Source organism: Chiloscyllium plagiosum, unplaced genomic scaffold (genome assembly GCF_037043375.1).
Source record: "Chiloscyllium plagiosum isolate Xiang-an unplaced genomic scaffold, Cpla_swu_hap1 HiC_scaffold_30, whole genome shotgun sequence".
Lineage (NCBI taxonomy): Eukaryota > Metazoa > Chordata > Chondrichthyes > Orectolobiformes > Hemiscylliidae > Chiloscyllium > Chiloscyllium plagiosum.
The window spans coordinates 32,434,289-32,506,377 of NW_028270168.1; the positions used below are offsets into that span (position 1 = coordinate 32,434,289).

Genomic DNA, 72,089 nt, shown 5'->3' on the forward strand with positions numbered 1-72,089 from the left:
CCCATTGTGGATATCAGCACCCCTGGAACCTTCCCACTAAACCTCCAGGCTTCCTCCATCCTGGCTCAGAACCAGGGACTAAAACTAAGATCTTAGACAGAAAGAACAAAATACATGGAGGGCACTTTGGTATGGAGGATTATACCTGACAGTTTCTGCATAAGTGTGCCTGATTTTAACTTTCATATTTTTCACATTCTGTGTAAGGGCTAAAACCATCTTCATTCCTGAAGAAGGGCTTATACCCGAAACGTCGATTCTCCTCTTCCCTGGATGCTGTCTGACCTGCTGCGCTTTTCCAGCAACACATTTTCAGCTCTGATCTCCAACATCTGCAGACCTCACTTTCTCCTCCTAAAACCATCTTCACACAACTTTACAATTCATGACCAACAGACTGCACTGGAGCTCTGCACTGACACGCCACAACACCATCTGGAAACAGTGAGGAGTAATACATATTCATAGTGACACCTTTCTCCCTCCTTGTTTAACATCTCTAATGTGTAGCTGTCTCTGTGTTCAAAGGTGGAGCTGTTGAACAGTTGCCCAGCAGTGGTTGGGTGTGGGAGGTGCAACATACAAAGAGGCTCATTTCTGTAGGATGGCCAAAGGAATAGACAGCCTACATTTTCTACTTTGCATGGGCCTGTGAGCAATGTTCTATCCCTTTAAAAGCAACCCTATCCCTAACAGGTTGTGATGCCTCCCACTCTGAGCATGCTCACAATGGTCTTCTTTCTAATGGACACGTTGGATTTGTATCACAATAGAAAGTGACTGTCATCTTCTTCCACCAGTGGCTTCCCACCAGAGAGCTCCCAAATATCCATATCCGCTTCCTAGTGCTCATTCTGTTAACCCCACAAGCTTCACAGTTCCCCAAGTCCTGACCTAACCCATCTCCACGAACTTACACTTGCCCACCTTCCCCACCCAGCCCCTGACATGTGAAGTGACTGTGCCTAGTGTGGTCATTCATTGCCCTCCTCTTTAAACCAGGATGCTCCTGCCAGTGGATGATCCCCAAGCCTTTGCTTTACACACTTTCCAACCAAGCTTTATTTTACTCCTCTCACTGCACAAACCCTGCTGCGCCCCCCACCCCATCGTGCCCACAAAGTGGCACAGCAAGGCATGGCGGTGAATCTGAGAATGCAGATGGCAGTAGGTGAGCGAGCACTAAGAGTGAATGAACAGCCCTGAGATGCAGCTTGTCCAGAGTGAGAGCTCAGTTGCTTGTCCCAATGTGCAAAATGTCCATACACTGCAGCCTGATGCTAGTTGCTGGTATGCTGTGAAATGCCAGCAGATGCCAATGACATTGGAGGAATAGCGTACGCATCTGGTGTCTGCTGATAGTGCCCAGACTGCGGTTCAGTTTCAGGCAAAACAGAGTTTATCAGAGCAATTAGTGAGCTGAATACACCAGCTATATGCTGTGGTTTCATTGTCAAATTTTCCAAACTCAGAGCATGATTAGTGAATTTGGTAAGATGGGAAGTTGATTATTAATAAGGTGGGTTGTGGTTTAACAAGGCTGTTTAGCATGCTTTAATCCCCATCAACTGGTATATTGCCACTGTCTTGTGAAAAATCTTGCCAAGCTGTTTGTGAAAAGCACATAAGGTGGAACCAGATGATCTTTATGTTGAAATGGGCCTTGCTGGATTCTTATCTGAATGTCCCACATCTCACCAAAGCCGATGTTACTCAATCTCTATGAGATTCTGCCCATGATGCTCATTTAAATTTTTTGTGCATAACAGTTATGCAATTGCCAGGAAGAACATACTCAATCGTTTGTACGTCGAAAAGTTGCTATGTATGTCAAAGATGTTCAGTTTATATGCTATAAATGACCTCATACCTCAAACTGGTAGGAAGGTCAGAGTATATGGACTTTGCTCAGAATGTTGATATCATTGCTGGAGTGTGGCACAGGATTGCTAATGCTACTGGAACAGCACAATCCACTGTTGTTTTGTGATCTTTATCCCAAAACTGTCAGCTTTGCTTATTTGGTACAACACTCAGTATACAGCTATAGAAGTTTGCACATTCAAGCCTCGGGGAAAAATCAAGTGTATTAATCAAGGCTGACGCTTTAGAGTTTTTCTGTGGTACTGAATTGCTGTGCTGTCAGATGTTTATATGGGTAAAAGATCCTATTGCACCCATCCAAAGAAGAGGAGGAGAATTCTCAGGTGTCACAGCTAACATTTATTTTGCAAGCTATCAACATTAACTTGTCATTTATTTCATTGCAGACTGGATGGCCTTACTGCGTGCAAGTTAGTTGCTGGTTTGTATTTTCTATAATACTGAATACATCGAAATATTTTACTGGCCATGAAACATTTTTGGACAACTGAAGATATGAAAGAATTTATAGAGTTATAAAGGTCCTTCAGTGCTATTGGATTCCAAAAGTAATTACCCCTAGTTTGAGTACTTTGATTCATTTCTGTGAGATCCGAACGGTGCAATATAAATTCAATTCCTTCTTAAAACTTTGTCAGGGCCAGCAACATTTGCATAAATATGACAGTTAAAATTGAATGTATTAAATATGATATCCATTTACAAAGTTAAAACAGCAAATTAAGAAATACTTCAGAAAGGTTTAGTCTATTTAAAGTAAATAATTATTTATGAAGTAAGCATAGTGAAGCATTATAAGATTTGAATTTAAGAGCATTGAAGCTTCAAATCAATACAAAGTTGTAACTTTTAATTTAAAAAAAACAGTACTAATTATAGGTTAAAAATAATAGGAGATGAATGTGTGTCATCCATTGCGCTGATACTATGTCACTCACTTGGATTCTCCCAACTACTCCATCTGTTTTTCTTCATCAAGAATCAAATATGGAGGGAAAGCCTCTTATACCTGGTTTAAAAAAGGTGGATTATTGTTAATTTTCAGAAGGTATTACAAAAACAAATGAAAAATCTGGTGTTAGCAACAAATCATTAACTTGTGCTTGTGCCAATTTGGTTTGCTGTTTTGGTTGCAGTCTCTGTCATCTCTAGATAGCCTTCCTCTCACTGAGGGGTTGGTAGGCAGGCAAGGAAATTATGAAGACCGAATGGAGGTACTCCATACTGGACAATGGAGGACAATTTGTGATGATAAATGAGATTTCTAAGATGCGAATGTAGTTGCAAAATGGTTGGGTACCAAGATGCATCTGCAATTCATTCTAATTTTAAATTTGGAACAGATAAATCCCAGCAAAAATGGTTTCACTGAGATTGACACCACCAATTCTTCAAATTCCACCCCTCCCCACCCCCCAACCACCACCACTTTCCTTTTCTCATCGAGACTAACTTCACCTCAAGCTTCCTCACACCCTATCCTGAAATTCATTTTTCTCTAGTCTGGTTTCTGTGTACCACCATGCTGTTTATGGTCCCAACTACTGATTTAAACTCATGACCATCTTAACTTCCTTCTGGGTGCCATGGTAGTTGATATTGTAAATAGATCCATCTTCTAAAGTATTGCTCCCCTACCTTTCAAGACCGTTGTCATCAATTCCTTCCTCAACAAACTCCTTACTTTAAAAGTTCACCATTTGACCCTTTTTTGTTTTTGAAAATGACTGCTTCTTTCTAACCTCCCTCTCCAATCCTGAACACATCATCTCCCAAACCTATAAGCTTCTCTCTCACACATCGTATTCAGAGTCCCTCTTAACAGACTTCCATGATTGGTTAATGGTTAATTCACAAATGTATCTTCTGTAATTGTGACCTTTTGATTAGATTAGATTACATTACAGTGTGGAAACAGGCCCTTCGGCCCAACAAATCCACACCGACCCGCCGAAGTGAAACCCACCCATACCCCTACATTTACCCCTTACCTAACACTACGGGCAATTTAGTATGGCCAATTCACCTAACCCTGCACATCTTTGGACTGTGGGAGGAAACCGGAGCACCAGGAGGAAACCCACGCAGACACGGGGAGAACGTGCAAACTCCACACAGTCAGTCGCCTGAGGCAGGAATTGAACCCAGGTCTCAGGCGCTGTGAGGCAGCAGTGCTAACCACTGTGCCTCCGCGCCGACCTTGATGCATTATTAACGCATTATCCTCCTTGACCTTTTGATAGTCACATTTGACCACACCATCCTCTAACATCTCATCATTATTGTCCAATTCAAGCAGCTGATCCTTGGTTAATTCCACTCTTATGTATTTGATCATGGCCAAAGCATTTTGCAATGGTTTTTCTTCATGCTCTCTAGGTCTTCTCCTCATCCATATCTAAACATATTTTGGTGCTATCATCTACAGTTAATGCAGATTCTGGTGGGATGAAGAATGGAAGAGCAACAGTAGTAGGGCATTCAACAGTTAGGCCAGTAGACAGATATTTTAATGGCCACAGACATGATTCCAGAATGATATGTTATGCCTCCCTGATGCCAAGAACAGGGATATCTTGGAGAAGCTACAGAACATTTGTTTGGGGGAGGGTGAAGAGCCAGAGGTTGTGATTCACATTGGTGCTAATGACACAGTTAAGGTCTGAAAAGTAGAGTTTAAGGAGATAGGCAAGAGACTGAAAAGCAGGATTCTAAGCAGTAAACTCAAGATTGCTCCCAGTATCACATTCTCACGAGTCCAGAAATGGGAAGATTGAGTGAATGGACACATGGATGGAGAAATGGTTTCCAAAAGGTGGGATCTGAAGAAGGAAGACATTTCACACTTTAGAAGAACTGGGACCTAAGTTCTTGGGGGGAGATTTGCTCATGTTGCTAGGGAGGGTTGAAACTAGTTTGTTAGGGGATAGGAATCTAAGAGGGATTTTAGACAGAATAAAGATAAAGCTGTTTATGGGAAATAAAAACAGAGATTGAAAGTAGAAGGCAGTAAAAACAAATCTTAAATTTGACCAATCATCAATTGGTCAATAGTGTTAAACACAGAATAGTGTTACAAAGGCAGAATTGAACACAGAGTCATATAGAACATATGCCAACCCTTTGGTCCAACTTGTCCATGCTGATCAGATATCTCAAACTTAACTAGTCCCATATGCTTGCTTTGGTCCGTGTCCACATCTTTCACAACAAGATAGATGAATTGATGGTACTAGTGGGAATGAAAAGAAATTATTTCAAATTACTACAGAGATGTGGCTGCAGGATCACAAAGATTGGGAATGGAATATCGAAGGATATTTGACATTTGGGAGGGATAGGCATAAGGAAAATAAAATGGTTGTTGCTACATGGGGTAGGAGGATCTCTGATCAGAAGTACCGGATGTAGAATTCAGGTGCAGCAAAGCAACAGGAAGGGGCAGCAAACGTGGGTAAGAGTGATTTATTGGCCACTAAATATTAGTAGCAATGTACAACATGGTATACATCAGGAAATTAAAGATTAGTACCAAGGAAAGTGTAGTAATGATGAGTGTAGACTGGGTAAATCAACTAAGCACCATTACTGTGGAGAAAAAATTCCTGGAATGTTTCTTGAGATAGTATTCTGAAGCAATCTATTAAGACACTAACTAGGGCACAGGCTATTTTAGATTACAGTATAATGCAAAGTGAAAGGACTAATTAACAATCTTGTTGTAAAAGAACCTTTAGATGAATAGTATCCATTTTAGAACATAGAACATAGAACAGTACAGCACAGAACAGGCCCTTCAGCCCACGATGTTGTGCCGACCACTGATCCTCATGTATGCACCCTCAAATTTCTGTGACCATATGCATGTCCAGGAGTCTCTCAAATGTCCCCAATGACCCTGCCTCCACAACTGCAGCTGGCAATGCATTCCATACTCTCACAACTCTCTGTGTAAACAACCCACCTCTGACATCCCCTCTATACTTTCCTCCAACCAGCTTAAAACTATGACCCCTCGCGTTAGTCATTTCTGCCCTGGGAAATAGTCTCTGGCTATCGACTCTATCTATGCCTCTCATTATCTTGTATACCTCAATTAGGTCCCCTCTTCTCCTCTTTTTCTCCAATGATAAAAGTCCGAGCTCAGTCAACCTCTCCTCATAAGATAAGCCCTCCAGTCCAGGCAGCATCCTGGTTAACCTCCTCTGAACCCTCTCCAAAGCATCCACATCTTTCTTAAAACAGGGCGACCAGAACTGGACGCAGTATTCCAAGTGCGGTCTAACCAAAGTTTTATAGAGCTGTAACAAGATCTCACGACTCTTAAACTATTAATGAAAGCCAAACTGTTAATGAAAGCCAAAACACCATATGCTTTCTTAACAACCCTGTCCACTTGGGTGGCCATTTTAAGGGATCTATGTACCTGCACCCCAAGATCCCTCTGTTCCTCCACACTGCCATGAATCCTATCCTTAATCCTGTACTCAGCTTTCAAATTCGACCTTCCAAAATGCATCACCTCGCATTTATCCAGGTTGAACTCCATCTGCCACCTCTCAGCCCATCTCTGCATCCTGTCAATGTCCTGCTGCAGCCTACAACAGCCCTCTATACTGTCAACGACACCTCCAACCTTTGTGTCATCTGCAAACTTGCTGACCCATCCTTCAATCCCCTCATCCAAGTCATTAATAAAACTTACAAACAATAGAGGCCCAAGGACAGAGCCCTGTGGAACACCACTCACCACAGACTTCCAGGCAGAATATTCTCCTTCTACTACCACTCGCTGTCCTCTGTTAGCCAGCCAATTCTGTATCCAGACAGCTATGTTCCCCTGAATCCCATTTCTCCTGACCTTCTGAATGAGCTTACCATGGGGAACCTTATCAAATGCCTTGGAATTTTACATTAAGCTTAAAAAAAGATGTACTTAAATCTGACACTATGATCTTAAATCTCAACAAGGCCTTTATAAAGGTATGTGGAGAAAGTTGGCAGTGCTGACTGAAAAAATACATCGAACGTTGACAGAAATGTTTTGTATTCAAATAAATGTTATCAAAAAACATGCATTCCTTAATGGCAAAAATACTTAACAGGAAAAGCAAGAGAGCCATGGGTAACACTGGAAGGTAAAAAAAACAGGATTAGATTTTTTAAAAAAAGGATTTGTAGTTGCCAAAAATAAATGTTGTAAGGCCAAGGATTAAGAATTTAAATGAGTGAAAAAAAATGAATTCAATAATAGACAACCAAGACATTGTTAAAGAAAAAGAATAGAATATAAATGTAAAATAGCAAGTAACATTAGGTCTAATTGGAAAAGCTTCCAAAGGTGTGTAAAAAGGAAGATTAGTAAAGATAAATGTGTTTGATAGGCAAAGACAGGAGAATTAATAATGAGAAACTAAAATAGCAGAAATGCTTGCCTTTAGGGGAAGGCATAGTGTGTCTCACTGAAATAATTACAATTCAAGGGTCGAGTGAGAGTATGACTTGTAAGAAATTAATATTAGTAAGATGATAGCATTGGGGAAATTAATGAGACTAAAGATTGACAGATCTCGGGGACAAGATGCCTGAGAGTGTTGAAAGAGATAGCTATAGTGAAACCAGATGCATTGATGATCATCTTTCTAAATTTTATTAATTCAGCAATAGCACCTGCAGATTGGAAGGTTTCAGATGTAACCCCCCTGTTTGAGACAGGGTCAGAGGAAACAAATTACAGATCTGTTAGCCTGATGTCAGCAGGAGGGAAAGTACTAGAATCTGTAAAGGATATAATTACTGGATAATTATAATTACTAGAAAGTAATTATTTGATTGAACAGAGTCAGCACAGATTTACGAAGGGTAGGTCATCACTGACAAACCTGAATTTTTTTTGAGGGTGTTACTGGCAGAGCATTTAATGTAAGAACCAGTGGATATGCTGGATTGCATTTTCAGAGATTTTTAATAAAGGTCCTGCACAGGAGGTTAGGAAACAACATTAAAGCATATAGGATGGTGGTAATGGATTCAGGGTTGGTTTACAGGCAAAAAGAAGAAATAAGAGGGTCATTCTTAGGTTGGCGGGCTATTTCCAGTGTGATATCTTAAAGATCAATGCTTGGGCCAGGCTGTTCATAATCTGTATCAATAATGTGCATGTGGAGGCCAATTGTAGTATTTGCAAGTATGCAGATGGTACAAATGTGAATAGTGAGGAAGATATAAAGAGGCTTCAGTGGGATTTATCAGGCTGAGTGAGTGGGCAAGAGCAAGATACATGGAATATACTGTAGGTAAGTATCCACTTTGGTATGAGGAACAAAGCTCGAAAATATTTCTGAAATGCTGAGAGGTTAGAAAATTGCGATGTTCAAGTAGAACTAAGTGACCTTGTTCATAAGTCAGAATAAGGCAATTCTGAAGGAAGATACTATATTAACCTTTCTTGAAAGAGTTACTCGAGTACAGGAGCAAAGAATTCTTGTTTCAATTGTACAGAACAATGATAAAACCACACCTGGAATATTATGTGCAGTTCTGGTCTCAGAACATGAGAATATTAAAGAGGTCCTCTTAAAGTCTGAATGAGTGTATTTTACATCTAGTGCCGCTGGCAAGAGGTTTGAACTTACAATTTTTAATCAAACTGTAACCAGTTTGTGTAGTTATTTTGATACTTGCCAATGAAACTGACTCAAGCATTTCTTTTGCAGGTTGAGGGCCAATATGGCTCAATGAAACATTGTGTACTGGCGAAGAGGACAACATTTGGAAGTGTCCAGCAATATTTGGCCTTAATGATTGTACACGTGCTGAGGATCATCAGGTGACTTGTAGATAAGTTAATGATTTGTGTTACACTTTGAGGCCCAGATTTTCATAACAATCGATATGCTCTACATCTGCACTGATGTATATGATTCCTACATATCTCACCCTAGGATGCCTTTTGGTGGTAGGACAGGACCAGAGTGGGGTTTGGTGGGAGGCAGCAGGAGGCAGATTACCTTTCATGGGCTAGGAACTTTAAAGCAACCAAACCGGTCAAGAACTTTAAGATGTTAAAGCTGTCAAGAATTGTCAGACATATCAAGAACTGTTAAAATGTGTTTAAGTAGACTGATTTTCTCAATACAACATAGTCTTCAACATTAAATTGAAGTAATATAATTTTATTTTCTACTATATGCATGGGTACTAGTCACTAGATGAGTCAGAAAGGTAGGGGAAAGGGTAGAATTATGGGTAGTATGAGTTGATACTCAGTTGGCATATAGAGTGAGGGGAGATTTGTTTTCAGGAGGTATGAAGGGTCATGGAGGATGGATAGAGAGCATTAGATAGCATGGATGGGGAATGTGGAATATCTGAGAATGAGGGCAAGAGGAATGTCTTAATTTTATTCTTTTTCAAAAACGTTTGGCTACGATGCTGAAGCCGAGGCAAGCTTTCTGCCCATTTCACCAAGGAACTGGCAGCCCCTTCCTCCCATCCTAGTTTTCTAATGCCCAGACTGAAATAATGAGTGTGGAAAGCCATGTTTAAAGGCGGGACTCCTGCAACTGTAACTTCTCCTGCCTCTATGCATCTGACCTGGGAACAAAACATTTTTTAATATTAGGTCAATGGATAAAAAAACAGTTTTCTTATAACATGTCAATAATGTCTAAAATAAGTAATTATCTTTTTATCCTTTCAAAGGAGCACCTGCTTCTTGAATTTAGGTTTAAATTAACATGTGAAGCTTTGTCATAAGATCACATCTGCATTGTGCTTTTTGTATTATGCACACAGTAGGATGAGTCTGTTCAATTTACTTCTAACAACTAAATTCAAAATAGCTGTGCACGATCCTTAAACTTAAGTATTCTTCAATGGCAGATTGAATTTGTATTTTGTCTTCGAAGTGGAAAACATTTGAATTGTGGTAGAACCCTGATTATTTCAGATTATTTTTATTTGGCAATAGCCCAATAGGACCCTCCCTATGTTACAATGGGAGAACTTTCAGAAAATTGCCAGGTCAACATCGTGTGAACCAAATGGCATTAATGGGTGGATCTACTAACATTCATGGCACTGGATATTAGACTTGTTTTCATTTTTAAGAGATAGGTGTTTTTTTTACTCTGAATGATTAAAAGAATTTTAACTCATAACAGAGGACTGGTGACAGCTCGAACGAATATTCAGTTATCAAATTTAGTTTGTTTTATAATAGTGCAGAATTTTGGAAATAAATATACTTGCTTATGCCTATGTTCACGTTTAATATTTCCAAATGGCCTGAAGATATAATGTAAATCTGACCTAGGTTCCAGCAGTGTCTCTAGAATTGGCTTTATTCTCAGTTCATGCATTCTACAAACACAAAAGCTGTGTTATGGTTTCAGCTGATGGTATTATAGGATAAGTCTGATCCCAGAACAATGGATTGTCAGTCAGGCTTGCCATGTAGCACACTTGTTCAGACAGGATGGACATGTACAGACACTGTGCTTGTTTCAACTCAACAAAACGGCGATATATCCATTTGCATGTAGCTCATTTCTTAGGGCAATGCCCTGACCAGAGTCAGCCTACCTGGTTTGAAATTTAAGACATTTGGAAATTAACAGTCAGTCAATCATTAACTGCAGCACTCTCCACAATAGCACGTCCACCAAATCAAATTTCGCTTGTCAACTATTGTTATTCTTGTAAATTGCCCTGATAAGTGCAAGACAAAAGGTTCAACAAAAAGTGTCTTTTTTCACCAATACTCAAGTTTTCTGTACAAACATTTTTTTTTTATTCATTCATGGGATGAAAGCATCACTGGCTAGGACAGCATTTATTGCCTCTTCCTAAATTGTCCACCGGGTAGTTCAGAAACAACCAGACATTGCTGTGTGTCTGGAGTCACATGCATCCCAGTCTAGGTAAGGATGGCAGACTGTATTCCCTTTCCTGAAGTATGTTCATTACAGATAGGTTATGACTGTTACGAAGAGTAGGATGAAAACCAACAAGAGATTTTAGGAGAGGTAGACGTTTAGAAGGCAGCAACAGTGACTTTTTAGAAGAACTGATGATTGGAGATGAAGCACAGAGGACATTTTTCAGAGAAAAATAGTAATTGGTTTTGAGTAGAAGGAAAATAATGCCTGTGGAAACAGAAAGATTTGCAAAATCAACTGGCATGAACATGAGGAAAATGCATATTTTCAAATTATGATACGTATTATTTTGAAGTTAAGTTCTACCTCATGAAGTTAAGTTCTACCACATGTGACAAGAGATTTTGTTATTTGGCTTCACTTATTTACATTGCCCCATGAATCAGCAATTATTTGTTTGTTTTGTAGAACGCCATTAGTGTTGTAATATTTGACTAAGTTAAAGACCAGATTATAGTCCAACATGTGTTATTTTTAACTTGATCCACCCTAGTCCAACACCCATACTTCCAAATTATTAAAACTTGATGAGTAATCATTTGTGTGACAAGAAGAAATCAAAACTAATTTTGTCAAGAACATGAAATAAACATGGAAATCCATTGTATGTAGTCACATGGCATTCCAAATTGAAAAATTGACAATGACCTAACCTAACTATAAATGACATGCTAATGTGAACGTAGTCAAAAAACCAGTCACCTTTCACACCACCTGGGACAGTAGGGTAACCAGAGACCTTTGATTGATCATTTAAGAATAGAGCCATAGAGTAAGAGAGCATGGAAACAGACCCTTCAGTCCAACTCACCCATGCTGACCAGATATCCTAACCTAATCTAGGTCCCATTTGCCAGCATTTGGCCCATATTTTTCTAAACCCTTCCTATTCATATACCCATCCAAATGCCTTTTAAATGCTGCAATTGTACCAGCCTCCACCACTTCTTCTGGCAGCTCATTCCATACATGCACCACCCTGTGTGTGAAAACATTGCCCCTAAGGTTCTTTTTATATCTTTCCTATCTCATGCTAAACCTACGCCCTCTAGTTCTGGATTCCCCCACCCCAAGGAAGAGACTTTGTCTATTTATCCTCTCCATGATCTTCATGATTTTATAAAACTCTATAAGGTCACCCCTCAGCCTCCGATGCTTCTGCAAAAAACCACCCCAGCCTATTCAGCCTCTCCCTATAGCTCAAATCCTCCAACCCTCGTAACATCCTTGTCGATCTTTTCTGAACCTTTTCAAGTTTCACAACATCCTTCTGACAGACCACCCTCTGTCTTCTACCACCAAGCCAGTTCTGTATCCAAATGGCCAATTCTCCCTGTATTCCATGAGATCGAAGTTTGCTAACTAGTCTCCCATGGAGAACCTTGTTAAATGCTTTACTGAAGTCCATATAGATCATGACCACCACTCTGCCCTCATCAATCCTCTTTATTACTTCTTCAAAACAAACCTCAATTAAGTTTGTGAGACATGATTTCCTATGCACAAAGCCATGTTGACTAACCCTAATCAGCCCTTGCCTTTCCAAATATTTGTACATCCTGTCCCTCACGATTCCCTCCAACAACTTGCCTACCACCGATGTCAGGTTCACTGGTCTATTGTTCCCTGGCTTGTCCTTACCACCTTTCTTAAATAGTGGCACTGCGTTAGCCAACCTCCAGTCTTCTGGCATCTCACCTGTGACTATCGACGATACAAAAATCTCAGCAAGAGGCACAGCAATCACTTCCCTAGCTTCCCACAGTTCTCAGGTACACCTGATCAGGTCTTGACGATTTATGATTTCAAGACACCCAGCACCTCCTCCTCTGTAATACAGACATTTCAAGATGACCCCATCTATTTCCCCACATTCTGTATCTTCCATGTCCCTTCTCCATAGTAAACACTGATGCAAAATACTTGTTTAGTATCTCCCTCTTCTTCTGTGGCTCCACCCATAGCCTACCTTGCTGATCTTTGAGGGACACTATTCTCTCCCCAGTGACCCTTTTGTCCTTAACATATTTGTAAAAACCCTTAGTTTTAAGGAGAATCTAATTGGCCAAAGTTATCTCATGTCCCCCTTTTTCCCTCTTAAGTACACTCCTACTACCTTTATATTCATCTAAGGATTCACCTGATCTATCCTGTCTATACCTGACATATGCTTCCTTCTTTTCCTTAACCAAAACCTCAACTTCGAGTCATCCAGCATTCCCTATACCTACCAGCCTTTCCTTTCACCCTAACAGGAATATATCTCATTTCTCAAGGCTTCCCATTTTCCAGCCATCCCTTTACCTGCAAACACCTGCCCCCAATCAGCTTTTGAAAGTTATAGAGTCATAGAGATGTACTGCATGGAAACAGATCCTTTGGACCAATTCATCCATGCTGACCAGATATCCCAATCTATTCTAGTCCCACTTATCAGCAGCCGGCCCATATCCCTCCAAACCCTTCCTATTCATATACCCATCCACATGCCTTTTAAATGTTGCAATTGTACCAGCCTCTACCAGTTCCTCTGGCAGCTCATTCTATACACGTACCACCCTCTGCGTGAAGAGGTTGCCCCTTAGGTCTCTTTGATATCTTTCCCCTCTTACCCTAAACCTATGACCTCTAGTTCTGGACACCTCCACTCCAGGGAAAAGACCTTGTGTATTTACCCTATCCATGTCCTTCAAGGTCTTATAAACCTCTATAACATCACCCCTCAGCCTCCAATGGTCCAGGGAAAATTGCCCCAGCCTACCCTGGAGATTGGCTAATGTGGTACCAGTATTTAAGAAAGACAGTAAGGACAAGTCAGGGAACTATATACTGGTGAGTCTGGCGTCGGTGGTGGGCATGTTATTGGAGGGAATCCCGAGGGACAGGATGTACGTGCATTTGGAAAGGCAAGGACTGATTAGGGATAGTCATCATGGCTTTACGTGTGGGAAATCATGTCTCACAAACTTGAGTTTCTTGAACTAACAAAGAGGATTGATGAGGGCAGAGCAGTAGACATGATCTATATGGACTTTAGTAAGGCATTCGACAAGGTTCCCCATGGGAGACTGGTTAGCAAGGTTAGATTTCATAGATTACAGGGAGAACTAGCCATTTGGATACAGAACTGGCTCAAAGGTAGAAGAGAGAGGGTGGTGGTGGAGGATTGTTTTCAGACTGGAGGTCTGTGACCAGTGGAGTGCCACAAGGATCAGTGAAGGGTCCACTACTTTTCATCATTTATATAAATGATTTGAATATGAACATTAGAGGTATATTTAGTAAGTTTGCAGATGGCAGCAAAATTGGAGGTGCAGTGAACAGCGAAGAAGGTTACCTTAGATTACACGGTATCTTGATGAGATGGGCCAATGGGCTGAGGAGTGGCAGATGGAGTTTAATTCAGCTAAATGAGAGGTGCTGCATTTTGGGAAAGCAAATCTTCGCAGGACTTCTACACTTAATGTTAAGGTCCTAGGGAGTGTTGCTGAACAAAGAGACCTTGGAGTGCAAGTTCATAGCTCCTTGAAAGTAAAATTGCAGGTAGATAGGATAGTGAAGAAGGCATTTGATATGTTTTCCTTTATTGGTCAGAGTATTGAGTATGGGAGTTGGGAGGTCTTTTTGCAGCTGTACTTGGTTAGGCCACTTTTGGAATATTGTTTGCACTTCTGGTCTCCTTCCTATTGGAAAGATGTTGTGAAATTTGAAAGGGTTCAGGAAAGATTTACAAGGATGTTGCCAGGGTTGGAGGATTTGAGCTAGAGGGAGAGGTTGAATAAGCTGGGACTATGTTTCTTGCCTAATACCATCAAAATTATCCTTCCTCCAATTTATAATTTCAACTTTTAGATTTGTCTATCCTTTTCCATCACTATATTAAGACTAATAAAATTATAGTCGCTGGCCCCAAAGTGCTCACCCACTGACACCTCAGTCACCTGCCCTGCCTTATTTTCCAAAAGTAGGTCAAGTTTTGCACCTTCTCTAGTAGGTACATCCACATACTGAATCAGAAAATTTTCTTATACACACAAATTCCTCTCCACCTAAATCCTTAACACTATGGAAGTCCGAGTCTACATTTGGCTTTTTAATAGTTGTGGGTGAAGAAGGTCCCCAGTGGACCTTCTCACCCAGACCTTAATTGGTGAGATGCTGATAGAGTTGGCAAGCATCTTACCATGCTCAATTCACCCAATTGTTTTTCCTTTTTGCCATCTAACTCACCACTTCCAGGGATGGGAAATTGCAGACAAAGAAACATAATATAAATGGCAGGTCTTGGCATGGATATGTTTAAATGCTAAAAAAAATTACAAGTTAAACACCCGAAAAATGGCTTTGTTTCCTGAAAGTCTGGCACAATAAGAGGGGAAGCTCTGATCAAGCACAATTGAAAGAAATTTGTAGGTCAAAATTAAAGAAGGCTTTGAAATATGTCTGGACAGAGTTTGAAAAACAGATGCCGTGAGAGACCCCATTGGGCCAGTCACTTTCCTGACTTTATAATGATGACGTTGGTATCATATAATTAGCATTGACATCAGCAGTATCTCTACCAGAGTATAAGTGAATGTGTTTCTACTACACGTAAAGAATGAGCCTCCAAGTTGCAGCACGTGACAATCAAAAGCTCATTCGATAATACCGCAGTTGCATTGCAGCTGCATACGCAATTGTTAACCTTTCACCTCCTAATCAGTGAGTCAGCTGGGCTGTTGATGTTTTGTTGTTGTTGCTAGTGGCAATAGAATATAAAGCAGTGTAACTTTAGGAAGTCAGTCAGTACAGAGCAAAGGATTGTTGGAATCACAAGTGAGCTGGGGGAAAATAGAAAATGGTAAGTGCTCCTTTTTGATCATAATTCCATATTTCAGACTATAGTCTCAGTTTTAAAAACTGCTTTTTAAAAAGATATGTTGACCTAGACATGTTTTCTACTGTTGTAGTGTGTTTTTGTCATGTCATTTGTAATGCGTTTTTTAAAATAGCATGTTCATGTGAATATGATATTTGTTGAATGGTGTATGTTGGCTTTTGTGTAAATGAGTTTGGTTTTTTGAGGTGTGATGATGTGTTTATACTGTGTTTAAGGCTACTATATCTGATACATATGTAGTGTGTGTGATGTAAGTGTATAGTTGTTTCTATAATGTATTGGTGGTATATGTATTGCGTGTCATGTTGATTTGTGTTTAGTCTGGTATGTGTATATATGTTTGTAGCATGTGCTGTGTGAAGGTTGTGCGTTTTTGGGTGTTGCTGTATCTTCATTGCAAACTCTTCCATGACAGCAGCATTAGCGCTGTCTAATTCATCTTTAAAACAAAGGTAGACAACTCCAGAATGTTATTAATTTGCCCAGGTGTGTCTCAATACCAAAGCTGTCAAATTAGTACAAACACAAGCCGGTACCAATGCAAAACAGTCCCAACTTTATTAAGAAGTATGTTGGGATAGCTTTTACAACAAAACAGTACTCTCTCTAATCCTACACAGCTCCTTAAGTTTACAGTACTTCCCAAAGCTCTTGCAGATGTTTCTCTCTCTCTCTCTCTCTCTCTCTCTCTCTCTCTGAGAGTCAGCGGATCTCTGCCTCTCGCCACGTCAGTCTCCTTAGAAGGTCCAAGACGAATGCAGAGAGCAGTCTGTGGGTGGACTCTATTTCTATATCTTTTACATGGTTTCTTAAATGTTTTTAAGATGTGACATCAGAGTTTTACTTGGCCAACGTACTCAGGATCCCCTGCTGTTTGGCCAAGTTAGTGTTATGACACGAGGTAAACCCCTCTGCTAATTTAAACCAGCCACACAGAAAAAAAGTTCACCTCATGCTGCAATCTGTTAAAATTTGAGAGGCAAAAACCTATCCCAGAGGTCACTATTTAAAGTAAAAATTAACAATTTTATTCTTTATGACCAACAGAGAATATTAAAACAACAGCTATTTACAACTCCTTTCTTTTTAACCTATCTTTTACCACCCACTCTACAGTACTGGTCCGATGAAAAAATCCTGATTAAGATTTACAAAAAAAAAAGTTTTAAAAAAAAAACAGTCAGCTTTGTCGATTTTCCTCTGTAGGTTTTCTCTCAGTCGGCTTCGATGTTCTGCTGCACAAACTTCTTATTGACAAGTACCTTTCAGAGACTTGTTCTGGTGGCAGTCTGTACTTATTAGTAGCTAGGCAGTTCTCCCCCTGACTGTTCAAAATGTCTGGTTTTATACCCCAAAACATCAGATCATTTCATTGGTTTTTATGTAATCAAATATCTTGGGGCCTAAATTTAAACTGGACGAATTTGAATTTATTTTTGTTCCACAGCAACACACACTCCAGCTATTTGTTTCGACCAAGTGTTACATTTTTACCTTGTTCAGGACACTGCACTTTCAGTCCTTGCTAGCTTCCTCTCTCTCAAAAGGTACAGTACACACCTACACTTTCAGAACACTGGCAGTTGTGTTTTGGCAGCCAAATGGCTGTTACATGAGACAACTAATTTCTATCCCTGCTTTTTAGATCATGTTCTGGGTTGGTTTTGTAATGAAGTACATGGATTGGCTGTCAGATTGTAGGAGGGTACTTATCAAAGTGGAGGACAGAGTTTTTGGTCTGATGTTGAACTCAATATAGAGTCCAGAAGACTGTAAACTGCCCGAATGGAGAAAGAGGTGCCATTGCCCCATTTTTGTCAGACAAAGAGTCAGGGGCAAATGGAAAGGTGGAATTTGAAACATAGATTAGCTGTGATTTTGCAGAGTAGCAGAACAGGCTTGATGGGTCAAACTGCATATTTCTGCTCCTAGTTCATAGGTTTGTATGTTCTCATTGCAAGAATAGAAGTGGGAGATACAAATCCATGTGACCCAAAGTCAATTTATTAGTTTCATTCTGCCCAACTTTCTCTCAGAAACCTGTATTAATTACTAAAATGAATGTTTAATTTTCTTCATCCTCTAAATTTAAAAGCATGTTATATCAAGATAAGTTCAAATTCCAGTTTGGCATAATTGAAAGAGACAAATCAAATATTTGCCAATTCTCTGATCTTATAACTAAGAAAATATTTATTCTTAATATAGTTTCTATGGGTGTTACTAAGATGAGATCAGGCATAGATAAACATGATCAGGCATATCATGCAAGCAGCCATTTAATAAACAGTTCAGGAGGTGAGACTGATGAACTGATAACAGATCCTAGGAAAGGTTTAACTCAATCATGTAACAAAATGTATAAAGTGCAATTCTAAATTCAAATGTAGATTTCTGATTCAATGGCATAAATTTTAACATACAGATAAATTTCACTTCGGGAAGGAGAGGGTATGGTTAGCACTGCTGCCTCCGTGCCAGGGGCCCAGGTTTGATACCAGCCTTGGGCGACTGTGTGGAGTTTGCACATTCTCCCAGTGTTTGCGTGGGTTTCCTCCCCACAATCCAAAGAATTGGATTGGGTTAGGGTGAAGTGGCCATGCTAAATTGACCAAAGTGTTCAGGGATGTGTAGGTTTGATACATTCATCAGGGACAAAGGTAGGTAGGGGAATGGGTCTGGATGGATTACTCTTCGGAGGGCCAGTGTGGACTTGTTGGGCTGAAGACCCTGTTTCCACACTGCCGCAATTCTAATTCTAATTTTCTGAAAGGTTAGGTATCCTAGAAAAACAAGTTTCACTCTATAGGATGTCTTTAACTGGGAACCCCATCAGTAGACAAACTAATCAAGTGCTGGAGGCCTTTAGGGAGTGAACATTTACTTAGGATCTCACATTCTCATTAATTTGTCTAGTATAATTCCTAAGTGTAAGTGAATGGTTTGTTTATTAAGTAGCTGTAATGCAGAGCTTGCTTGTACTGTACTAATTCCAACCTTGACAACACCCACAATAACTACACTGTGAACAAGTATTACCAGAAGTGCAAAATTAGTGAATCACCAAAGTTTTAATTTTTGTTTCAGCTGTATCACTTCCAATTGTAACTTGATTTTTTAAATGAAATTCTATTGAATTATATTTCAAGGATAAAGGCAATTAAGCATCGATTGTAAAGGAGAGGAGCCAGGAATCCCTCTGTCACCATGATGGCAAAATTAATTCTTCTAACTCATACAAAACAAAAACCGACTCTTTAGATGAGATCACTAGCTATCATGCGACAGTCTTTTTACTTTCAGACTGGATACCTTGCTCCTCAGTGACCTACATCTTAATTTCTTGTTTTGTTGTTCCTATGTTTAAGTTTTATATGAATGGTGAGAAAATAATCCCTTGCAGTTTAGTGTGATATTCTTAATTTGAGCTCATTCGTAGAGTTCATCCTTAATATAGTAAGCCTGGTAAGTTTCTGTGTAAATAACTAGATATTGAGCAAAAATCTATTTGCAGTGATAACACTAGACTGGAAATCTACTACTTTAAATATTTGTATTTTGTTTGTCACTAACCAGCTCCATATTTATTCACTTTCTAGAACTCTGACCTGAAGGAGAGAATGAAATATTTGCTTTATATGCAAATTATGTCTGCACAGGTCTTACTTTCAGGTAGGTCTCATCTGACAATTCATAGTGGGCAACGTAGTGACTCAGTAGTTAGCACTAGTGGCTCACCGCAGTAGGGATCTAGGTTCAGTTCTAGCCTTGAGTGACTGTTTGTATGGCGTTTGCACATTCTCCCTTTGTCTATGGTTTCATTCAGGTGCTATAGTTTCGTCCCAAAGTTCAAGGATGTCCAGGTTGGTGGATTGGCCATGGGAAAATGCAGGGCTCTGGGGATAGGGTGGAGCATGGTGGGGGGCGGGGGGGTCTAGGCGGGATGGATGATGGATGCTCTTCCGAGGGTTGGTGTGAAAATGTGATGGGCCAAATGGTCTGCTACCACACTTGAATGGATTCTATGACAACATTTTTTGTCTGTAACTCTTGTGAATATTTCCTTGTACTTTTTAAAAATAAATGTTTGGAAGGGCAAAGAAATCATATCAATCTGTTAACAGATGTGTCATCAGGAAGCTCTATCATCAAAGCCAGAAACCATTGAATTTAAAGTTCAAGATATTGAACTTCGGATAACAATGGAAGAATTCAGAAATGATCAAAGCTACAGTTATTGTGTCAATGTTGGTGAATTTGCACTGATATCATGAATTTCAATAGATTCAATTGATCACTATAATACATATTGGCTTTCCAGAAAAGGATGTGAAAAAACTGTGCAATCTTTCCACTCTTGAACATTGGAAAGAACAACACTTAATACACTGAACTAAATACAGATTACACTTTGTTAATAGCACATTAACTATCTTGGGTTTGCAGTATTTCTTGTTTAAGAATCCCTACAGTGTGGAAACAGGCCCTTCGACTCAACAAGTCCACACCGACCCTCTGAAGAGTAGGCTCTTGTTTAATGCACAAGATTTTCCCTACTCTTGTTTGATGCACCTAACCTACACATCCCTGAACACTATGGGCATTTTAGCATGGCCAACTCCCCTGACCTGCACATCTTTGGATTGTGGGAGGAAACCAGAGCACCCAGCAAAAACCCACACAGACACGGGGAGAATATACAAGCTCCACACAGACAGTTGCCAGAGGCTGGAATGAACCCAGGTCCCTGGCACTGTGAGGGAGCAGTGCTAACCACTGAGCCACAGTGCCACTGTACTTCTTTCATGTACTTCTGACTACGTATCATATTTTTATTGGATTTAATCCTGACATCTCAGATCTCTGGAGTGTTCATAAACCATATTTTAAATGAATCAACATCAGAAGAAAAAAAATTATTCCGTTGCTGCTTTTGGAACTTTTATGCACTTAGTTGGCTGCTGCCATTTCTACATGGCTACAAATCACTTCATTTTGGGATACCCAGTAATAAAGAAAGAAAGAAAGAAAGATACTTTATAAATGTAATAGAATGAGCAACTCCAAACTTATTTCTACTCTCTTGGCTTTGTCACCACTGCCATGATAGTCTGTCAATTATCCCTAGTCAAAGCATCAAGATTCCTCTATTTAGAAGGCTGCTTTATGATTTGACCAGATACTCTAAGTTATATTAAAAACTATAGACTGGAAAAAATGTTAATTTTTTATTACCGATTTCCAGGTGCATTTGATGTTGCTGTATCAAAGACTACATTGGTAGGAATTCACAGACAAAGTATTGTCCTTGGATGCAGTTTTACTGTTGATAGTCGTTTACCACTGGACCATGTAATCATCACTTGGCAACGTGCTGAGACGAATGACGTGGTGCACAGTTATTATTATGGCAAAGACCAACTCAGTCAACAGAATGAACAGTATTCAGGCAGAACAAGTCTATTTCCAGAGGAATTCAAACATGGCAATGCTTCATTAAAACTGGCAGGAATGACAGCAGAGGATGCTGGGGAGTATGTGTGCTTTGTTGGCAATATATTGGGAAGTGCCAAAGGGACAATTTCATTGAAATTTGCAGGTAAATAAGTTTTATTTGTTCCTAATTATGCAGTGATGATTTTGTTACAAAATCAATGTGATAATTCATGTTTAATGTGCTTAAAATTCATAAGGAGAATAGTCAGGTTGCAATTAACACAAATTAAACTGAACGCAAGATTGCCAAAAGCCTAACGTAATGAAGTTAATGTAGGAGATTAAAACCCAGATATAAAAGGAAATTTGTTTGACTGTTACAATCAAAGGGTGATCAAGATTATAGACATATTTTTGTGATCCAATATAAATCCTTTGTAGAGGAAGGATATCAGGCTGCAAATAGCTTAGCAACAGCTTCATTTCTTTCCAGAATGTCAGTTTACTAGGGATTCTGCCCTTGTTTATGATAAAGTTATGAATAACAAGTACATGGACATATGATTTTTTTGTTTGATCAACATGTCAAATCCTTGCCCATTTTGAAAGCTCCTCAACTGCCTACACTTTACTCAACCCTCCCCTGTTCAAACTGCCATGTCCTGAAGAGGGGTTACACCTAAACCATCGACTTCTCCACCTCCTGATGCTGCCTGGCTTGCTGTGTTCTTCCAGCCTCCTGCCAAACTGCCGTGGTGGCAGTATGACTTTTATAACCAAGTGACCTTGCTTTCTGCCTTGAATGCCTGGCCTTGACCAGTTAACCACATCCTGCATTTCTCACTACAGTATCTTCATGCTTTTTCTAACTCAGCAATTTCAATTTCCATCTTCACTTACTTGACCTTCTCTTGGCTATTCTATTGCCACCCGCACAATATAACTTCTCATTACAGTATAAAGATCCCAACTTGTATACATAACCACTCCCTTTATCTTATGACCTCACAAGGCTCTCTATTCCCACCATTTCAAACACAGACAGACAGTTAGTTTCAACCATTTCTATGTATTCCACTCCCCTCCGATCTTATCACACCCTTTCAAAGTACTTTGTAGGCCTCCGTTAACATGAGTGAAGAACCTACTCAAATCTATCATTAAAGGTAGAGTGGCTGCACATTAGGACAAACATGAGCGATCCCATATTAGAATAGTCACTTTGGAGTTTTATTTTGAGGAGAAAAGATTATTAATAAAGAGGTGAGTTCAAAGAATTTAGATAGCATTTTGACTTGGCTTAGAAATTCTTAGGATGGTCGAAGTTAAAGAATGGGGCAAATGGAATACACCCTGTAGAACTGTAATGTTGCATTATTATTTGTAACCTATAGATGCGTGTGAAAAGAGAGGGCTTCCTTTGTGTTGTGTGGCTGATTTTTGATTTGTCTATCTTGAGATTATATATTAATGCCACCCGGATGCTTCACAAATTATTTAATGTCAACAAAAGCAATTTTCTGTTACTTCTGAATAATGCAAGCAATTCTTCTTTGTAATTCACAGCTTACTATAGGGATCCACAACTGTTCATCAAACTGAAACCATCCAGTTCGACTATCATTCTGGAATCTCAAGGTTATCCTGAACCATCTATTTTCTGGTACTGCGCAGAAGATAAAAATGTGTCCCTCCAGCCTGAAATTTCATTTGTTAAAAGTGAAGATGGTCTTTACTCATTCCAGAGTATTCTTAAACTTGATAACACAATGATGAACTGTAACCATGTGGTTGAAATTCAGAACTCCCTTGTTAACCAGACTGTTACCAGGAAATTCAACATCCTTTTACAACGTAAGTTATTAATTTAGTCAATTATTAGTTCAGGTACTTAAGTCAAATTTCCTGGAATTGTGCCTTAGACATAAATAAAATCTTTGAAACTATTTATCTGAAGAAATACATAAAAGGTTCAATTTTCCAAACCAGAGAAATGGCTTATACACTAGGAGCACAAATCACAAGAAACCTCAACTTTTTTGCCACAATTTCCTATTCCTAGATTTTAATAAAAGGAAAATCACATGAACTGTGACCTACACTCTGTGTTATATTTTCGAAATAGAAAAATGTAACTGCACTTTCTTGATTTATATTTCCCATAGGCAAGACTGCTCTGGGACATATATTCACAGAAACGAAATTTTAATCGCAAAAAAGAGCATTGTAACATTTACCTCTGAATGCAAAATTAATCATTTTTGTGAAATATTCACAGAAGCCACAAAATATAATGCGTCAAGTTCAAGGGTATAATTCGTACAGTGCCTTCTCCTAATTTCCCGTCTTTACTTCAGCAGAAATCCAAAAGTAAATTATCTGGTGAAAAGGAAACTCTTGTGCACATATTTTGTAGAAGTGAATTAATTTGATGGATTAATATTTATGTTTTTCACTTTCAGAACAAGATATTCAGAACCAAAACTTCAACAAGAACATGTGGATTGCTCTCAACTCCTGTACAATTCTGATATTTGTAGCAATTATTATTCTGATATTGTTAATCTGTAGAAGCAAACAAGCTCAACAACAGGAAATTGAAGAAAAAGCGAAGTGTGAATTTATATGAGTGATCCCAGGAATGGAACAGTTGATTTTTTTGTTTATTCTCAGGTGATTCACAAGACTTTATTATCCACTGTTAGGATGAGCTTTCTTTTTGAACTTCTGCCTTCTGTATGTTGAAGGTTCTTCCGCAGTGCTGTTAGCTAGGGAATTACTAGTTTTGACCCAGCAACGAAAAAGAAACAATGCTGTGTGGTGTAATCAATGTCAAAAGGTAACCTGGAGGTGAGGCTGTTCCATTGCAGCTACTTGTTCATCCCACTGAGTGTTGTAGAAGACACAGCTGAAGAAGCAGCACTTCCTATAAGAATCTACATACTGTAACCACAGTACATCTGCAATGCACATTGTGTAATGTTAGGACTAACTTTTGATACTGAAAAATACAGTTTCTAAGTTGACCAGATCTGTGATCATTTTATGAATGAGTAGCAGTTTATATATATATCTCTCTGGAGTTATGTAGAAGTTGATCGCTGCTTTCCCATCCCATATCCTTCTAAACCTTGGATTAAAATGCAATAGTGATTGAAGCTCATGAGCAGCTAGCAGTGAGAACATTATGGATAAATAGATGGCTCTGGTTAGCTTAACTTTCAGCTACAGCTTTTCAATGACTGAAGTTATTTCAGATTTGATTATTCCCTGCTGATCATAGGGAAGATTAAGATATATATAAATCAATCATGAAGCAAACAGTCAGCATCTTATAATTATGCAAACAGAAAACAGAGCTGGACAAGCAAAGACTAACAAAGTCATGTAAGCGCTATGATGTACATTGTTGCCAGCAGGAATAGAATATGCCATTTTCTAATCTACAGTTGAAGGAGACATGTTGAGCTCTAGAAAGTCACAAGTATGGAGTACAAGGTCAAAAACTGTGGCCCCAAAAGTTCATCATCTGTGATCCTAGCAGTGGTGCAGAAATTGGGGTCACTTGTATCCTGCCAGTGTTTGTCAAGTCGTCAAGAAGTTATCTAGTTTTCCTGTGCTGGTGAAACCCAGTGTTATTATAGATGCATCTTCAATGCAGCTACGATATCTGCCATAGCAAGTGGGTGACTAAGGCTCTCCCCACCTGCCTCTCCGACCTCAGTCATGGACTCTTTCAGCTGTTCTATTCCACAAAGCTATGCACTGAAGAATAGAACTGGAGCTAATGTTTACAAATTTTTATGTTTTTTTTAAACCGAGATACACATTACGAAAATATCCCTAATCATGTAACAACACTAACTATTTGTAGGCGCACAAGTGAAGGCCCAGTTATGGTCCACCATGTTTGTACAATTAAACACAATTAATATACAATTAACATTGTCTTCCTAATTCGGAGGATGATCAAGTAGGTTTAAAAAAAATTAGTCCAACTTTTGGAATTCATCTGATGGGGCCCTCATCTGGCATCTCAACTCAGTGTTGGGAACCAACACCAGCAGTGCAATTTGAAACCATGTTGTTGTGAATCCCTGACCCTAGTGTAGCCTTTTTAACATTTGCCATGAAAGGAGAAGATAGAATGATCTATCTACCATTTAAAACAGGGTCTCAGTCATTTTCTGCCACATTCTTGCCAGAATTGAAGTTGGGCAAAACCTATGTGGACGTTGAGGGCCCAACAGTTTACACAATATGCCTTACCTTGTTTTATATTCAACATTTAATAATTTATTTAGAATAAAGAGCTGATTTTAAACTAATACAACTTGTAAGTTTGGTTCACGGTCAGATTGATCTCTTGATTTATAGCCCCTCAATTTTATATTCAAATTACTTCATTGGAGCCCAAAATCAGGCAGGCTATAAATCCCAAATGAGGCCCATTTCTGGCTCAGACATTTGGACATAACTGTAATCTGATGTGTTTCTATCTGGCATTTTGTGAAAAATCCATCAAGAACTTTAAGTTCAACTCTTAACTAACAGAAATAATAATCACTGCCAAAAAACTCCCCACATATTTAAATTATTTCATGTCTATTCTGGCTGCATTATTTTTATCAGTTTAAAGTATTTTATATTTTTAACACAAATGTATGGAATATGAACTTAAATTTTGTAAGTTTCATGCAAACAATTTTCTAAATAAATTGTCATCCATTTATGTTGTGAGGCTACAGTGTGGTAATTTCTTTTTTCAGGAACAAATTTTCTTGAGTGATAAAGCATAATTCACTGCAGCATGAACTCATTAAATTTAAATTATCCAGCAGATTTAAATACATTCAAACATCAGAGAACATTGGAAAACATCTGAGAATTTGTCAAACATTTTAACAAGTCTTGTAACCATGAAGGTGAGGAAGTAGCAAACAAATGAGTGGAAAAACCTGGCAATTCTGCACCCAGCAGAGGCGCTGAGTATTCACAGATCAGATATAGTGCTGCCAGTTACAAACATTTACTGCAGTTATGAGAATTTAATGTTTTGAATGCTCCTTTTTCCCCCTCATTATTCATCATTACAATTTCATTTCTGCACACTGGACATTATGTCTCCTCTGAAAGTTGATGGTAACAACAAGCAAACACATTCTTGTTGATCCTGCAAAAGTCCTCCTGCCAAAGTCTGGAAGCTTGTGCCAAATCAGGAAAAATCTCAGACTAGCCAAGGAGCAGGCTGACATAGTCATACTCAACATTAGACCTTACAGGCAATGTGCCAGACACAACCATCACCATCCCTGGATATGTTCTGTTCTACCAGAGGAAATAGAACAGTGGTTAATAGTCAGAAGGAATTAACCTAGAAGGCCTCAATGTGACTCCTGACCACATGAAGTCTCATGGCATCAGGATAAACTTGGGCAAGGGAACTTCCTACTGATTACAACCTACTGTTTCCCACTTCAACTAATAAATCACTGCTCCTCCATGTTGAAAAGCACTTGGTGAAAGCATTAAAAGTGAATAAGTCGTTGACAGCATTCTCTCTAAACAGTGCGTGGTTAGCTGCTCTGAATTCTGCACACAGCAATTAGTATGATGATACTAATCATGGCACTGATTTCCAATTCCTGAAATCACTGCCACATATGGACCTTGGAGGTCCACACAGAGGAAATGAAAAATGAAGGGAATGCTGGTCACAGAATGTACTCTGGCTGGGGGACTTTGAAGTCCTCACAAAGAGGAGTTTAATAACACCATTACTGAAAAGCTGGTCAAGTCCTAAAAGACATAGCTGCTAGATTTGGTTTACAGCAGATGATGAGAGAATCCATGAAGAAGAGCTGCTTAATCTTCTCACCACTGAACAGGCTACAGACACATCTAATCAGTAAGAATGACCAGCACACGGTCCTTGTGGAGACAAAAACAAAATATTGAGCTGGAGAAAAATTACAAGAGAAGCCCTGTCTGGAGTATCATACACTATGCGTATCTACACACACTTTCCTGAGGCCTGGTTATCTCCAAGTACTTTAACTCCTTCTGCATTCCTTTATTTATATCTGTACAAAGTAATTATCAAATGCAGCTCTCCAGTTTAGTGTCCAAGACCCCTCTGTTGTGTTGGAATACGTTTGCTGTCTTACTGATGTCAAGAGGACAATGACACAGTGGTGTCAGTGCTGGATTAACAATTCAGAGATTCAGGTAACATTCTGGGTATGTAGGATCAAATGCCATCCCAGCAGATAATGGAATTTCAACTGGAATTAAAATTCTAATGACAACTGTGAAACCATTGTCATGAATATGCATCAGGTTCAGTAATGCCATTTAGGGAAGGAAATCTGACATGCTTACCTGGTCAACCCACATGTGACTCCAGACCCACAACAATTTGGGGAACTCTTAAATGGCTTCTAAAATGGCCTGGCAAGACCTTCAATTGCATCAGCCACTAAAATATCGCCAAAAAAACAAATGGACTGATGAATAGCCAAGTATTGACTTAAAGTCATAGTGTCATACAACACAGAAACAGATCCTTCACTCCAACTCATCTGCACCAACCAGACATCTCAATCTGACTTAGTCCAATTTGTCAGCATTTGGCCCATATCTCTCCAAACCCTTCCTATTCATGTACCCATCCAGATGCCTATTAAATGTTGTAATTGTACCAGCCTCCACCATTTCCTCTGGTAGCTCATTCCATATACCACCGCCCTCTGTGCAAAGATGATATCCCTCAGATCCTTTTTAAATATTTTCCAATTCACCTTAAACCTATGTCCTCTAGTTTTGGACTCGACCACCCGAGGAAAAAGATCTTGCTATCCACCCTACCTGTGCTCCTCATGATTTTATAAACCTCTAAGGTCACCCTCAGCCAATGACACACCATGGGAAAAAAAACCCAGCCTTTTCATCCCCTCCCAATAGCTTAAACCCTTCAATTTTGGCAGCATCTTTTCTGAACTCTTTCAAGTTTAATGACACTCTTCCTGTGGAATTGAATGCAGTATTTTAAAAGTGGCCTAATATCCCAACTCCTGTACGTTATGCACTGACCAATGAAGGCAGGTTGCCAAATGCCTTCTTCACCATCTTGTCTACCAGTGACTCCACTTCCAAGGAACTATGCACTTGCACCCCTAGGTCTCTTTGTTCGGCAACACTCCCCAGGGCCCTAACATGAACTGTACAAGTCCAGCCCTGGTTTGCTTTAGCAAAATGCAATACCTCACACTTATTTAAATGAAACTCCATCTGCTACTCGTTGGCCCATCTGATGAAGATCCGGTTGTACTCAGATAAACTTCTTCATTGTCCACTACGCCACCAATTTTGGTGCCATTTGCAAACTTACTAACCAGACATCTAATATTCACATCCAAATCATGTATATAAGTGAGGAGAAGCAGGGGACCCAGCACCTATCCTTGCTGCACACCACTGACCACCAGCCTCCAGTGCAAAAAACAATCCTCTACCACCTTCCCCTGTCCCCTACCTTCAAGCTGACTTTGTATGCAATTGGTTAGTTTCCCGGATCTCATGCGATCTAACCTTGCTAACCAGCCTACCATGCAGAACTCTGTCAAACGTTTTGCCAAAGTTCGGGTAGACAACACCTACTGCTCTGACTTCATCAGTCATCTTTCTCACCTCTTCAAAGAAAAACTCAAGTTAGTGAGACACGGTTTCCCATGCACAAAGCTATGTTGATTATCCCTAATCAGTCCTAATGCATGTAAATCCTATCCCTCAATCCTCTCCAACAACCTATCCATCGCTGACATAAGGCTGACCATCAATAGTTCATTGGCTTCTCTTTACAGCCTTTCTTAAACAATGGTACCACATTAGCCTCCCTCTAGTCTTTTGCATCTACTCCGTGGCTATCGATGATACAAATATCTCAGCAAAGGGGTCCAGTAATCGCTTCCCTAGCATCCCACAAAGTTCTGGGAAATGCCTGATCAAGTCTGGAGATTTAAGTACCTTTATATGTTTTAAGACCTCCAGCACCTCCTCTCCTATAGTATGAACCCTTTTCAAGACATCACTATTTATTTGCCCAAGTGCCTGAGCTTTGATGTCCTTCTTCACAGTAACTATTGAGTCAAAATATTCATTTAGTATCTCACCCACCTCCAGTGGTTCCATACAGATGGCCACACTGATCTTTAGTTCTCTCCCTAGTCACTCTTTTGCCCTTGATGTACTTAAAATGTGCCTGAGCACGAGAAATAGTAAACCCAGCTCTGTTGACCCTGAAAAAAGGTTTCCTTACCAACATTTGGGCGACAGCCAAAATTAGGAGAGCTGTCTCTCAGACGAGTTGAGCAAAAAACTGACATAATCATAGTCATTGTGCAAGATATGATTGAATGTCCCAGAGAAAATCACAACGGTGTCACTGTGGTAAACAGTCAGAGAGAGTTGCCGAGGGAGTCCTTGTTATGGACCAGGCCAGACCGCCTCAAAGCATTTCAAAAAATTAGCCCAGACCCTAACTTTGATAGTTGTTTTAAGCAGGTGTAACACAGGTATTCCAGGAGGGATGCAGTTGGTCAAACCACTTAGTTTTAAACAAAACTGAATTCATTTACAAGATCACTGAATGAAACACAAACAAAAAAAGAACAGAGTACTGAATAACTTAACCTATTTGAAAACCCAACCCATCATCCTAACTTAATGATGTGTTCCAAATACTTGCATCAATCCCCATAAACACCCCTTGGCACAAAAGGTGAAATCATATCTCGCAGAACAAAAGAAGTCAGAGAGAGAGTACCAGCATGAACCTGCTTTTTGGGTCCAACTTCAAAACATTATTTGTGCTAAAATCAAACCAAACCAAACCAGAGCAAAGCTGGGTTGGGAGCACTGGCCACTCCCCTTTCATTGTACAAGTGTTTTATTTAAAAACCTGAAAGCCTTTTGACTGAGGCAGTATCTGTTAGCTATAATCAAATTGGCCCTAAAACCCACCTAAACCCAGGCTTTTCAGAGTCTATCTCTTTTACAGCCTCTCTGAAAAGAAAACTAAGGACAGGGTCCACTACTTTTTGTCATTTACATAAATGATTTGGATGTGAGCATAAGAGGTACAGTTAGTAGTTTGCAGATGACACCAAAATTGGAGGTGTAGTGGACAGCAAAGAAGGTCACCTCAGATTACAACAGGATCTTGACCAGATGGGCCAATGGGCTGAGAAGTAGCAGATGGAGTTTAATTCAGATAAATGTGAGGAGCTGCATTTTGGGAAAGCAAGTCTTAGCAGGACTTATACACTTAATGGTAAGGTCCTCAGGAGTGTTGCTGAACAAGGAGACCTTGGAGTGCAGGTTCATAGCTCCTTGAAAGTGAAGTCGCAGGTAGATAGGATAGTGAAGAAGGCGTTTGGTATGCTTTCCTTTATTGGTCAGAGTATTGAGTACAGGAGTTGGGAGGTCATGTTACGGCTGTATATGACATTGGTTAGGCCAGTGTTGGAATATTGCGTGCAATTCTGGTGTCCTTCCTATCGGAAAGGTGTTGTGAAACTTGAAAGGGTTCAGGAAAGATTTACAAGGATGTTGCCAGGGTTGGAGGATTTGAGCTATAAAGGAGAGGCTCAGCAGACTGAGGCTGTTTTCCCTGGACCATTGGAGGTTGAGGGGTTGGAGGTTTACAAAATCATGAAGGGCATGGATAGGATAAATAGACAAAGTATTTTCCCTGGGATTGGGGAGTCCAGAACTAGAGGGCATAGGTTGAGGGTGAGAGAGGAAAGATATAAAAGAGACCTAACTTTTTCACACAGAGGGTGGGACGTGTATGGAATGAGTTGCCACAGGATGTGGTGGAGGCTGGTATAATTGCAACATTTAAAAGGCATCTGGATGGGAATATGAATAGGAAGGGTTTGGAGGGATATGAGCCAGGTGCTGGCAGGTGAGACTAGATTGGGTTGGGATATCTGGTCGGCATGGACGGGTTGGACCGAAGGGTCTGTTTCCATGCTGTACATCTCTATGACTCTATTTGCAGATTTTTGTCTCTGAAGTGTGGAGGGGGCAGCATTTATGCAAACCCAAAGGGTCTGTTTCCATGCTGTACATCTCTATGACTCTATGACAACATAACATTGTTGAAGGAGTAGCATTGTCACAGTCCTCAACATTGGCTTCAGACTCCAGGAAGTTCCATCAGTCAAACATTCCCCAGTCATCAGGTCTGAAGTTGGCATGTTTGTGGATGATTGCACAATCCTTGGTTTGCGCCACTTTCCCCACTAACCACCCCCCTCCCCCCAACCAAACCCTCTGTATCTTCCCCTGCAACTGTAAAAGATGCAAAATCTGCCGGCACACCACACTCCTCACCTCCATCCAGGGCCCCAACCTCTCCTTCCAGATGATACAGAGGTTCACCTGCCTCTCCTCCAACCCAGTTTACTGTATCTGGTACTTCCAATCTGGTATTCTCTACATCGGTGAGACCAAATGTAAACTCAGGGCACGTTTTTCGCCAAGCATCTCAGCCAGGTCTGCAGAGGCTGACCTGACATCCCAGTCACTGCCCATTTTAATTCCCCTTCCCTCTCCAAAATGACTATCCTTGGCCTCCTCCATTGCCTCAGTGAATCAGACCACAAATGGAGGGAACAGTACCTCATCTACCGCCTGGACAATATACAGCCCAGAGGGCTTAACATTGAGTCCTCCAATTTCAAATAGCCTCCCTTCCCAACCCCTGACTCCCTTTTCAGCCTCCCTCCCTTCCTTCCATTCCTCTTATTGACCCTTCCTTCCAGCTACCAACTGGATTATTCCTCCTATTGACCAACCAGGCCGTATCCTCTACCTTTGTTCATCCATACCCCCACCACCCCTCTCTACCATTTCCTCCTTTATCTGCAGCTCCCCTTACACTCACCTCCAGTCCTGAAGACAGGTTACACCCGAAGTGTTGACTTCTCCATCTCCTGATGCTGGCTGGCTGGATGTGTTCTTCCAGCCTCCTGCTTGACTACGATTGCACAATGTTTTGTATTATTCATTATTTCTCAGAAAATGAAGCAATCCACATCCAAATGTACCAAGATCTGGACAGTATCCAGGTTTTGTGCTGTCAAGGAGATAGTAACTTTCATGCCATACAAGTGCCAGGCAATGACTATTTCCGACAAGTGAAGTCCGAACCATTGCATCTTAACATTGCTGTCACCAAATCTCCTATTAAGATCCTGCAGTTTACCATTGACTAGAAAATGAACTACACTAACCATATAAATACTATGGGAAATTGTGGGATCCTTTAACTGGAGGACCTTTAATCTATTGAATTTCCTTTGGAGAGGACACCTTTCCTGTTGAAACAATCTTCTTTGCATCATCTTAAATTGATCCAGAATTGGTTGGGTTGCAGGGGGTGTGGTTGCTGTTTTTAAGTCACTGGAAGCCTATGTCAATGGGAGTTTGTGGGGATCAGTGATGGGACTTTTGCTGCTTGTGGTATGTACAAAGTGATTTTGGCATGAATGTAGGAGGGTTGAAGAATAAGCTCATGGATGATACAAAGTTTGACTGGTAAGATGATGAGGATATCCTTAGATTGCAGCAAGATATACAGGTAATTCTGGTATAACACATGGTTCATCAACATGAATTGACTAATGACAAATTGTGGATGCTGTTTGGATAACATGTACTTTCTACTGAACGGGTATAGTGCAATTTTACAGTGTCTTCTACAGTGCAATTTTCTATAGCAGTTTCCCATAGTACGATTTTCTATAGTGAGTTTGCAGAGGAATGCAACTATTCTGTTATAGCAGGACAACTTGTAGATAGGGTGGTCAGATGGGCTGATGGTGGCACATGGAATTCAATCCAGACAAGTGTTAGGTGATGCACTTGGGCAGGACAAAGTCAATAGGAATAAATGATAAACAGTATGATGCTGGGAAAAACCAAGGATCAGAGGTTCCTTGGTGTGAATGCCCATCGGTTCCATAAAGGCAGATAAATAAAGTGGTTAAGGCAGCATCTTTTGGATAAACCGGGATAAAACAAGGAACTGTGGATGCTGGAGATTTTCCAGCATCCAGTTCTGAAGGTCACTGGACCCTAAATATTAACTGTTTTCTCACCAGAGATTGTGTCAGACCTGCTGACTCTCTCCAGCAATTCCTGTTTGCGTAAATTTTGAATAAATTGGAGTTGTTTCCTTGGAGCAGAGGAGATTGAGGAGGAAATGATTGAGGTGTATAAAACTATGAAGGGCATAGATCTGATTTTTTTGTCCATTCATTTCATTAAATAGAATTGTGGAATTTTGACAAATAAATTTGATTTGCTTTCCAGTTAAAACTACAAATCCACAATATTGATCATCCATTGGCTAAAGGAAGTGGATTTGCACCATTTGATAACAGGTACTCCTGCATAGGATGGAATATTGTGTCAGCTCCTTACACTAGGATAAATGCATATCAATCAACAAATCATTCCTTGGAAGCAAGACAATTTCTAGGGAAGTTCTCCTCTGTGCATGCAACAAAGTTATTTCTTAAAGATCAATACAGGACTTTGTTATTATAACACAGAAGAAGGCTATTGGTCTTCTCAAATCCACACCAATCCTCAAACAATTCAGCATTCTCTTGCTCTGTTTGTAGGCTGCATGTTTATCTCCCTCAAGTGCCTCACCTTCCTTTTGGAATCATTAACCATTTGTGCTTTCACTATCATATTCTGCATTAGTAACCGGTGGTGTAGAGTGGTACCACAAATCTTTTCTCTGAGATTGGGGGCCTATGTCAATAGCGATGGTAAAGGATAAACCTCTAATGAGAAGAAACATTTGTCAAACAAGATGTAATTTATCACATGATAGCAATAGATACAAGTTATATGAACTGGTGAGGCATAACTCTCAGAAGACAAAGATGACATGTCTGTCTACATTGGGACCTCACTAGGCTGCTTAATCTCTACCAAAACATCACTTTCTCATCAGATTGAGTGGAGCTTAATGTAGCCTCAACATTAACTCTTTCAGAGCCATTACCTTATACAGGATTGAGCACTCTCAAGGCACGGAGTTCCAGCTCATACATACTTGTTACACAAAGGTTCTTCTCCACATTTCTTACCTATAATCTGAAATCGGGGTTTTCTTGTTCTTGAGTCATTAGCTAATAGGAAGTTCAAAGTTTGTGAGAAGATTTGTAGCTCGGGTGCTCGTTGTTGTGGTTCTGTTCGCCGAGCTGGGAATTTGTGTTGCAGACGTTGCGTCCCCTGTCTAGGTGACATCCTCAGTGCTTGGGAGCCTCCCGTGAAGCGCTTCTGTGATGTTTACTCCGGCATTTATAGTGGTTTGTCTCTGCCGCTTCCGGTTGTCAGTTCCAGCTGTCCATTGCAGTGGTCGGTATATTGGGTCCAGGTCGATGTGCTTATTGATTGAATCCCATCTCGGCGAACAGAATTCTCAGCTCGGTGAGCAGAACCACAACTAATAGGAAGGTTTTTTTGTTGACCTTAACTAAAGCTGTCATAACCTTTTATAAATCAATCAAATGCCTTCTCAATTTCTTTTGTGCCAAGGAGAGCAACCTTAGATTCTCCGACCCAATATTTGAGATAAAATCCATCACTCCTTCTCCCAGGAATAGGTAACTCCATTACAGAATATTTTGCAGAGCATTTGAAAATCAGTTCTCACACAAATGCACAAAGTTCCCACAGCTCTGTTTCAACAATGTACTTTAATACCAGCCTTGGAGAAAACCCCATTGCACAAACATTAAATAATTTATATTCCATTGAACAAACTTTCTCCATAGCTTTTCTCTGAAGCCAACAACCTTGCAACAAATTAGGAGCAATTGAAATCCATTTGGGAAAACTTTTATTGTGCTGAAACTACTTTCAACTCAGACTCTTACATTTGAGATCTTTTAACCAGCAGGTGTGATTATCAATGGGTAGTTTTAGAAGCTTCAGGAGTGCTTACAAATTCATTTTTTCCTGTTAATGGAGTGGATTAACAGACTGCAACTGAAAATAGTTTACTGGTCCCCATAACTGAGTTCTGATGCTTTGGAGGTTGGTAAGGGGGAGGAGGTGGGGGATGGTGATTCAGGGGTGGGCACTTGAGTAAAATTGATCCCCCCATCCGGGTTAATGAGCAGATATCACAATGGCTCCTAAGAGCAGCATGCTTACATTATGAAGTACACCAAGAGAGCTGGAAGAGGCAACACTTCTAAAACTTTCTAAACTTAAGGTCATAAAACAACTTTCATTCAAGTCATCGAAGGAACTACTTTGGGTGGCTTTTCCATGGGCCAACACCAGCAGAACCAGGAAATGGCAGTGAAAAAGTCACAGAGAGGGGAGTGATTTGAAAAAGGGAGACAGAGGGGAAAATTTAGCACTGAGGAGTACAGTTTGCGAGATGGCATTCACAGTTTTGACAGCAGACGATAAGGATAGCATATAAATGGAAGTGAATACTGTTATAACTGATGATATCTGTACCTGAGATGCTAGTCTGTCTTCCCATTTCAGAAGTTTAATGGACAAAATGTGTTTGTACCATGGAAGGCCAACCTGCACATCACTTTCTGCTCAGGTTACGTTTTCATTATTTTGATTCAATTACTCAGAAATGGCTGCCACTTACTCCTTAAACTGTTCAAGCTTCCAACTCGGTCCCTGTACTTCCTTCCTGCATCCAACACTTGTGAATTGATTGACAAAGAAGACTTCTATATTGGTGCAGGGCTGAAGTTTCAACACAGGATTTAAAACCAGCTAGATTAACGGAAGAACAACATCTGTCACAATGAACGTAAAATATGGACTTCTGCATTTTAAATTTCATCATCTCATGGGACTTTCATGGAGTGAAATTGTTGAGAAAGAAAAACAAAAGAGAAAACAAACACAGACTAACAAATGGTCACAGGCAGCATCTGACTACACAGTTTTAGCTATGTTCCATGAAACCAACATAGATTACAGGAAATACAGCATGAGGTTAAATTAATATTTTTCCAAAGGGCTTGGAAACCAGCCAGAAAGTCCACCCTTTGAGGTATGAAAAGATTTTCATCTCCTATCAGATTTGAATGATGAGAATCTTTATGTGTTGGAGATTATGCATTGCCCATAGTTGGAATATATAAAAAGTTGCTATTTGAAGAGGTTATCTTTGTGGCAGAAGCAAATGACTGCAGCATTGAAACAGGTGGAAAATGGTCAATTTCATTGCCTCTCTGGAACTGTGGATGTTTGTGTATGGGACTGCCCAAATGCTTTATGCTTGATGTTGGCTCTTTATTATTTTTCTCAGGGTTAGCAAATAAACTTGCTCATTTTTAACTCAAGTAAACCTTGTGATTGACTGCTTATGGCTCTAGGAAAAATGAATACATTTTAACTGGAGAAATGTAGAGCTGTTAAACGAATAACTTAAGTTATTGTTGTGACAAACCCAGAAAGTTGATAAAGTGGGACTCTATTCACCCCTTCATGACACATCGGACAAAGATAACAATCAAATATATTATACCTGATAAAATGCTTCAAAAGTATAGTTAAATTATGCTTCAAACTTAGATATTACCTTAAAATGTTTTAAAAAGCAGTCATACCCATCTTCAAGAGAGAGAATTGTTAGTTAGCTTTTCACTTTGGTTATCTTGATCAATATTTGATCTAATTAAACCTTTAGTGAATGCCATACCCGATAGCATACTAAAAGGATCATTTTACATTAACTTGGGAACACTTGTAACTCGGTAAGGTAGCTTTAAAGTCAATGAAAACAATTTTCTTACATAAGCTAGAAACACAATTGTTTAAAAAACTATTATATGGAGAAATTCTTGCAATTTCAGACTATTAGATCAGAGCATTAATTATTATTGCTATCTACAACATATTCGATTCCAATGTAAATTGTTATGCAATCAAATACAGGAAATTCTTGTTTGACACAGACAGTAGACATGATGCAATGTCTAGGAATTACATAAGATACTCGAGGTATCTCTGGGAGGGAAGATCTTAGTTTGAAGATATAAACAGCCCCCAGAACATGCGGGTGCTTTCCATGGAATACAAGGAACAATTTTCACAATAGTAAGCATTTCTATATATCATCTACCATTGAATTACTTACAACAATGCTAAATTATTTGGAGCCTCAGTAAATAAATATTCAGACAGTATTATTCCTGAATTCTATACAATAGTTCAAATACAGTTATGATTCTAATTCTAGACTTTGCTCCTTTGAGGTACAAATCTATATGAATAAACATAAATTGGCATACTTCTATAATTGTTGTAAACTATATACTGAAGGTAGCAGCTAGAGAATAAGGCACAGGACAATGTAATATCATTGGTGTTCCCACTCTGAATTTAAAAAGTGCTAGGACATGATCTTCCTCAGTAATTGAATACTGTCACCTGCTGCCCAGAAAATGTCTTTCAAATTGGTAGTGTCCCTACCTCTGGGCCAGAAAGCTTAAGTTCAAGTCCACCCTGCTCTAGAGTTGTCTCATGACATCACTAAACAGGTTGATTAAAAATGCATATAAGACCATCTTTGATATGAATGGCAATGCCTACTTTCCCGTAAAGGTTCAGAGACTTTCTACAGTAATCAAGGTAGTCAGTGCGACACAAGCCACCAAATAGTAACTCTTACACTGAAGGCAGTACTTTTTTATACTTTCCATAGCTCATGAAATTCTTTCAACTGATAAATAATGTAGGATTTTGATAGACTATATACAAAAAGGTTCATTTTATGGGGAAGGGCATAACCAGAGGTAATTGTGGGCGGCACAGTGGCTAGCATTGCTGCCTTACAGTGCCAGAGACCTGGGTTCACTTCCTGCCTCAAGTAATTGTCTGTGTGGAGTTTGCACATTCTCCCAATGTCTGCGTGGGTTTCCTCCGGGTGCTCCGGTTTCCTCCCACAGTCCCAAGATGTGCAGATTAGGTGAATTGGCCATACTAAATTGCCCGTAGTGTTAGGTGAAGGGGTAAATGTAGGAGAATGGGTCTGGGTGGGTTGCTCTTCGGAGGGTCGGTGTGGACCTGTTGGACCGAAGGGCCTGTTTCCACACTGTAAGAAATCTAATCTAATCTAATCTAAATTTAGATAGTCACCAAGAACTGAAATAGGGAATTCAGATTAAATTTATATTCTACAATAGAATGGTGTGGTTGAGGTGAATTGTATAAGTAAAATTGAAGGAGATGCTAGACCAATGACTAAGGGAGAAAATGAAATAGATGGTTATTAGGAGACATTTTGAGAAGAAAGAATGCAAAGAGGTTTGAATGGACATAACCACTAGCATAAATTGATTGTGCACATTACCTACATAATCTCTGAAAAACTTATTCCTCTACTGTATCAAGTTGCTGTGGTTCTGTTCGCCGAGCTGGAAGTTTTTGTTGCAAACGTTTCATCCCCTGTCTAGGTGACATCCTCAGTGCTTGGGAGCCTCCTGTGAAGCGCTTCTGTGGTGTTTTCTCCAGCATTTATAGTGGCCTGTCCCTGCCGCTTCCGGTTGTCAGTTTCAGCTGTCCGCTGTAGTGGCCGGTATATTGGGTCCAGGTCGATGTGTTTGTTGATGGAGTTTGTGGATGAGTGCCATGCTTCTAGGAATTCCCTGGCTGTTCTTTGTTTCGCTTGCCCTATAATGGTAGTGTTGTCCCAGTCAAATTCATGTTGTTTGTCGTCTGCGTGTGTGGCTACTAGGGATAGCTGGTCATGTCGTTTCGTGGCTAGTTGATGTTCGTGGATGCGGATCGTTAGCTGTCTTCCTGTTTGTCCTATATAGTGTTTTGTGCAGTCCTTGCATGGGATTTTGTACACTACATTAGTTTCGCTCATGCTGGGTATCGGGTCCTTCGTTTTGTTGAGTTGTTGTCTGAGAGTGGCTGTTGGTTTGTGTGCTGTTATAAGTCCTAGTGGTCGCAGTAGTCTGGCTGTCATTTCAGAGATGTTCTTGATGTATGGTAGTGTGGCTAGTCCTTTGGGTTGCGGCATGTCCTCATTCTGTTGTCTTTCCCTCAGGCATCTGTTGATGAAATTGCGAGGATATCCTCCCAATTCAACCCAAATTCTGGGTCAGATACGTTGATGACACCTTTGTAATCATTAAAAACACGGAAATAGAGAATACACACCGGATCATCAACTCCACACTCACAGGAATCCGATTCACGAGAGAGGAAGAAAAGGACAACCAACTCCCATTACTAGACATGAGGGTACAGAGAACACCAAACGGAGAATTCACCACTAAGGTACACAGGAAAGCCACACACACAGACCAAGTCCTGAACTATGAAAGCAACCACCCCAATACACACAAACGAAGTTGCATCAAGACACTATTCAAAAGGGCCACAACACACTGCAGCCCACCAGAACTGCAAAAAGAGGAAGAGGAACACCTACACAAGGTATTCGCAAAAAAACGGATATCCTCGCAATTTCATCAACAGATGCCTAAGGGAAAGACAACAGAATGAGGACATGCCGCAACCCAAAGGACTAGCCACACTACCATACATCAAGAACATCTCTGAAATGACAGCCAGACTACTGCGACCACTAGGACTTATAACTGCACACAAACCAACAGCCACTCTCAGACAACAACTCACCAAAACGAAGGACCCGATACCCAGCATGAGCAAAACTAATGTAGTGTACAAAATCCCATGCAAGGACTGCACAACACACTATATAGGATAAACAGGAAGATAGCTAACAATCCGCATCCACGAACATCAACTAGCCACGAAACGACATGACCAGCTATCCCTAGTAGCCACACACGCAGACGACAAGCAACATGAATTTGACTGGGACAACACTACCATTATAGGGCAAGCGAAACAAAGAACAGCCAGGGAATTCCTAGAAGCATGGCACTCATCCACAAACTCCATCAACAAACACATCGACCTGGACCCAATATACCGGTCACTACAGCGGACAGCTGAAACTGACAACCGGAAGCAGCAGGGACAGGCCACTAAACAATGCCGGAGAAAACACCACAGAAGCGCTTCACAGGAGGCTCCCAAGCACTGAGGATGTCACCTAGACAGGAGACAAAACATTTGCAACAAAAACTTCCAGCTCGGCGAACAGAACCACAGCAACGAGCACCCGAGCTACAAATCTTCTCACAAACTTTGAACTGTATCAAGTTGCTGCGATGAAACAATCCTGACCCTCAGGATTGATCATCATTTTGTCATTCCTTTAATCTCACTTGATCTGAAAACAATTAGGACTTAACTCCTTGTGTAGATTTACTATAAACTAAATATAGCTTAATTGAGTATTTTACATTTGTTGAGATTGCTTGTAATTGTCTTAATCTCTGATGGAACATTGGATACAGTAGGTTAAAGTACATATTAAAATGAATCATCTGATTTTATCTTTTCAGTGCAAATTATTAAACAATAAAGCTGAATACTTTGAAAACAACCATCCGAAATTGTTAGAATGTTCTTTATGTAATGTTAAGTTTGGTATACGTTAAAGAAATAAAAGGACCAATGTCATTTGATCTCCCTCTTTTGAGTGTTCATGAAACATTGAGCAGAACTTTCTGAAAAATAGTTTTCTGGAAAAGAGTACAATTTACCGTGCCCGATCAGGTTTGGCTCACTCAATGTACTACTTGGACTCTATTAATTATACAATTAGGCTCTTGGGGGCCTTGTTCTCAGGGAATCTGGAGAGACAGTAAAGCTCTCCAATGCTGGGACCTTCTGTGCTTCACAACTCTGGTGAAGTTTGCACTTCAGCTGCTGCAAACCAAGAACTGGCCCTCAGACAGAGATACTTGACCATCATTACTGAACATAAGCCTCAGGAAAAAACAACATGTCCCCTTCTTCGCAGATAGCTGGAGCTGCTGGTGGGTAGGAAAGTGAAAAGGAGGGCAGTTCTGTTTGCAGCTGATTGCCATAGAAGACCATGCCAACAGACATGTACAGCTTGAACACAGCTTGTGTCCTGAGTGAAAATAAATGCAGTCATGCAAAAAGAAGGTTAATGACATTTTGTGCTCCATAACTGCACTATCTTCTCTCTACTACCTCACACCAACAAAGAACAAAGAAAGAACAAAGAAAATTTACAGCCCAGGAACAGGCCCTTTGGCCTTCCAAGCCTGAGCCAATTCAAATCTACTGTCTAAACCTGTCGCCCAATTCCTAAGCAGCTGCATCCCTCTGCTCCCTACTCATGCATTTGTCCAGACACTTCTTAGATGAATATACCATGCCTCCCTCTACCACCTCTGTTGGCAACACATTCCAGACACCTACCACTCTCTGTGTAAAGTACTTGCCGTGTATATGCCCCTTAAACTTTTCACCTCTCACCTTGAAAGCGTGACCTCTCATTATTGATTCCTTCACCCTGGGAAAAACCTTATCTCTATCTCCCCTGTCTATACCCATCATGATTTTGTAGATCTCAATCAGGTCCCCCCTCAATCTCCTTTTCTCTAATGACAACAAATCTAACCTACTCAACCTCTCTTCATAGCCAGCACCTTCCATACCAGGCAACATCCTCGTAAACCTTCTCCGCATCCTCTCCAAAGCGTCCACATCCTTTTGGTAATGTGGCGACCAGAATTGTACACAGTATTCTAAGTGCGGTCAAACCAACGTCGTGTACAACTTTAACATGACTTGCCAGCTCTTATACTCAATACCCCGTCTGATGAAGGCAAACATACCATATGCCTTCTTGACAACTCTATCCACCTGTGCAGCAACCTTCAGGGTACAATGGGCCTGAACTTCGAGATCTCTTTGCTCATCAACTTTTTCCCAAGGCTCTTCTGTTTACTGTATAATTTGCTCTAGAATTAGACTTCGCAAAATGCATCACCTCACATTTGCCTGGATTGAACTCCATCTGCCACTTCTCCACCCAACTCTCCAGTCTATCTATATTCTCCTGTATTCTTTGACAGTCCCCTATGCTTTCTGCTATTCCATCAATCTTAATGTTATCTGCAAACTTGCTGATCATACCAACAGTGCCCTCTTCCAGATCATTTATGTATATCACAAACAACAATGGCCCCAGCACTGACCCCTGTGGAACACCACTGGTCACCTTCCTCCATTTTTGAGAAACTCCCTTCTCTGTCTCCTGTTGCTTAACCAATTCTTTATCCACCTAGCTAGAACACCCTGCACATGACTTCACTTTCTCTATTAGTTAACCATGGGGAACCTTATCAAACGCCTTACTAAAGTCCATTTACAGCCCTTCCTTCATCTATTAACTTGGTCACTTCCTCAAAGAACTCTATTAAGTTGGTAAGACATGATCTCCCCCGCACAAAACCATGTTGCCTATCACTGATAAGCCTATTCCTTTCTAAATATAAGTAGATTTTATCCCTCAGTACCTTCTCCAGCAACTTTCCCACCACTGACGTCAGGCTCACTGGTCTGTAGTTACCCGGAATATCCCTACTACTCTTCTTGTACAGGGGACAACATGAGCAACCCTCCAGTCCTCCGGCACCTCACCTGTGTTTAAAGGATGCTACAAAGATATCTATCAGGGCCCCAGCTATTTCCTCTCTCGCCTCACTCAGCAACTTGGGATAGATCCCATCTGTTCCCGGGGATTTGTCCATCTTAATAACTTCTAGCCTACCCAACAGATCTTCCCTACTTACATCGTGATCCAGACTTACCGAACTTATATCTCTAATCTCAACATTCATCATGTCCCTCTCCTCAGTGAACACTAATGCAAAGTAATCATTCAGAATCTCACCCTTTTTCTCAGGTTCGGCACACAGCCTTCCCTCCTTATCCTTTCGTGGACCAATCCTTTCTCTAGTTACCCATTTGCTTCTTATAAAAGAATAAAAGGCTTTGGGATTCTCCTTAATTCTGCTCGCTAAAGCTCGTTCATGACCCCTTTTAGCCAGCTTAATTCCTCCCTAACATTCACTCTCACTCTGCTCTTGAACATATATCTTTTCAAGGCTCACGACTTTCACCTCTCATTATTGCATGCATTATGTCCACTCAAATGCTTTTACTCATCTCATTATCATTAACTATTAGCCGTTTCTGCTACCTAAGCTTCCTACTCAGTCAGAGGGGACACCTTACAGTCTTCCCTATTCATGCATCATCACGAATTACTCTACCATCCACTTGCATCATACTCAATGATCCCACTCCACCAACACCATTGTTTCATTGCCAAAAATCTAGCCCATGCCTCAGAGTAATGTCTCTTCAGCACTCCAACTGATTTATCTTAAATTTCTGGACTGGTTGCACTTGACTTAAGTCTGACCATGACCCAATCACCAAAGGACATAGATTGCAGACTCTGCTCTGACTGATTGTAGCCAAACCCCTGTACTAGAATTAGATAAGTTTCTTAACTGACTGTGGCAGTACCTCTGACTGACTGTATCCCTTCTTCACCCTACTAAGGACTGTACCTCTGGCTTTCATCGATAGTCATTTGCTAGAAACACATGCAGTGTATTTGCCATGACAATTGTTTTTACATGCCACTAGTCTGACATTAATGTAGCATATGATGGCCTATAACTGGCCTACACTGCCCTGTGTACTAAAAGTAATGCGAGCCATACAGAGGCAGGTAGCATGTGCGTCATTGCTGAAGTCGGTAAGTGTGTACGAGGAAAGCATTGCAAAATATGTAGTGACTAGCAGCCTAAAAGTAAATAATAAGGTGTATCCTGTGCAGATGCATGAGATGTGTGCGTCCCTACATGCAAAGCAATTTGGCAGAAGCATGCAAGTCCTCGATGTCTCAGAGATCCAAAGTAAAGTGTTGAAGATTGAAGCGTGAGTGAATTAGTCTGAGGTGAATAGGTGAGATGATGAGGTGGTTTGCTGATACCAACTTGTGTGAATGCTGGGTCCAGGAGGATGCAGGAACAATGTTGTGAAGATACAGTTGCAGGATGGCCATGGCAAGCATTCAGTGAACTGCAGCCACTAGGCACCCATTCAGATTTACATATTAGGGATTTGCACCACCTAGTGTCTAAGTGAGGAAGAGGAGACTTGGAAGTGTATACAAATAAGGCAAGCTGTAGTTTTAATATGACACAAATAAATACAGGAATATCTAGTTGCCACTTAGTGGGAGATTCTGAATTTGCCATTTACAGTTTTGAGTCAAAAATCAGGAAAGGTTTCCTTGATGTCAACTTTTTTATTCCATTCATACTATACCTTTCTATTTTTTCTCACCATTACTCATTCCAAACCAGGGATGGGATATATTTCACCTATTTTCAAACCCAAACAGAGGATTCTTCTGTGGGAATACTGAAAACATTTATTTGCTGCTTATTATAGTAAATATATATACCATGTGTTAATCATTGACTGAGGAATGCTGTACCAACAATAAACGTTACATTTGCAGCCCTAAGTATTAATGACAGCTGGCTGTTGGCAAATTGTCCCTGTACAACTACAAATAAAATGCAAGGGATATGTAATTATTTGGTTTCTACAATCATCATAATTCAATTATTTTAAAGTTGGTGCTATTTTTGGGAGGAAGGTTCTTGGAATTCTCAGCATGAGTGTCATACAGCACAAATTTTCCACAAGCTTTCAAACCTGAAGTACATTTACAATACATCAGCAAATGATACAGACTTATGTGTGGTGATGTTTTACATTTATTAGGCACCTAAGATTAATCAATATGAAGGTGTTATGAAGCTCAGGTGGCCTAATGGGTCTGAATTAATATCAATAGATGCTTAGAGCAAATTGAGTGATTGCCTTAAGCCCATTTGGATGGATGTGGTAGAGCTAAATGTTATTGTACTAAATCTGAATGATCATCATTTCATTCTCAGTTCCACACTTTCTGATTGTCGGGGAATAATACAACAGTGTGTAGTGTTTTGTGGAGGAGAAAGGAGACGTTTGGCAGTGTCTTGATGTCTGGCTACAGAAAATTCTGGTGCTAGTTTGGAAATGGAAATTTGTGTTTCCTCTTAACAGAGTACTGGATTTTACCAACATACTGCAGACAGGCAAGTGGGAGGTCTTGCAGAATGACAGAAGTCTGCAAGTGATCCAGATCCCTTCCTGCTATTACAGCAAATTGTCACAGATGGGAACCTGAACAGTGTAACTGATGAAGGGCTTTTGCCCTGAACGTCAATTCTCCTGCTCCTTGAATGCTGTGCTTTTCCAGCACCACACTAGAGTATAACTGATTCCCCAACTGGAATTAATTGAATTAATTAATTAGACTATTTTTGGCCACTTCCCAAATCTGCCAGCATTGTATTTGCAACAGGAATAAAGTTTGCCATGGGCAGTGAATGAGGCAAGTGACGGTTCTGACCCAGTAAGTTCCTGAGGGTGTAAGCACCCTCTGTTACAACAGTTCTACTCACAAGTTTGATTGAGAAGTAAATATACGAGATAGGATACACCATAGTTATTAACATTGTAAAGAAATGAAAAAATTCATGCAGAAGTAAATTATTAAAGACTTCATCACAGCTAATAGGAAAAGGACCACTTTGAAATTAGGGTGTAACTAGAAGGTAAGATGGAGATGACACACACAGTAATAGTTAAGTTAATAAACTCAAGACTAATACACAGAACAGAAAACAAAAATGGGCAGAGACAATTGTTTAATCACCAAAAAGATCTACTTTAGGTGTAATGTTGACTTTCGGTCTCTTTCCAGGCCTTTTTTTCAGTAATTAAACTATTGTTCACAACTAATTAGATGTGATCTAAGAAAGTAAAGATACTGGATGTAGGTTTGCTTGCTGAGCTGGAAGGTTCATTTTCAGACATTTCGTCACATCTTCAGTAAACCTCCAAGCCTCATCCAGAGGCTCACCTACCACCCCACTAACCTCCATCCTCACCTACCACCCCACTAACCTCCATGTACAGCGCATCATCCGCCGTCATTTCCGCCACCTCCAAACGGACCCCACCACCAAGGATATATTTCCCTCCCCTCCCCTATCAGCATTCCGTAAAGACCACTCCCTCCGTGACTCCCTCGTCAGATCCACACCCCCCACCAACCCAACCTCCACTCCCGGCACCTTCCCCTGCAACCGCAGGAGGTGCAAGACTTGCGCCCACACCTCCCCTCTCACCTCCCTCCAAGGCCCCAAAGGAAACTTCCATATCCGCCACAGATTCACCTGTACCTCCACACATATCATCTATTGCATCCTCTGTACCCGATGTGGCCTCCTCTATATTGGGGAGACAGGCCGCCTACTTGCGGAGCGTTTCAGAGAACACCTCTGGGACACCCGGACCAACCAACCCAACCACCCTGTAGCTCAACATTTCAATTCCCCCTCCCACTCCACCAAGGATATGCAGGTCTTTGGACTCCTCCATCGTCAGACCACAGCGAAACGACAGTTGGAGGAAGAACGCCTCATCTTCCGGCTAGGAACCCTCCAACCACAAGGGATGAACTCGGATTTCACCAGTTTCCTCATTTCCCCTCCCCCCAGCCTGTCTCAGTCAAATCCATCAAATTCAGCACCGCCTCCCTAACCTGCAATCTTCTTCCCGACCTCTCCGCCCCCACCCCAATCTGTCCTATCACCCTCACCTTGACCTTTTTCCACCTATCACATTTCCGACGCCCCTCCCCCAAGTCCCTCCTCCCTATCTTTTATCTTAGCCTGCTGGACAAACTTTCCTCATTCCTGAAGAAGGGCTAATGCCCGAAACGTCGATTCTCCTGTTCCCTAGATGCTGCCTGACCTGCTGCGCTTCTCCAGCAACACATTTCCATCACTGAAGATGTTACCTAGTATGGTGACGAAACGTCTGAAAATGAACCTTCCAGCTCAGCAAGAAAACCTACATCCAGAACCTCAACCTGAGCTACAAATCTTCTCAAAACTCGATAAAGTAAAGATCTTAATTATAAGAGGAACGCTGGACCCATCCAAATGATGTTGCAAAGATTCTTATTAAAATTTGCATGATTTAGAAACCAGGATCAGACAACACTCAAAAGCAGAAAAATAACCTTTACTATTAAACATTTAATGAAGAATTCTTTCCCAGGAAAAGAGGGAGAGCTGACTCAAGTCTAAAATTAATGAGATAAAAGCTCACTTTTAGAAAGGAACCTTCACTGAATAATAAAGAAATAATGTTAAATGATACAGAATCAAATGAAAGTGGGAGGAAGTGATATAGAGAGTTAACACACATTTGCAAAGCAAGAAGGATCTGAACAATATAAAAAAAGACCCTTTCATTGAATTCCTCAGACATAACTTGGCAAAATATACTTTCTCCCATCAGAAGAAGAAATCTTACTCACCTAGGGTTTTAAGGTTAAAAATTTACTTTAAGATGTTGATGGATTTTATATTCTTGGATATCATTAGATATTCTTATATATTCTTAGATGTTCTTAAAGATTCATGAGTAGTTAGAAATATCATTTGGTATGATACCTTTTGATAATTTTTGACAAAGCAGAATAATTATACAAAGTATATCACTTACTAATGTTTGTTAATACAATGGTAGAATTAGTGAATCATCTCATCTACATTATTTTGTTGTAGCTGAATCATATCTTCATTCTAGATGCTTGTTATATGAGTGAATACATGTTCTGTAGAAAGAAATTTTTAAAACATCAGCTTCCCCCTCCATGAGATGGTCAATCCTAAGATTGAGTTTATGGGACCCACTGGCTTGGACTCACCAGAGAGAAGTCAGCAAACAGATGTACCCAATCTAAATTAACTTTAAATCAAAGTTAAAAGCTATAAATTAATCCCTGTCTATTCTTGGCCTCTCACAAGAGAGGGTGAACACTTACCCCCAAGTTGCTGGCCTTTGAGGACTCTTCAAAATGGAGGCACCTCTTCTTCTCCATGCAGCTTCAGTAACAGCCTCTCTTGGTCAAGCCAGTAAAAAGGTGCTGAGCTGCCTCTAACTGATTTAGCAACTCTGCAGGTGGGCCATTCCCCTTAAATGGATGGTGTGCTTGGCTCTGTCCTCTTAAATGGCTGCAGCTGGTAAAGGGCCATCCAGGGCCATGCTGTATTTGCATAGGCATTGGTCACTTTTCTTCCAATGCCAGTACTAGAACAAACAGGTTCTGATAAAATTCTTACCAGAGGAGGTGCCAAAGCAAATTACAGATGAAGGATAAATGAGCAGAAACATGATGCAAGGAAATGAAATATGGTTCCTCAACACTGTTGCTCTCATTAGCTCTTTATGTTCAACTTCACTGATATTTCCTTTCTCACTCACTAATTAAGTATAAAATCAAAATAATGGAAGCAAACAGCAGAATTTTTTTTTAATATTCCCTTTCAGGTCTCCAAACTCATTTGGATTTGTTTGGATGAAGCCTACAATAGATCAATCAGTTTACCACTCAGATTATAGTTTCATTTTCTGATATTGATCAGTATGCATCAGAAACCTCAATTTTTACTTCTGATGGAGTATGATAATACCTGGCTAGAAGTGAAATGTTTGCATTCAATTTGCTTGAACAGAGTTTCACCTAACCTGAATGAAGAAAAAATAAACAATAATCAATTGAATGTCGTTTATTCTTGGCAACCCAAAATATATTAAATACAAATGGAGATTAAAACACATCACACCATCCCTTCCCCACCACTTCCTTCAATCTGAGCCCCATAACCACTTTGAATTGATGATCATTTTGAGAACGCTATTGTTTCTACAGCACAAGTTATAGATTTCTAGACAGATTAGCTGGAATTGCAGTATTATAACTAGCTCACCACCCTGGAGACACTTTTACACATCCATATAATGGAGCTCACTGAACAAAGATACCTCACACTGACTCTTAAACATGAACAGCATGGAACTGTTCTAGATGCTTCTAAACAACAGCATCAAAAACAAATAAGAGTTGGCAGATAGGCAGGTGAGAAAAAAAACATTTCTGCTTGTAAGTATTCTTACTCCTACTTGGGGTTTCAGCTGCACCAGTACAATTAATAATAATTTGAACATAAAATGTTATTTCCCAGTCATGTTCAGTAAAACAAGACACTGAATCACATGTAGTTAAACTTAAATAGCAGGATATATCAAGTCAAGCAATTAATCTAGTTGAAGTACCTCTATCTATCATGATATTTGCTGCTGGACACACTGAATACATTCAAGAAGGAATAAACCCTGTTCAAATATTACATCTGACCCAGAACAAACCCAGCAACCAGTTTGAACTGATTGCCGCTGCAAGCTTTACATAATGAATGGATAAAAATGTGATAGATTCTGGCAGTGCTTTAATTGCTGGAAGTCTGATCAAATACAAGGTTTGATTATCAAGAAACTACTGTCTTCAGAATAATCAATCCAGAGAAACCTGCTCTAATCTGGTTGTACAGCAGCAATTACACTCAAAAGAAAGGTTCAGAAATTGATTACAAAGGCTGATCAGATAAACTAATATGCCTAAACATGCACATGAATCTTTCACTGCAGACTGGAAAACACTCTTATGAGACTAAGTATCAGACACTGTAAGGCCTCTCACACTATGAGTATCTCTGAGCTTACAGACATAAATATGTGAATAGATTAATAAGACAATCTGTGTAAAATATTCACAGTTTGTCCCTTTTTAAGCTTAGTTTATTAAAACTGCTGCAGAACACTCTGAAACTTAAATTGCACTGCTATGCAGGTAAGATCAGTTTCACCTGACCATGATTTAATGTTTTATTAAGCATTTTATTCCAAACTGTGTTCAACTATTAGCATCATTACTTGGAAGTGATGGAGACATGACCCATTTGATGTAACAATTGATGTGCAAGGATTGGTATGTGAAAGGAAGTGTTCATAATAATTTCTCAATAATTATTTTAACTACCTATATAGAGAAGTGTTGAAAGCATAAAGTTTACTGATGGAACACATTCCGATCTCCTAGGCAGCAGCAGAGTTAGAATAAGTGTACAAAAAAGAGCAGGCACCACAAGCAGTAAAAAGCAGTCAAATTAGACTGTGAAAGATTGACATATTTTGCACTGTGTGTCAAAGAGTCTCAAACTGCCAGAAGTGAGCATAAACCCTTCACTCACCTTCCCCCAGAAATGAAGAATCATAGGCTCTGACTACTTCTTTTGATTATTTTTAAATTGCAATAACATTTGAAACAATATCCTTCATAAACTGATGGAAAGTTTCTTTCTCTTTTAAGCTTTGTGAAATGTCCTTATTAAATTGGTAAGCCATTGATGTATTATCACTAAAGTGGAATACAGGAGGTCCCTGATGTCTGAACATCTGACTTACGAATGCTAATACTTATCCCATACATGGGTGTAATTTTAAAGATCAGCATGTGCACGTTTCATGTACTTACAAATGGCTACTGTATATTGGCCTGAAATATGTTCCAACTTGCAAATAGAGTCTAGTACAGAATCTGGGGACTGTCTGTACTGCAGCACTCCTGGTATTTGGTTGAATATAAAGACATGCTTATTTTTTCCAATGGCTGCCCTTAATAATGGTGTGACTTTGCAGCTATTTTAGGACTGCAGAAAAATAGCTCAGCTTCAGAGTATTACCAAGATTATTGTGCAACTCCCAGGCATGAGTCCTGACTATAGAACTGAATAATCCAAGACACACTGGGAAAAGGTACTTCACATTATTTGGGTTTAATATCATATGATATGTAATCCAGTCTGATATAAAAAGGGGTACAAGCAGTAACGATGTAAATATTGGGTATGTTTTGGACTTGTTTTTTTAATATAGGCATGGAAAATGTTAATGTAAATATTTAGGGAATGGAGATGTTCTTACTTAGAGAACTTAATAGTGGGCTGAAAAGAACATAAGAACTAGGAGCAGGAGAAGGCCAACTGGCCTTCAAGCCTGCTCCTCTACTCAATAAGGTAATAGCTGAGCTTTCTGTGGCCTCAGCTCCACTTACCTACCCTCCCACTATAATCCTTAATTCCATAACTTTTCAAAAAATTATCTATCTTAGCTTTAAAAACATTTACTGAGGAAACCTCAACCACTTCACTGCAATTCCATAGATTCACAACCCTCTGGGTGAAGATGTTCCTTTTTGATTCAGTCTTAAATCTGACCTCCCTAATTTTGAGGTGATGCCCTCTTGTTCTAGTTTCACCTGCCAGTGGAAACATCCTCTACTTCTATCTTATCTATTCCCTTCATAATAGTATGCTTCTATAAGATCTCCTCTCATTCTTCTAGATTCCAATGAATATAATCCCAGTCTACGCAGTCTCTCCTCATAAGTCAACCCCCTCAACTCCAGAATCAACCTAGTGAATCTCCTCTGCACCCCTTCCAGTGCCAGTACATCCTTTCTCAAGTAAGGAGACCAAAACTGCATGTAGTACTCCAAGTGTGGCTTCACCAGCACCCTGTACAGCTGCAACATAATCTCCCTGCTTTTAATCTCAATCCCTTTAACAATGAAGGACAAAATTCCATTTGCCTTCCTAATTACTAGTTGCACCTGCAAACCAACTTTCTGTGCTTCATGCACATGGACACCCAGGTAGTACGCTGCACAGTAGCATGTTGCAATTTTTTAACCATTCTCTACTGGGTGGTTGGTGCATGTGGTGTGACTGTAGTTGGTAGGGGTCGACATGGCAGTTGGGATGGTTAGTACGGTTGTAGGATGTGTAGGTACCCTCTTTGAATTGGGGTAAATTCCTCCAATCAGTGCATTGGTGATTTTTTAGTTTTTCTATTTTTGCTGTATATAGTTTTGTAAGTTTTGTTGATTCGTTGGCTGTAGTTATTTTAGCCTGTGTAGTTTTAGGGTTTTGTGGATTCTTTTGCATTAAAGCTCACGATCATGTAGATCGTGATCTTCCTCTCTGGAGTCTAAATGGTGCTGTGGAAGGTTATGGCGAAGGATATGTTTAAGTGATACACCTGGAATATTAAGGAGAGTCATTCACCTGTCAAGAGGAAAAAGGTACTTTCTGGCCTTAAAAGGAAGAGGGTGGATGTTGCCTTATTACAAAAACAAATGTGGATGATGCAGAGTATTTGAAGCTGCAACAGAATGGGTATGACCGGGTTTATTTTTCATCTTTCAACACAAGGAGTAGAGGGGGGCCATTTTAGTTAGAAAGAATCTCCCACTTAAGTCGTTACAGTGTATTAAAGATGCACACGGGAGATTAGTAATCCTTACATCTTTGATACATGGGGAAGAATACAGGATCTTAAATGTTTACTATGTCTGGCCCACCCCCTGAAATTCTTGACAGATACACTTTCTAGACTGGTTAACCTTGCATCTCAACATATTATCGTAGGAGGGGATTTAAATTGTCTAATAAATCCTATGATAGACAGATTGCCCAAAGATCCACTGATATCTTCTTTGTGATCTAAACAATTAAGGAATATGGGGTTGGGGTTGGTAGATGTTTGGAGGCACCTTCACACTATGGCAGGGATTTCACATTCTTCTCAAACCCACATAAATGCCATACCAGGTTGAACTTTTTCTGACCCCCACAGCACATCTGGTCTTGGTGGTGTTATGTACAAATCACAATATACTATTTCTGATCATGCCCCGGTGTATTTAATGATTAAGAGTAAGGATATTGTGGTAGGCTCGAGGCACTGGCAACTGGACCCCTTCATCCTCAATGATAGCAAGTTTATCGAATTCTTTTCTACTGAGGTCAGGACTTTCTTAGATATTAATTCAGGCTTGGCCAGTAGCCCATCCATCCTTTGGGAAACAGCTAAAGCCTGCCCCGGGGGTTGGTTAATTCCTATTCAGCCAATAAGAAGCAGCAGACGGGTGAGCAGCAATGCTTGCTTGAGACATGTCTAAAAGTAGCTGAAAAGGCTAACTTTGACAGACTCTCGCTGGTTAAACTGCAGAGGATCATGGTGCTTCGGTCTACACTGAACTCCATGCTCACACGGACAGCCAAGACGGAGCTTACATTTGCATATCAAAGGCTGTTTGAGCATGGGGTTAAGCCGGGCAAGTAACTAGCGTACCTTGCTAGGAAAAGGAGTGCCCCCAGATGCATTATCTCGATCAGACAGGACACTAGAAGTTTAACCTATGATTCTAAAAGGATTAATGCAGCATTTCAGAAATTTTACACTGAACTACACCAATCTGAAAGCTGTGAGGGTGGGTGGGTTAGGATGGAGTCCTTTTTAAGAATTTGGACCTTCCGGGAGTGACCCCTGAACAAGGGTTTGTCCTCAATGCCCCGTTGTCAGAGCAAGAAGCGCACGAGGCTGTGAGGCAGCTCCAGAATGGGAAGGCACTGGGTCCTGTCGGACTCCCCAGTGAGTTCTATAAGGAATTTATAAGTATATTGTCAGGACCGATGCTTAGTCCGTTTCATGACTCACATAGTCGTGGCCTCCTCCCACCATCTCAAAGAGAGGCGAACATCTCTCTCATTTTTATAAAAAGGAAGGCCCCGGAGGACTGTGCTTCCCATAGGAATTTAACTCCTGAATGTCGACTTCAAAATCCTATCTAAGACTGGTATTACGGCTAGAAACCGTACTGTCCTCCATCATTAAGGAGGACCAGACGGGGTTCATAAAAGGTCTAGATCGACGGATAATGTCAGGAAATTACTTAACATGATCCAAGTATGTCAACAGCGATCAGTACAGGGATTGGTGATCTCTTTAGCTGCGGAAATGGCATTTGACAGGGTTGAGTGGCCATATCTTTTTCATACTTTAAAGCGGTTTGGCTTTGGCGAGACCTTCATCAGGCGGGTGGAGGTTTTGGAAAGTGATCCACTTGCCACAATCCTCACCAATGGTGTACAATCAAGTAATTTCAATATTTGTAGGCGCTGTCGACAGGGTTGCCTCTTGTCACTGTTGCTTTTCACATTGGTGATCGAACTGCTGCCGGAGGTAATATGCAGGGATCCCAATATAACCGCATCAGAAGTGGGGACCAAGTCACATAAGATCGCACTGTTTGTGGATGATGTTCTTGTCTTCTTATCAAACCCAACTCAGTGCCACACCTGATACAATGCATTAATCTGTTTGGGGGCTTCTCGGGTTATAAGAGCAACTTTGTGAAATCAGAGGCCATGCCCATGGGTGTTTTCCCGAGAGTGCATGAGCCTGAGGGCGGATTTCAGTTCATCTTTAGCAGGAGGGCTTTCTCTACTTAGGTATATTTATTACTCCCGTTTTTGATTGGCTAGTTAAAGCCAATTTTACCCATTTATTCAACAGAATCAAGTGGGACCTTCGTAGATGGGAGGCGCTTCCGATCTCTTGGTTAGGTTGGATAGCCCTCATTAAAATGAACATTCTGCCCTGCCTATTTTATCCTATGCGAATACTTCCTCTACTTTTAACTAACAAATATTTAGAAGATTGAATGGCTGGTTTAGCTCTTTTATTTGGTATCGCAAGCGACCTCTAATTAAATTGACTAAATTGCAGTTACCTTACAGACTGGGAGGAGTGGGCCGCCCAGATATCAAAAACGATCAGTTAAGCTTGTTGCTATCTTACATGAATGATTGGGCCCGGGGGAACCTCACTCACTTTGGTTGGACATTGAAGCATCTCAGGCAAGATGCCCCCTGATTAGCCTGCAAAATGAGAACAGTTCAGGAATATTGCCATAGCCCAATAGTCATCAATACTGTCAAGGCATGGAGGCGATATTGCCTAAACATCATTTTTGACACTCATAGTTGGTATGCCAGGCTTTCAGTCAGGGATGATGGATTCGGGTTTGAACAATGGGTGTGTCTTGTCTGGGTGATTTATTCGAAGGGGACATATTGATGTCTTTTGACCAGTTGGCTCGGAAACATGAATTGCCCAGTAGGAACATCTTTCGTTTCTGTCAAATTAGACATTTCATACAAATTTCTAACTGATTCTTATAGGTCTGACATGGAGAAGAGGGTGTTGAGTGCTGAGGGTACATTATCTGATAGCAGTGCGTATCATCTATTGGGAGAGGGTCACTTGGACGAGACCAAACGACTCTGTAACGTATGGGAGAGGGAGCTGGATGATGAGATCTCTTCTGAAATATGGGAGGATATCTGGGAAAATGCACCAAGGGTCTCAAGTTGCAACAGGACCACGCCTTGCAATTGAAGATTCCCCATAGGGTCTATTTGGCCCCAGACCACCTCGCTAAATTTAAAGCAGGAGCATCTCCAGTGTAACCTAAGTGTTAAGTGAGCATGGGAACACTTACTAATTGTCTTTGGTCCTGCCACAGACTGCAGGCATGCAGGAGTGCTGTTGTAGGTGAAATAGAGAAGGCCTTGGGGAGGGAGGTGGAGATGGCCCCGGTATCTCTTCTTCTTGGCTTTTTAAATTCATGTTCATTAAATACACACAAAAAAAGGCTTTTCAGTATCCTCACGTTTTGTGCAAGGAAGAACATTCTATTAGGGTGGGTGTCGGAAGATCCCCCTGAGCTGGTGTAAGGTAGTCATGGAGCACCTCCCCTTGGACTTTCTTACAAATATGGTGCACCATAAAACTGAACATTTCTATCCGATGTGGTGGCCCTTTTTGGACTATCTGAGTGCAGATTTGTCCGCCATACTAATAAGAGCCTTTATATAGCCATGGCAGTTCTATATGATGAATCTGGTATCCGGAGAGGAGGAAGGACATACATATGAATATGTATAAACTTATGCGCTTTGTTTCGCTGAGCTGTGTTATGGTTATTATGATTATTATCATTATTATTGTTAAGATTTTCCTTTTTTAGCTTTGTTATTAGTTTGTCTTTCATAGTCTGCCATGTTGTTAAACCCTCCTGCACACATGCTAACTTGCTGCTTTTTATTTACCACCATACCTCCTGTCCATTTCCCATTCCCTTCTCCCCAACACATTAATTTAAAGTCCTAGAGGCCTGCCCTATTTACCCTTTTTGCTAAAACACTGGTTCCAGATTGGTTCAGGTGGAGACCATTCAATCGGTACAGATTCCTCCTGTTCCAAAACTAATGCCAATGCCCCATGAAATGGAACACCTCTTTCCCACACCACTTCCAAAGCCACGTGTTTACTTCCCTAATTTTCTTATCCTTTAGCCAATTTGCGTGTGACTTGGGTAGTAATCCAGAGATTATAGGCTTTGAGTATCTATTCCTTAATTCTATTCCTAGCGCTTGATAATCCCCAAACAGGTCCTCCTTCCAAACCTTGCCTATATTGTTTGTACCAACATGGACCACAACAACTGGATCCTCGCCCTCCTGCTCTAACATCCTTTCAAGCTGGTCAGAGATGTGCTGCACCCTGGCACCAGGCAGGCAACCTACCACATGGGACTCCTGATCCTGCTTACAAGGGATATTATCTATCACCCCAATTATCAATTCCCTTACAACTATCACTTGTTTTTTTGCTCGCCCCCCCTTTTGAATGGCCTCTTGCACCATAGTGCCGTGGTCAGCTGGCTCATCCTTCCTGCAACCCTTTTCCTCATCCACACAGGGAGCAGGTACCTCATACCTTTTGACATGGTACAACGGCTGAGGCTCCTACGTTCCTGAACTCAGGATCCCCCACCTGCCTCAAATGCAGTCACACACTGGTGTCCCTAATCACTGACTGAAATTGAAATACTTAATCTACCAGGTGTGATCGCCTCCTGAAACAAAGCGTCCAGGTTCTTCTCCCCCTCCTGGATGTGCCGCAGTGTTTAAAGCTCAGATTCCAGATCATCAATTTTGAGCCAGAGTTCCTCTAGCAACCAACACTTGATGCAGATGTGGTCACTGCAGCTCGCAATGCCAGCTCCTACATCATACAGCTGCAGCACATCTCCTGCCCAGCCATCTCAACATAGTTACTTTATGAATTTATATAAACTTATGAGTTAATTAATTTCTTAATACTTCAGTGCTTTTTCAAACTTAGTGCAGATTTCCTACCAGTCAACAGGTCACAGCTTCCCTCTGATGTTACTCCAGTATTTTTCACAGCTACAATGTGCCCTGCGTTTTATACTTACTCCATGCTGCTGCTGCTTTGCTTTCTGACTGGTCTGACCGAAGAGTGGAAAGGTGCATCTGAATCAAAAATCCAACACCATACCATGAAAGTAACTAAAAGTAGGATAAATTCAGATTGTGTCCTTCATCTATTGGACCTACATTTCTGAAATTTGGCAGGAACAAATAATTTTCTGAACTGCCCTTAAATGTTCCATGCTAATTATTTATGCAATTCTCTCACGGGACTGATAGGTCTAAAAAAAGGTGCCTTTTGAAATTTAATAAGGGAAAGCACAATGCGAAAAGGAAGGGCAATGAAAATAGGGAGCTATGGACAAGTGAGCCTGTCATCAGTCATCAGGCAAGTTTTAAAATCTACTATTAAACAAGACTTAACAATGTATTGAGAAAATCATAGAATGATCAATGTCAGCATGGATTTTCTGAAAGAAAAGTTGTGTTTCACAGTTTCTTTAGGGTTTTTTGAGGATGTAACTAATGTGGTTGGCAGAAAAGAATGGGCAGATGTCACATACTTGGATTTCCAAAACGTATTCGATAAAGTCTACACAAAAAGTAAGATAAGGACTCATGGAGTTGAGAGTAATCTTTTAGCAAGGATGGAGGAAGCAAAAGTAATCATAAATAGGATCAGGATAAGGCGAGAATCATTTAGGATCATTTAAGACTAAGATGATGAGAAAATTCTTCATTCAAAGGGTTTTAAAGGTTTTGAATGGACTGTCCAAGAGATTTTGAGAGTCTCTATCATTGAATACATTTAAGGCTAAAGCAGAAGTAATCAAGGAATGGGTAAAGATGGAATGTTGAAGTCAAAGGTCAGCCATCATGATATGAATGGTGGAGCAGGCTCAATTATCTATTGCCTTTTGAAAACATTCCTCCTGTCACAAAACATTTTATCCTGGTTTAAAGTAACTCCTGTGGGACCCTACAATTCATCTCTTTCCATGTGGACATTGTGCCCTCAGCTGATGACACAATGCTGTTACGTTTTGTAACATTCATTAGTGAAAATCTATAACATGCATGCTGAAGACTGTCTTCACATAGAATAAAACAGCAAGTCAAAACTCTTTATATTCAAATAATTAACAAAAGTAAACTTAATAGGCACATTTTTCAAGATGTGAACAAGAAGTAAACATATGCACCCAGAATGATGGCTCATTATTTTGTGTGACGATAGCCCAAACTGTTGTTTTGGATTTTGAAAAAGTGGGCTTTGTTGTATTATGATATTGCTTCTAATTTCTGTGAATACACTGCAAGGTATATTCTTTTATCTAGTGATAAGTAAAATGAACTTTCCAGCTGTATCTTTCAGGTATGGTATTAAAAGTTAAGTTAAGCACTCATGCAGATGAGACATTTTCTATGCCTTGATTAAAAATTATACTTTAGGTCTTCAACACACTAATGAGAAGGCTGAATGGACTTCAGGTGCCTATTCAATGTATTCTGTTCTACTTGTGAAGATTTAAAACACAAAATCTAATCCAAAATTATGCCAAAAGACAATGTGATGCAGCTTGAGTCTGTCACCTACCCTGTTGGATCTTAACAAGCTTAATGGATGGGAGTTACCATAGCTTTTAAAAGGTATATACAAATCGAACAAGTAGAAAACATTATTTTCTCTCTCCTAAATTTTGTGGATCATGTATAGACCATGTATGAGAGGAGGCAATGGCCTAGTGGTATTATCACTGGACTGTTAATCCAGAGACCCAGATAACTTTCTGGTGACCCAGATTTGAATCCCACGGCAGAATTAGAATTCAATAAATATCTGGAATTAAGAATCTAATGATGACCATGAATCAATTGTCAATTCTAGGAAAAACCTATCTGGTTCATTAATGTCCTTTAGAGAAGGAAACTGCCATCCTTACTTGGTCTGGCCTATGTGTGATTCCGGACTCACAGCAATGTGGTTGACTCTTAGCTTCCCTCCGGGCAATTAGGGATGGGCAATAAATGCTGCCTTTCCAGTGACATCCTCGTCCCTTGAATAAATAAAGGAAAAAATAAACTGGTCCAAGAAGTTGAATAATGAAGCATTTTACTTGCAGGAATAGGGTCATAACATGTTTCATGAATACGGCTATTTTCCATTGGAAGGTGTTGGAAAAGAATTTACGGCTGTGTGTTAAGCTAAATATATTCTCGCAACTTCTTTTTAAAAAAAGTAGAAATGTTGGCTAATATCTGAAAAGGAAGTCCTGAAGAGTAAGCATTTCATTAGCCTGTCTAGGTAATCAAAAACACTTCTCTCCTACTGTGTTAATGATGATTATAAAGAGGCAAAAAGTAAAATTAGGACACTGACAGAATTAGATGCTTTTAGAATCTGGGACACAACAAGGGCAGTTAGTCTCTGTAACTGGAAGGCTTTCACTGAGTGAAGATGTATGAAATGTTGGAGAATAAGTAAATACTGGATTAAGTCAAGTGAGCTAACTCAGAATGTAGGCTGATGTGTTGTGTACTTTGTTTGACCTGAATTCATAAAAATAATTTGGATGGATTGTGTTGCAGCAGTCATCTGGATTAACAGTACAGTTCACATGTTCACCTTACTGCGAAGTGCAATAATTAATATTTGCATCTTATCACAGTACAATCTGTGGATATTTCAAAGCACTTCACAAGTACTGAATGACGTTTATAGTGCAGTCACTGTTGCAATGAAGAGAAACATCCAGCAATTTGCACACAGTGGGGTTTCACAAAAAGCAAGTGCGATAATGACTACAGTATCTGTTTCAAGGTTAAAAATCCCACAACACCAGGTTATAGTCCAACAGGGTTAATTGGAAGCACACTAGCTTTCGGAGTGCCACTCCTTCATCAGGTGGTTGTGGACCAACACTAGCATCTCCAAATCGTATCTGTTTCAGTTATTCTCTATTAGGAATAAATGTTGGCCAGGATACTGGGAGAATAGCTCAGGTTTTATTACAAATAGTGCTGTGAGATATTTTACATCCCATTGAAAGCACACATACTGGGTTTCGGTTTGATACCGAATCAAAAATAGAAATTTACTGATAGCGCTGTGCTTCTTCTCATTTAAAATATTTACTAGATTATGTGTACAAGTCCTTTGAGTAGATCTTGAATTCATGACCTACCATCTCAGAGACAGGGTTGCTACTACTGAGTGAAGACTGACACTAGATAATGTTTTATAACATTGTTCAAAATGTACTGATTCCCACCATTTTGAGGCTGTTGAAGATTGTATTGTTTAAACTTATGAAGATTTCAACATGCCTGTTACAAAACAATGAATTAAGCTTTTGTTTGTGTTCTGCATTCATATATATACATAAATAGTGTAAAGGATGTGTAGAAAGGATGGAAAGAATGTGATATTCAGTCATTGTATTATCACATCTTCAAAGGTCTATTTTTCAGGGCAACTACAGTGTAAATATAATTGAGCTTAGAAAGTACATGAATGAAATGGATACCACAATCCAATTAGCTGGTCCCAAATATCTTTAGGGGATTTCATGACTCAAATATCTACCACTGATCCTCTTGGTACCTGTCCATTTCCTCTTCAATTTGTTAATACAATATCCAGCTTCTTTGGAAATCCATTCCATACATTCATTATCTCCTGTGTAGCGTAGTTACGTCTAAAATGGCTTTTCACCCATTTCATTCCAAATGTAAAGAAATGCATCTTTGAGAATTTGTGGTTATGCTAAACTTACTGACCATGAGGTTTCCACTGAGTGACAAATTTCTATAGTTTTCAGAAGTGATTTTTTTTTAGTGCAATTTCTGGTCAAACCTGTTTGTACATTGTTAAGGGCAAAATCTTCCACAAACAAACACAATTTAGGGACCAGACCAAACTCCATCAAAATATATTCAAAAGATAGTCTGGACCATAATTTATCATACTTTAAACAGAAGTGTAAAGGTGTTGTCTTCCAGATGCAATTCAATTGGTCAAACTAATCAACGTTGTGCAAAACATATTCATACACTATAGTTAAAATACAACAAAAGAAAGAAGAAATTGGAAAATCTTAAATCTATTGGAAAACTTAATTGAATAATTGATCATTTAAGTACTAAACAATAATTGTTACAATGTAGTAACATCCCATAAACACCCCCTTGACAAGGACAAGTTCAGAAAAATAGATTGTCTCATAGGCAATTTTCCAGATCAGGAAGAAGATATTAAGAGAGAACTCTGAGAGACAGAGTAGCAGAGGAGATGTACAGCAGCTTCCATGCTCTACTTCAAGATTCCAGCAACTGCTACTGAAAACCTAATACTAAAATCCTGGTTTTCTGTGGGAGCTTGACCCCACCCATTCAGTCTGCTTCTATTTTTCCAGCTTAAAAAGAATACCCATGGCCTCACAAAGTGATTACTCTAGTGGCTCTGAGTAGACTTCTCTATACCTCTCTCTCAACATTTCTACATTTTAAAATCCCAGAGCAAAATGCACCTCTTAAAGCCATAGTATTGTCACGATACATTAAAAAAAATGATTTTCCTGAATTATGTTTTGATGTATACAAATGTGATCATTTTTTACAGCTCAATATCAATTTGTTGATAAAAGAAAATTCAATCAATCCTCTGCCTCTCAGTAACCTGACTTTATCAATAACTGACATGGATAAAGAACTACACAGAGTGATTGTACGGCTACAATGATGTGCAGTGGTTAATTTCATAAGAAAATAAATAAAAACATTTTAAAGTTTTAAAATCCTATTACTGCTCCTGCAACAAAGAAAGTCCTTCACCTTAAGAATATTGTTAAGTGTCTAAAAATGAATATGAATAGCAGAAACTCAAAATAGTGATTAATTCAGTCTGGGGACTTGGTCAATTTTGTGGAGCAATGATTTGGAAGAATAATGTTGTGTCTTCCAGGCTGGTGGAGGCAGGCTTATCCCTGACTCTGTAGGCAGTTGCTACATTCTTAATATAATCATTGAAGGTATAAATATAGGAAAGAGTTTAGCCCACAATTGTTATTTCCTGGCATGATGTCCAGACTTTTTGAAGTTTGTTGAGTCAATATGATGTTGTTTATTTGTAAGGCTAACAGAGCTAAACACAAAGACAAGTGAAATGCTTGACATCTTGTTTATCTTAAGGCAATGGCCAAACTGAGGTTATCACTAATTGTTAAGAACAATGACAAGACACAGGCATGAAGCTAATGGCTTTAATTTGAGGCAAAGTGTAAACCAGTTAGTTGTAGGTAATGATCATCTGCAGATAAGACTATGCTATTCTTGCTTTTAATGTTTCACATAAAATAACAGATAGAGCACATCATTGCCTGACAAGGTGAAACTGATTAAAGGAAATGAATTGGAGTTTGTGTGTGTGTGGTTTCTCCTCATGTTTAGAAATATATAAGTACAATGTAGTTTTCTATTGTTTTTGCTTAACATATAATGTAATACTGTTTTGTTTAAAATACTACTGAATAAGTAGAAATGTTGCAGTTTACAATTGATTCTTTGCAATGTTTTGTTTGGTGGAAACTGCTCATTGCTTTTAGAATGTTGCCCTCATTCAAAATACAAAATAAAGCACTTCACACTGTGAGAGCAATTGTAAGTGCTGCTGGTCAATAGAGCTGTGCATGCAAAAGGATAGTATCTTCTTGAGGAACCTATGTGCACCTTTGTTAACAGTTTATAAATACAATCAAACAATATTGAATGGAATCTTGTCGTTGCAAGTAGCATCTACATTGTAAAATCTTTTTATGGATCTTTTCCCACTCATTTTTGTATGATGAATGCAGCCTTTAAATGTATACATATTGAAGTTAAGCATGAATAAACAATTTTTTCCAATGACAGGTATTCTGGGATGTTTTTATATTATAGTATTGTTAGGTCTCACCAATAATCCAGCATTGAATAATAAAGATATAAGAAATGAGTTTATTTATATTTTGAAATAGCATTATATATATATATATATACATATATATATATATACAGCAGTGATCAATTATTCATTGATACATTGCAAACTCCAACTTGCTGACTTTGATTGAATCTAACTGATTACCTAATTATGACATTTACCATAGCACTACTGGTGTCAAAGCAATGCTTCAAGTTGATAAATCAGTGGAGAAATTAATGTTCACTCACCAAGTCAAGTCACATTTATCAGAGCAGCTAAGATGAGGATTCGTGTTGTTATTACATGGGTGTCTGAGGTACAGGCTGTATTCATATGAAAAAGAAATTGAAAACTTGGGGCTTTTTATTGGGTTAGAAGATTATGGGGTTGTATGATAGAAGAATTTTTCAAAAACAATTTGCAGTCATGCAGCACTTTCACAACCTGAAGATATCACAAAGCTTTTCACAGCCAATAATATGTTCTCATTCATGAAGGGGGAAATAAAAGCAGACTGCTTCTAGTCATCAAGAGGTGTGAGATATGTGGCCATGGATATATGCTTAAATATAAGAAATTTAGGAGGGAAACAAGGATAAAGGTTCTTGCACAACTCTTGTGAGACTATAGAGTTCATTTACTGGTTGGGGTAGAACAATATCTGCAGTAAAGGGATATGGAAATTGGATGAATTAACATCATTAGGATGATTGTTCATATAGAATATTAACACCAATGTGAACTGGTTTAACTGAGTGATATGTTTTTGTGGTATAACCTCAATGCATGTGGGGACAAGTAGGCAACAGTTACCAGAGACCAATACATGCAAAATGTATCAGTCATTGTCCCACTGATCAATTGCTATAAATGAACCATGGGACTAGCTACCACAGAAATGGTCAAGATGAGCAGATGTTTAATAGAATCCTGCAAATCCCCAACCCTATATGGTTTAATCTGATCTATCTTCAGCACAATAAGTTTAAAGCCTTGCAGTAAATGAAACACTGGGCAGTGTTTCCATTGTGTGATTGGTTATATACAATTAAATTGTTATGTGACATGAATAAAATAGTTAGGTAGCTGATTATTCAAGGGTATTACACAATTGGAATGGTCACAAGGAACTACTGATCAATATGGTTATTAAAAGTAAGATACTCGTGGTATTATCCCTGCATTGTTAATCCAGAAACCTAGTAATGTTCTGGGGGCCTGGGTTTGACAGATGGTGGAATTAAGAGTCTAATGATGACCGTGAAACTATTGTCAATTATCAAGAAAAGCTCATCTGGTTTGCTAACATCCTTTAGGGAAGGAAGCTGCCATCCCTACCTGGTCTGGCCCACATGTAATTCCGGACTGGGTGGAATATTGTTGACTCTTAACTGCTCTCTTGGTTGTTAGGGATGGCCAATAAATGCTGGCCTAGCCAGTGACACCCTCATCCTGTGAATAAATAAAACATTTGTGAAGATGATCAACTTTCTTAATCATGAAATTTCTTCTCATCCCTTTCCTAAATAGCCAACATCTTACAACATTTAATCTAAAACCTTCAACTTTGAGGAACAGCCTTTTAATGTTTACCCCATCGAGCTCTGTCAGAATCTTGTGCTTCAACAGGATCACATTTCACGCTTCTAAACTCCAGAGAATGTAAATACAGTATATGAACATATGAATTAGAAATGTACCTATTGGGCCTTTTAGCCTGCTCCACCATTTAGTAAGAAAATGTTTGATTTAATTTCTCCAAATTCCTGCCTATCCCAATTAACCTTTCAACCCCTTGCATATCAAGTATCTGTTCACATGTACCTTAAAAATGTTCAAAGATTTTATTTCATTATCGTCTGAAGAAGAGTTGTGGGCGGCTCGGTGGCACAGTGGTTAGCACTGCTGCCTCACAGCGCCAGAGACCCGGATTCAATTCCAGCCTCAGGCGACTAACTGTGTGGAGTTTGCACATTCTCTGCGTGCGTTTCCTCCAGGTACTCCGGTTTCCTCTCAAAGTCCAAAAATGTGCAGGTTAGGTGAATTGGCCATGATAAATTGCCTGTAGTGTTAGGTGCTGGGGTAAATGTAGGGGATTAGGTCTGGGTGGGGGTGGGTTGGTGTGGACTTATTGGGCCGAAGGGCCTGTTTCCACACTGTAAGTAATCTAATCTAAAAAAAAGTCAAAACCCTTTTTGAGCAATGTCGCTTGCTCATTTCTTTTTAAATTGTGAACGTTTATTTTTAGATAGAGACTCGTAGTTATATATTCTCCATCAAGAAGAAACATCCTTTTACCATTCACCCTGTCAAGGCCTATCAGGATTTTGTATGTTTTGATCAAGTTATCTCTTGCCCTTCTAACTCCTAGCAGATAAAAATCTACCATATCCAACCTTTCCTTATAGACAATCCACATAATCCAGATGTTCTGCAAACCCATTGACTCCCACAGCTACCTGGACTACACCTCCTCCCACCCTACCTCCTGTAAAAATGCTATCCCTTATTGCCAAGTTCTCCACGTCTGCTGCATCTGCCCCAAGAGGACCAATTCCAACACAGAACACACCAGATGGCCTTCTTCTTTAAAGACTGCAATTTCTCCTCCCACGTCGTCAATAATGCCCTCCAGCAGATGTCATTAACTTTCTGCACTTCTGCCTTGAACCCCGTCCTTCCAACCGCAACAAGGACAGAATCTTTCTGGTCCTCACCTTCCATCCCACCAACCTCCGGGTACATCGCATCATCCTCTGCCATTTCCGCCACCTGCAACAGACCCCACCACCAGAGGTATATCTCCCTCCCCACCCCTATCTGTGTTCCATAAAGACCGTTTCCTCTGCGACTCTCTTGTCAGGTCCACGCTCCCCAATAACTCACCCTCCCCTTCCGGCACCTTTCCCTGCCACCGCAAGAATTGCAAAAACGGTGTTCACAGCTACAGCCTCACCTCCATTCAAGGCCCCACAGGAGCCTTCCAGTTCCATCAGAGATTTACCTGCACTTCTACATGCATCATTTACTGTATCCGTTGCTCCAGATGTGGTCTCCTCTACATTGGGGAGACAGGACGCCTACTTGCGGAACGCATCAGAGAACATCATGGGACACACGCACGAAGCAGCCCCACTGCTTCATAGCCAAATACTTTAACTCCCCCTCCCAATCTGCCAAGGATAAGCAGGGGCCTCTCCATTGTCAAACCCTACCACCCGCCGCCTGGAGGAAGAATGCCTTATCTTCCACCTTGGGACTCTCCAGCCACATGGGATCAATGTGTATTTCACCAGTTTCCTCATTTCCCCACCTTCCCACCTTATCCAACTCGGCACCGCCCTCTTGACCTGTCCTACCTGTCCATCTTCCTCCCCACCTATGTGCTCCACCCTCCCCTCTGACCTATCACCATCACTCCCACCTCTTGCACTCTCAGCTACCTTCCCCCCAGCTCCACCCCCCTCCCATTTATCTCTAAGCCCCCAGCCCACAAGCCTAATTCCTGATGAAGGGCTTATGGCTGAAACGTTGATTCTCCTGCTCCTCGGATGCTGCCTGACCGGCTGTTCTTTTCCAGCATTACACATTCGACTCTGATCTCCACTATCTGCAGTCCTCACTTTCTCCTATATTCCAGGTATTAGTCTGGTAAACCTTTTCTGAAGTGCATTCACATTATTCCTTAAATAATGAAACCGATACTGTAGACATCTACTTTAAGTACGGTCTCACCATTTCCTGTATAACTGAAGTATAATCTCACTATTTTTCTATTTAACTCCCCTCACAAGAAACAATAACATTATGTTTCTTCCTTGCTGCACTCTGCAAGCTAATCTTTTGCAATTCATGTAATAGAACATTTGGATTTCTCAGCATCACAAAACTGTGCAATCTGTCACCATTTAGATTTTATACTTTACTTTTCCTGGCATTTTCCAACATAATACTCTATTTGCTAGTTCTTTGCCCACTCATCGAATCTATCTAAATCCCTTTGCAGTAACCTTCTGTCCTGTTCATAACTTACTTTCCTAACTTTGTGTCATCCGAGAGTATTTAGTTACCATACCTTCGGTTCTTTCATCACAATGACTGATAAACATTGCAAAAGATTGAGGCCCTAACATTGATTTCTGTGGCACACATTGCGAACATAAAAATGATCAAATTATGCCTATTCCCGATTTCCTGTTAGGTAGACAAACTCTATTCATGACAATATGTTACTCCTCCAACATGAGCTTTTGTTTCCATAATAATCTTTGCGGTTGAACTTCATCAATTGCCTTCTGGAAATTCAAGTACAGCTCACCCATTTGTTCTCCTTTATCCATAGCACATGTTACTTCCTCCGAGAAGGCCAATAAATCAGTTAAACATGATTTCCTTCATAAAACCCTGCCTGATTACCTTGCATTTATCTAAGACCCCAGCTAAAATGTCTTTATTAATTGTTTCTAACATCTGCCCTGTCATAGGCGTTAAATTAACTGATCTGTAGTTTTCTGCTTTTGTGTCTCCTTCCCTTTTTGAATAAAGGAATTACATTCATTATTTTCTATTCTAATGGAACATCCACCCCCCACCCAACAGCTGAATGATCTTTGGAAAAGTGAAATCATGCATCCACTATCTTCCTCACTGTAGTAACTGGAACGAGGGCCAGGTGAATCTCATTGACAATGAGATCCTTGATTGGGGTGTTAATCAGATCCAATCACAAAGCCCTGATTCATAGGTATAAACAGAGAGTCTCAAATAAGCACTACCGCACTTAGGTGGTAGTGTGGGGGTTAAAAAAAAAGAAAAGAAAAGAAAAAAAAAATAAACAGGTGATTACGTTAAAAAAAAATAAACAGAAAGTCTCCTCATTCCAGGCACTGGTTCTGAGCTTGCATAGATTTACAGTGATCTGCAAAAGAAGCAAGGGTAAAATGAAGAAAAACTTTTTCAAACAATGAGTAGTTAAGGTGTGGAATGCATTGCCTGGAAGTTGGTGGAGGCAGTTTAATTGAAGGATTCAAGAGTGCATTTGGTAATTATTTTTATCTGAACAATGTGCAAGAGTATGGGGAAAAAGCAGGAGATTGGCACTAGTTAATATAGCTCATTATAGGAGCCAGTGCAGGCATAATGGGCAGAACAGCCTCCTCTGTGCCATAGCATTTCTGTGATTCTATGATGCTGTCTATTGATTCATTCTTTGACATGTTAATCACTTTGTAAGATGATCCCTTTTATGACAGGTTGATATCATGTTTATGAATTCCATAGATCTTTCCCAAGATACAATGGCTCAATTGAGCGAAATTTAAGTATCTGTGTACAGAACGTAATGCCACCTCCTAATGATTAACTACCAACTTAAATGTCCCTGTTGTTACATCTGAAAAGATCAAAAAAACTTGAAAACTCACTGCAGTACTTAATTCCTAAGTAATATGTATGTGTATTTTTATAAATACACATTAGCCTGTTCATACATTAGGTTACAAAGCTAAATCAATGTAGAACAAATCTTTCACTCAAAACATTTTCACATTTGTTAGTCTAAGTTGACATCAGCCAGACCAAGGGAAGATGGGTCTTGATTCAGATGAGAGGAAAGCTATAGGGATGGGTAGATGGTTAATGGGGGCGGGGGCGGGGGGGATGGGGTTGTTTGGTAAGATATAGTGAGTTCTGTCGTTAGGTCTCTGTGATGATGCTGCTCCTTTAACAAAGTTATTCTGTCCTTGGTTTTTTTTTAGAGATGTCTTAAATACAGAGGTTCTGGTATGTCTGGAATTATCTACTTCAGAAAACTTTTAAGTGATTTTTAAACACTTGTACAATGAAAGGGGAGTGGCCAGTTCTCCTAGTTCAGTGTTTCATTTGGTTTTGTTTTAGCTGGGAACGCAGAGAAGCTGCTGGACCCAAAAAAACAACTCCATACTGATCCTTTCCCTACAATCTCTCTCCTGTAAGAACCTGTGTTTGATTTTACCATTATATTGTCAAGGGGGTGTTTATGGGGATGTTGCAAGTATTTGGAACAGCATCATTAAGTTGTGATAGAGTCGGTTAGGTGTTCAGATAAGTTATGTTATTCTATATTCTGTTCTCTTTTGTTCATGTATAAATAAATTCTGTTTTGTTTAAAACTGAATGGTTGGGTCAGCTGCATCGCTCCTGCAATATCCATTGTTCAGCTGCTTAAAACATCGAGAAAAGTTAGGTTCTGGGCTACCTTTTTAAGATGTTTTGAGGGGGTCTGGCCTGGTCCATAACAGCCTCGCAGCAAAAACCCTTCTTAAAAACAAATCAATGCAACTTACACTTTGCCAAATGAAAATAAGATTCAGCTCTGCGTATCTGTTCAATTCATCTGCCATCTCCATAATTTCCATTAATAATTCTCTAGACTTTCTATCAGACTAATGTTTGCTTTATGAACTCTTTTCCTTTTTACATTTCTGTGGAAACACTCACTGTCTGTTTTGATAGTTCTAGCTTGTTTTGTCACGTATTCTAATTTTTCCCTTATTATTACTCATATTTGTCATTCCTCACTTTATTTGAATAGTCTGTCCAATATTTTGACTTTCCACCCATTATTGCACAATTATATGTTTTTTCTTTAAACTTGATACTATCATTAACATTTGTAGTCAACCATTAATGGTGCATCCTTTCCTTGGCTTTTTCCTTTCATTTTAGGATGTACATATTCTGTGTATTCTGAAATATCTGCTTAATTGTCTACCACTGCATCTCTAATGATCCATCTTTCAACCTAATTTTCCAGTTCACTTCAGTTATCTCCTGCTTTCATGTTCTCATTATTGACTTACTGAAATTTTACATATTAGTATTCGACCCATTCCTCTTTCCCTCAAATTAAATGTAAAATTCAATAATATTATGATCACTGCTACCTAGGGGCACACTCACTGTGAGGTCATTAATGAATTTTATCTCACTGCCCAATGCCAGGTTTAGTATAATCTGCTCTCTGGATGGCTCCAGAACATACTGTTCTAAGAAACTGTCCCAAAAACATTCTCTGGACTCCTAGCCTACCTTTCTCTAACTGATCTTTCCAGTTTATATGTAGATTAAAGACTTCCATGATAATACTGTACCTTTCTGGAAAGCTCCCATTATTTCATTCTTTATACCTCACTCTACCGTGTGATCACTGGTAGCTGGGCTGTACATCATTCCCACAGGTGAATTCTCACCTTTATCATTTCTTATCTTTTCTACATCCTGGTTTCCTGACCTGAGGCCATCCCTCTTGATTATGCTCATACCATGGTTAATTAACAGAGCCATCTTTCCACCTTTTGCCTTTTAATACAAAATAGCTTATTTTCCTAAGTTGTGTATTTGGCTGTTGTTCAATTGAACTTTTTTATGAATAACATATTTAAAATGAGAGCTTTGACCAGTTACTATGCAGCACAGGCAGCGTAAAAAAAAAGTGAGCAGTTTTTTTTTTAACATTGCCACCACAATCACTAAGTATTTGGAAGACTTTCCACTTTGTCATTGGTAGAAGAAAAAAATGATACATGGAATTGAAAAAGTAAGCTGGCACTATTGCACAGAAAACACAGAAGTACACCAACCTGAGAAGATAACAGATACAGTTGACTCCAATAATGCAAACCACACTGTCCAATAGCAATGCACTGACTTAATCCTTCGTTTGCAAACTAAATATTGATGATATTGTAGTAAACTGATTTTAAACATCATTGTGTTGTCTTAGAAAACGATTGATTTGTACCCATAGCCTCTTGTGTGTTTCAGGCAATTTTAAGTAGAGCAAGAGAAATGAGCAGTTGACTGATCTGTTCTTGATGCATGTCCTTATAAATGGCTCTAAAGACTTCACAGGGCAATTTGCCTGGCATCTCTGAAACAAATGATATAGCTGAGGCCTTTAAGAGTGACAGTGTGCTATTTCTGGTGTCTTAAGTGTGTTATTATTTTCTTGGCAACAATTTTGCTTTTCCCAACTGCGTCAGCTCTTTGATTGACAGCATTCTTGGGTTTTCCTTGGAGCTGATTCCAACTATTTGCATGATCTCATCACTACTTTCATGATATACATGAAACTTCTTCGGCCAATTGAAATTATTTTTTAAGTAACATGCAGAGGAATTCAATGGCAAAAATCTATCAAGTAGATTAAGGTATTTCAGCTCCAGTACCATCCCATCAGCTGAACACAAAACTAAAATGGACAACTGCATTATTTTCCTGTCTGTTAATATGAAGAGTCTCTCGGTCAAGGTGCTAAATAAAGTACTCTACAAGAAGCTTGGTAACACTCAATGTGCAAAATTAAATATACTGAATGATGACTTAAACAAAGTAGTAGATGCATACATTATCCATTAGTAATTAGAATTTAAGTGTGGGAGAGGACAAGCAATATAATTGCTTTGATTGCAAGATAGCAAACATAATATGGTCTGTTTATGTGTGTGAACATGTTTTCTCTCTAACTGCATCAACCTGGCACCACATGTATTTCCCAGTTTAATTCTGTAGAACTCTATTTTTTCTCGTTTCCTTTTACCTTTGATTCCACTCCTGCACATAATCAGAACATCAGCTCAGTATCTGATCTGATGGAGATATTATGTATGAGGAAACGTTTGCTTGGCAAAACGACATCAGCAAGGCAAAGAGGAGAACTCATTAAACAACACGGGTGGAGCTACAATGAAGAATGAGGGAAATCAAGAACCAATGGCAGACTGAGAAAGCTAAGGAAATGCAATTCCTTGCTGACAAGCATAACACCTGGGATTTCTTCATTGTCACCAAGGCCAACTCTCTTGTGGACCCAACTCTCT

General features: G+C 39.8%; 1 protein-coding gene across 1 annotated transcript; it reads left to right on the forward strand.

Annotated features, from left to right (window-relative positions):
- Window positions 1-15,588: 15,588 nt before the first annotated feature.
- Window positions 15,589-25,884, forward strand: LOC122563704 (CD276 antigen-like). The gene is made up of 5 exons (XM_043717811.2): window positions 15,589-15,669; window positions 19,308-19,380; window positions 20,954-21,307; window positions 22,711-22,998; window positions 23,607-25,884. The coding sequence occupies exons 1-5, from the start codon at window positions 15,667-15,669 to the stop codon at window positions 23,771-23,773; spliced, it is 885 nt and encodes a 294-aa protein (XP_043573746.2). The 5' UTR covers window positions 15,589-15,666; the 3' UTR covers window positions 23,774-25,884.
- The last annotated feature ends 46,205 nt before the right edge of the window (window positions 25,885-72,089 follow it).

Bases quoted from the DNA above. Each gene is read 5' to 3' on its own strand.
- LOC122563704 (XM_043717811.2), top strand. The intron at 19,381-20,953 runs GTAGGTCTCATC...ACCGATTTCCAG, and splicing joins TGCACAGGTCTTACTTTCAG to GTGCATTTGATGTTGCTGTA. The intron at 22,999-23,606 runs GTAAGTTATTAA...TTTCACTTTCAG, and splicing joins ATTCAACATCCTTTTACAAC to AACAAGATATTCAGAACCAA.